This window comes from Kryptolebias marmoratus, linkage group LG9 (assembly GCF_001649575.2).
Source record: "Kryptolebias marmoratus isolate JLee-2015 linkage group LG9, ASM164957v2, whole genome shotgun sequence".
Lineage (NCBI taxonomy): Eukaryota > Metazoa > Chordata > Actinopteri > Cyprinodontiformes > Rivulidae > Kryptolebias > Kryptolebias marmoratus.
Window position 1 is genome coordinate 25,371,743 of NC_051438.1, and position 72,089 is coordinate 25,443,831.

General features: G+C 37.9%; 1 protein-coding gene and 1 long non-coding RNA gene across 4 annotated transcripts; both read left to right on the plus strand.

Moving 5' to 3' along the window:
• The first annotated feature begins 8,255 nt into the window (after nucleotides 1–8,255).
• On the plus strand, nucleotides 8,256–53,921 carry pitx2 (paired-like homeodomain 2). Of its 3 annotated transcripts, none has more exons than XM_017417388.3 (4): nucleotides 8,256–8,274; nucleotides 47,062–47,131; nucleotides 51,317–51,516; nucleotides 52,348–53,921. In XM_017417388.3, exons 2-4 carry the CDS (start codon nucleotides 47,086–47,088, stop codon nucleotides 52,903–52,905), a joined length of 804 nt encoding a protein of 267 aa, XP_017272877.1. In that variant the 5' UTR covers nucleotides 8,256–8,274; nucleotides 47,062–47,085; the 3' UTR covers nucleotides 52,906–53,921. The 3 variants fall into 3 exon arrangements, with proteins under 3 accessions (XP_017272877.1, XP_017272876.1, XP_017272875.1); XM_017417387.3 differs by lacking the exon at nucleotides 8,256–8,274 and adding an exon at nucleotides 44,119–44,510; XM_017417386.3 differs by lacking the exons at nucleotides 8,256–8,274; nucleotides 47,062–47,131 and adding an exon at nucleotides 47,141–50,927.
• Nucleotides 53,922–63,056: 9,135 nt separating this feature from the next.
• Nucleotides 63,057–65,203, plus strand: LOC112450551. The gene is made up of 3 exons (XR_003039204.2): nucleotides 63,057–63,234; nucleotides 63,321–63,397; nucleotides 64,709–65,203. It is a non-coding gene; the product is annotated as an uncharacterized LOC112450551 (long non-coding RNA).
• Nucleotides 65,204–72,089: the final 6,886 nt, after the last annotated feature.

Genomic DNA, 72,089 nt, shown 5'->3' on the forward strand with positions numbered 1-72,089 from the left:
AGGTATGAATAGAGATTAAACCAAACACAAAGAGACAGACATCACAAATGTGACATAAATTAGTGAACACTGGCTGTAGCTATTGGCACAAAAACCTTCTGATTGCAAATGTTACTGTTTGTCATTTAGGCTTCACTCATAAGATTCTGAAAAAAAAAACTAATTACTTTAAAATAAACTAACTTTGAGGGGGAAAAAAAGTACCTTGAACTTTTATGTATATATTGATTTTAATTATTTCTCAGAAGGTTCAACAGACACAAAGTGAAAACAGGAGAGGGTTGCTCCATCCCCTCCCCTTTGCCTCCTGAAAGAGATTTTGCTCTCCGGTGTGGAGGTGTTCACATAAAAAGAGAGAGGAGAGGAAAAATAGCCCGGGGCACCTGGCAGAGGATTTGACCTGTTCCCTTGCAGACAGAAGGAGAAAGGAAGAAAAACTCACTTTTTCCCACACTAGTCATATTTAGGTTTAAAGACCAGCAGATAGAGAGGTGCCCCTATAGGTGGAAGCCTTCATCTCGCTCTCGCAATCTGAAGGTGCGTGCAGCGTGGAACAATCCAGACATTATGCTGACCCGCCCCGTCTGCTCTCAGCTTACACACCCAAAATAAAAAAAATAATAATAAAAGTTTCCACATTTATCAAGAGTCCCAGGGTCTGCCGCGTCACGTTAATTTACTTCCAGTCTTATGGCATCACAGCTAGTCACGCGATGGAATTTTAGGCCCCTTGATGATGTCTTAAGCTGGATATATAATATGCTGTGATAGATGAAAGTTCGCTCATATGAAAACTTTTATCGCTGGATTTGTCTTAGACACGAGTATCTCCAATTCAATATTTTTATAACAAAGACATCAGTGTGGCCTCACGAAAATATTTAATGCTACAATGTGTTGACCATAAGGGCTGAGGGTAAGAGGTAATTCACAATTTCTTCAAACATGCAAAGATATTTTTTACTGAGGCAAGACAGTATTTACAACAGAAACAAACGACTGAGAAAAAAAATAGAAATAATTTTGACGTCAATCACACAGCTATTTGACAATAACTCGTGTTTTCCACAATGGCACCATGGGATAACATTTAAATTGTGCTGCAGAGCACTGCACAATAACCATATTTCATATTTCTGAGAATCGCTGACGGCGTTTTTCCTGCTCTGTATTTTCACGGTGGAGTTGTGCCCGACTATGGTTATGATAATTTGATCTGAGAAGACACAGAGATTTGAACTAGCAGAAAGGAAGATGCAAATCCCTCCGTAAATCCCTACACTATATAGCCCCCAGCCTGTTGGGAGAGTTTACTATCTTCTGGAATGATTAAACTGAAAAGGTGAAACCACCGTTGTAGTAATAAGAGGGAGGACCGTGCAACAGGGTTCGGACAGCGGGCTAATAGCCTGCACTGTAACTCTGACCTGCTGAATGCTAATTTCTCCAACATTTTAGGATTTTTCATTTCATCTTTATTTCACTCTCAATTATTTGCAATCTACAAGTGAATTAAATTATACAACCAAAGCAGGCTGTCAGTGTTGTATCAAGTCCAAATTTATTTAAAGAGCATTTTCACTGTTTTCAAATAGGCTCTAAGTTTTCAAATTACTAGTTTCACACAGCTTTAAAAAACATAGTTTTAACATACAGAATGAATGGCCATAATACTTTGATAAATATGTATGCTTTGTTTGGCATTATCTCTATATTTGTACATTCAAATAAGTTTTATCACATTCAAGCAAGTTTTATCACATTGGATGAAATTCATGTCTTGTGTCTTCCAAGAAAGATTTGGGATTCTGCAAATAACTAACCTAAGAATTACATACAGAGGAAGAATGGCTTTAAATCAACAGCTATAAGAAATTTAAAGGTATTAGTTAGGGTTAGCACTTTGTTGTAAAACTGCATCACTTGTATTTATTTTAATTTTAATTTATAAGATGTTATTATTTATTGTGGTTTATATAACCAAGAGTAAAACTGGAATGCTGGTTCTAACAATAGACAGAGAAATTACTATGTTTGCAATGTACAAAATCTGAATTTAGTTTTAAAAATTGATGTTTGTAAATCCTGCTTTATCAACATTCTTTTCACAATTTGGGGATTATTCAGGTATTTAGAACAACTAAGTGGTCGCAAGCTATTCAGTCTCTAAAGCATAATGTTTTAAAAGTTATTACTGGGTATTATAATTGACTACAATATAAAAACAGAAAAAAAAAACATTGTTTTATTGTTTTTTACCAGCTACCAAATATTTGTCAGTTCCATCAATGTTTTATTTACTTGTCCAAATTTTAGCCAATTGTTATGCTTTAGTAAAAAGAACATGGATTTTTATGCCATGTTAAATGAATCAATCTGTTTTGCTTTTATTATTTCAAAGCACTTTTAAACCATTTGTAACCAGTGTTAGCAGGTAGTGTGTAAATCCATCCGGGCACACTGTGTAATCCACGACCCATGTCTTCTTTAACAAATCGAGTGAGCATGAAGCCCCTGATTACTTCTTTGTTCCTCTTTGAATATGACCCACTATCTTTAGATCTAATCAGCCATGCATTCAAGTTCCAAAATTAAAAACTACTACGTGCAAAGAAAGTTTTTTATGAATATTTCTCACCAATGTTTGTATCGTTTGAGGTTTTTGTTCCGTTCACTCAGTGGATTGTGGCGTTTTAAAAGTTCATGTGAAATGATCCTTGTTTTTATGGCCTTCTGCCTTGATTGGTCAACAGAATTGAATACCCAGCTGACACTGCAATACCCAACACCACTTCATCTAAATGTCTAATTTTAGCTTTAATAGGTGTGAACGTTTATAAAAGCCTATTAAGTTTTCATCAGAACCATTTTAACAGATGCTTTTTGTCAGTGATCAGTTTCCCTGTACACAAGTTAAGTTTTCTTCTAGGTTTCAACTTACGTGGTTTAAGATATAAATCTGTATATAGATATCTATAAAACAAAGTATGTGACTGGTAAGCAGTCATATAAAAAACATGATTTTTTTTTTTTTTAGTCTTAGCTGTTTTATCAGTTATATGTTGGGACTCAGTTTACAACAGTGACATCTGACTTTCCTGCAAATTTAACATAAAAAATAATTTTTAATTTATTATGTAATAAAAATAAGGACAATCAGTTTTAAGCACCAGTTCTAAATGTGCTTTCAGTAACTTGCCTTTTTTGATCTCTTCACAATAAGAATTAAAGAGAAACAATTAAAGCATAGCTCTCAATTTAATTTTGGGAACAATTTTGAATTAAAGATTAGATCAATAATTATTGTTACCTTTTGAATTGTTGCTGGATTTGCCAAATGTTTTATTCAGATTTATTATTGTTTTTACGGCCAAACAGTTAACCTATTTGAGGTCACTTCCTGGTTGTCATTCTTCTCATCGAAAGCATGGTTTTTAATGTCGGCTGTTGTCACATTTACACCTACCCTCCAAGGAGACTTGCATGTTCACCTATGACACAAGATAAAAAATAATCTTTTATAGTATCCTGCTAAACAGTGTCCAAGCACTAAAGGAGGCAACTCGCAGGGCAAATGTAACGACTCATTCAGTCTCTGTGCACGGTAATTCTGCTCTAGCCCCTTTAGTCTCTGCTGGCTAAATCCTCTGTTAGAGAAGAAGGCTGGGTTTGATCTCCTGCAGGATCTCAGTTTATCTCTCTTGCAAATCTGCTGCCAGATGACAGGGTTAGCATTTGTGGACTGTGGCTGCCCACGCTCCTTTTAAGATCGACACATTGCCTGGTGACACAATGCTTTTGCTGCTTTATTATTGTGAAGCCACTGATGTTAAAAAAAATAAATCTTTCACTCACATTAGCCCCTCAATAAAAATTATCTCTGTGTTACACCTTTTTCCTATAGGTTAACATGCCTTTTTCGCATTACCTTGTTTTTAAATGTAACCTTTTTTTTAAGTGCTGCTTTTGCCCAAACATTCATAGCTTGCACAGCATTCACTGCACTGTTCGCGGCAGTTGTTGCCGTGCACAGGCACACATGTGTGTCTTGTGTCACATCATCAACACTGGGCAACCAGCTGCTGTTGCTGCTCGCTCATTAAACATTTGTAGAGTCAATACAAATTCCATCAGGCTCCCTTCCTCAGGGTAAACACTGGAAAATACAGTGTGTAAACGTAGCACGCTCATCATTCACCCCGGCAGAAAATAGAGCCATCTTCTCAACCAACTGTATCAATAACTGTGGTGGTGGTGGAGGGGGTCCAGGAGCAAACCTCAGCAATTCATTACAAGTCTCCGTCGCCTCCGGCAGATGAGAAAGTTTGCAGCTGTTGACAGCACGTTGCTCTGCGGAGAATCAAAGATTATTGTTAAATGTCAATGTGACATATAAAATCAGCATGTGAGAGTTCTTCTGCTGAAGTTGGAACCGTCTAATGCACAAGTTTCACACATGATCTTTCCTTTGACCTTTAATTATCCAGGAAAACATTAGTGATCATTTCTGTTTTACATTCATTCAGATTTATTTCAGGAAACCTCTGTGCACAGTTTTCGTATTACTGGTGAAGATGTAGTCTCTAAAGAGACTTTGATGAATTTCACCTGCCAAGAGAAAGAATGTGATCCTGTTGATAATTACCTTACAAACTTGACCATTTAATCCACCAGCTTTCCTTATTGACCTCTGCAGGTCAGTCATCATCTCTAAAATACCACCTCAGGTTATTCACTCATGTTTTTCATATGACAAAGTGTATTGTTTATAAAATGTATGTCATTTGACTTGACAACCCAATTGCAGCAAGTTATACACTGTGTGAAGTGTGTATTATCAACACAAGGCAACAATAAGAAAGCAAAGGACTAACAAGGATCATTTGGCTTTGTAGCATTTTATTAAATGGAAGCTTGACAGCAACAGCCTGCATTAGACTGCCAAGTGGTTTACCAGGATGATCTCATTACTCAGGTTAAAATTTGTGAAAATAACCATCAGGAACAAAACATAATCACTGATCTAAACACAAATGGTACAAAGCATGTGGCTAAACACATAGGTAACTTTACAAATAAAGCCCAGGGCTGCTTGTCTATCTCATGGTGGGAAATATCTCCCTCAATTAAGAAAAATAAAAAGCATAAAGGATGATTTTGCTGACATTGCTGTAAAAATATGGAAGACTCAACTGTTTGAAAAGAGTGGGAGAAATATTCATACAGAAACAAGTTTCTGTTTTTTAGAAAGTAGAAAACTATTTTATTCTGGAGGGGAAAGAAACTTCCATGTTTTTTGTGCCATTCTTAATTAAAAAAAGAAATTAACTGATAGTAAAATAATATAAAAATGAGAAAATAGATAATGAGGCATTTGCTTGTGCAACAAAGCATCTTCCTACCGTCTAGGTCTTAACCCTTTAGATCCGTTGAAACAAGATTTCAAAGATAAGTCAAAAATTTCCCCTCGACGTGAACTTTCAATGAACGTATGACCCTGAAGGCTCTAATCCTTCTCTGGTGTAATATAAATAAGTCCAGTGTGTCCCAGATACGTCCAACAGTACAAACATTTACTGGACTTATCCGTCAAAAATTTGAGCTTTCTTTAGATCTTATCACAACTTTAATTACTAAAACTTATGCAAAATAGCAACAGAGGAAACAGACAGCAGTTTGATGTTGTAAATACAAAAGATAGTAGATCAATAAATGAATAAAAAGCACAGTTAAACATCTCTGTTGGTGCTGCAAACACTTTAATGCGAATTAAAGTAAACACAAAAGAAAGTTAGTTGATGGCTGTCAGTCAAACCCATCCTCAGCTGTTTTTGCCTGTCAGCCATCACTCTTTCCCATGGTTCCTATGAGTTGGAGTACCCCTGCCCATGTTTTTAGACAAACAGATCAGATTCCTCCTTAAACAGGCTGCTGCCGTCCCTTTTGATAACAATGTAATAATTCAAAACAAATGATTCAACTCTTTGATGAGAACACTTTTATAGGTCAGAAAGACTCACCCTCACTCTGACATCTGTTTGATTTTATCTTCTTGAACTTTATCCCCTGTTAGAAAATTTACTGGCTTTGACCAGAGCAGTGTGTTAAAGCTAAACTAATAAAGAGGAAAAGACAACTGAGACACTGGGCAGGACAGCACAACTTAGTCTTTAAAGTCTGGAACATGGAGTCATTCGGGGTCTGGGATAGAGTCCAAATAAAGTCAAACATGCACATTTCAAACACTATAAGATCACATTAAAGGTGTTTTACAAACTTAAAATCCAAAGTTGAAGCAGAACAACATCTCTTATGTTTATAACGCCTGTTAACAAAAAATAAATTTTAAAACTAAACCCTGGCCATCTTATTTCTAAACACCAGCACTACCTTCTCATGCTTCTCTATATTTCTCCTTTTGACGAACACCAAAGGGGGGGCGGGGGGTTGCCTCCGCTCTAGACCCTGGCCGTGGTTGGAGCTGTATGTTAAAGCCATGGTCAGGCCCCAGAGATTTCCAGCCTCTTAGATGCCTATAACTCATCCCTAGTCCTGCTTCTGAAGGGAGATTTTCCCCCCTCGATCCCAGGCCTGAAATATCCTTTCAAAGGCCGCAGACTGGAGACAGATATGTAGGTGTTTTAGATAACGTAGGAATTGCATTAAAGGATTTTTCTGTTTTAAAGCTGCTCCATCTTTTTTGCCCTTTCCCATAGACCTAAAGAAGAGTAGTTAAGAGGGAACGGGAAGAGGGGTAAGGGATGTGCTTTGGGACGGACTACTTCGTACATTTGTGGTCAGTTCACAGCTCATAAAAGACTAGCGCTAACCTCAGTAGATATTGAATAATGTAGAGCGACTAGAGGCAGCACAGAACGCTCTCAAAGAATACTAAAGTTTTTGACCCAAGTTTGGAGTAAAAACCTCCCAGTTCACTGATCTCCTCACCAGCATAATTACAGGGCAGTGAGATGAATCTTCATGTGGAGGAAAACAGAAAATTTGCAGTGATGAATTTTCAGAGTGATGGGGATTCTTGCCAAATGCAACCATTAAATTAAAAGCTCTTCCTCAAAACCTCAGCATGGGATAATTTTGTTTTGCAAAGCAGAGTGTGGCCAAAAAGAGACTCCGAAAAGTCAACAGGGTCTCACCCGGGAGTTAATGTAAAAAACAGTTTAAACATCAGGTCTGTTGGGGCTGCAGTATGAATGTAGGTGAGCGCTGCTTTTCTGCTCCTGTTTTATTAAAACTTACACTTCACTTTGACATTTACTTTAAAACTTTATAATTACGTGGCCTCCTTTTTTTCCCCCCAGCAGGCTGTGTTTACATTTGCCAGCTTAACATGAACAAGGTCAGATCCACAAACACACGACTCCTCCACAGTCCACATGTTGCTCTGCAGTCGTGCTTGTTGAACTGGGCTGCTAGGAGATTAGTCGAGTCGTTCCCTCTGTTGCCTCAGAAAAATATTCTTCACCCAACAGGCTTGGTTTCTCACTTTTCAGCACCTGGAGCAGAGAAAATAAATGCTGTAGTACACTTAAACATGTCTAATCAGTTCATACAATAACACTTATTTTTCCCTTTATTGTAATTTGATTTAAACATGAAACTGAGAAACATTTTTTTAATTAATGACTCATAAAAACATATAATTTTCTTGCTTTTTTACTACAGTTTCCGTATGCAGTACATACCAATTACTGTCAATCATTCATTTTTTTTTTAAGAAAAAAAGGCTTAAATGAAAATTTAATTTTTTTTAATGCCTCTTTTCATTGTAAGGGACCTAAAATGATAACTTCCAGAAAACCAAAAGTATCTGAGTACTCTAAGAAGACAGAAAAGTGTTTAATATGTCAGTGGTTATGATACAAAAAAACATCTAGTCATAAATCAGTGATTTCAAAATGCTCCGGAACCAAGCCTGAATATTTGCTGAAATAATGTATCGCATATCTCATATTGGGAAAATTACAGACAAGCAGGCTCACTCTGAGAACGGGCGTTAGAAGAGACAGGGACTATCGAACCCACATGGTCAAAACCCACACATCAGTGGATTCATAAAGACAAGCCAGACAAAAAATACAACAGAGTAGAAGAGTAAAGAAACATGTTTGTGGTTCTGACCAGAACTGACGAAGGAAAGAACAAAGTTTGCAGCAACAAAGCTTGAAATTAACTTGTAAATAAATTGTTATTGCTATTCTCTTTATCCATCGTTAAAATCTGGACACCAGTTCAACAGGGTAAACCATCTGTAAGGTAAGGCTGGCTTCATTTATTTATCTTTTTGTTGACATTCTTTTGGCCTGCTTTTTCCAGTTCCAGCGCAGTTCTTTGCCTCATTAGTTGTTTGGTGGTGTACATTTTACTTATTGAGCAGTGGAGTTTTGTACAGCCTAGGCAGAGATTAAGACAAATTCTGATAAGGACTGGAAGTTGACTCTCAGCATTAAGGAGGATTAATGTTTAGCTCTGTGTGGCAGGGGCCTTCTCAGTGGCTGTGTTTACGCAGTGTTGCAGACCCCGCATTAATCCAAAATTAGTATAAAAGATCAGCTGTGGCCACTGAGGCGAACCTTCACAGGGCTTAGGCCGGTAATCAAGTCTCACTTTTGGACAATGAGCGCCTGGAAGGTCAATGAGAGACAAGGGGTGAGAGGATGGGGTGATCAGGGTGGGGGAACCACATGGTTTAATTTAGGTAAGATCCATTTACAAACAAACTCCAAAAGTTTGCCCCCACAGTATGTGCTTTCTCCCCTTTTAAGATGGGTGTTCATGACCACAATTTGTTTTAGTTAGAGCAGCAGACGACTTTCGTGTTTATAATTTAACACTTAAAAGACATTTCTTCCTTTTTTCTTCAAGCTAATCTGAAATCTTATACATGTATTTGATGTCACGTGAGTTTACATTTCAGAGCAGTACGTATTAGCTCTGTCACATAATTATAATGTGTGCCGAGGGATTATAACAATAAATATGAGACTATCTAGTTGCTTGTAGCGTATAGGGCAACATCTCCTGTTCCAACACAAACCAACACTGAGAGAGGGCAGCTGGGAGAGTTGCAGGGGATGTTTCGGCTCTGACAGCTTTTAGCAGAAAAGTAAAACTCTCTTGAAACAAGTAGAATAAATGCCATGCGTGAGTTTTCCACTGCAGAGTCAGTCTGGCCAACACGGGAAGCAACACAGCTGAATACAGCTAAGAAAATAAAATAAAAGGGAAATATAGCTCAGCATAAACCACACTCCTTGGATGATGACTGCTCATAAAACTGTTGGTATTTGCATTATTTTTGTAGTTTTAAACCACTCACACGGCGAGCTGCCACGTTCAAACAAGCTTCCCAAAAGGAGACAATTTTATTAGGATTTTAAATCTTAAAAAAATACGTCATCACACGGTTATAATGTGGCAAATGGGTTTCTGCTGAAAAAGAAAACTGTCAGGACAACTTGTCCTTGTAAATATTTAAACTACATCTGTAAATTGGATTATTTATTTCCATGGACTTTGGGCATGCTTGGATGATCTATGGTGCCTTTAAAAACAAATCGGCAAATTATCTCCTCTATCAACTTCTTGGCACGTGCCAGTTCTGAACACTTTCACAGAATGGTCCCATCATGTCTGCCATGTGCACACGCAAGTTAACAATAGATAAACTATAAGATGGTAACAGCACACACACACGCACACACAAAAACAATAGCAAAACAATAATTTGGGGGCATTTGCACCACATTGTGGTGGAAGCAGCTCTCTTCATGTGCCTTCAGGGTACCGTCGACCCCCCCAACCCTCAGCCACCCACAGCTCTGGCTAAGATTAGACAAATTAAACTCTATTACTCACGTCACTCCTGCAGCTGGCCTTTTAAGTGGTTCTATTTTAACTATCATAATGGTTTGCTGAGAAAACTCAAGTCTTCTTCTTCATTTACACTAACAATGCCTTTCTGGTCAACTCATTGAGGGATTTTTCTTCGCTTCTGCCTTATGTTGCAGAAGAAAAATTATTTTTTTCCTTATGATGTAGTTTCTGCTTGGCACAAAGTTATGCTGCTCTAAAACATTTTATGTGCACATTAATTATACAGTGAAATGTTAAATGCACGTTTTTATTTGTAATGTTTTCTGAATTTGCTTTAGAACAATGTTCCTTTTTGAGTAGCCCATTTTTTTTCTAAATCAGTTATGGAACAGAGCCTTTGTACATTACATTTGTTTAAGGTCAGCTGTAATCAGCGCTCTTCCCTGTACACTATTTTATCACTTACATTCCAGAGTTTCTGTCCTTTTAGGAGGAAAGTGCTGCAGATCTGTCAGGCTCTCACATCTGTCCATACGATTCTAATGTAGTCTCATGTGGGGTAAAAGCCCACATTTTTCCACCGTTGTATTCCCACAACCTGATAATAGATGTGGTATTGGCTGGGGGCCCTCGGACTGAAGACGACCAGTGATGGATAACCTTGTTTCAAACCCATCATCACCGTACAGCATGTGCCTCGTATGTGTAGTAAAACACCCCCGACCCACAGCGAACTTGCTCCAGATCGAGATTTATCTGTAAGCGATTCTGTGTAAGCTGAATGTGAACCTTTGTCATTAACCTAAAACAATTGAAAATTTACTTATTTGATTAGGTTATATTTTAATATGATCAATTTGAACAGTAGATTTTAAATACTGAGACAAACTCCTGATCTGAGCAAACACAAAAAACCTGCTTAGCAAACCAGCTCAGTGGTCAAATGTCAAAGCACACAAAGACTTTTAATAGCTGCTTAATAGTATCCAAATATTACAAATACCACAACTTAAAACTAGTATTTGCATAGTTAGTGTGGGGGAAAGGAGTCATTTTCTTTTTTTCTTTTTTTTTTTTCAAGAAAGGCTTTTGCTTAACATAAAATGACTTTGAAAATAAAACAAAATAAAACAAAATAACTGACAAGGCTGAGAAAACCTAGATTTTAATTGTTATTTACATCCTGTAAAATTAGTTCACTGCTTCAATAGTCTAAAGTCTTCATCAAAATTCACTTTAAAACCCTGTCAAAGTGTTAAAATTAAAAGTAGTTCTGATGTTTTCTTATCATTTTTCTTTAAAAAAATGTTTCTGGGATGTACTGAGATACTGTGACATTTTGACATTTTTAAAAGCAAAAGTGTTGGTTTGTTGTAAAATTGAGAACAGTATGTTTGTTCTGTCTGATGTTTGAGCTGCATTAATGAGATCATAAGACACTGAACATTGTTTTATGTCTGTTAGGACTCAACTCTGAGTACTCTCACCAAAAAACAAGTTTTGGAAAACTTGTTCACTCTTTTAAGACAGTTTTAGTTTAATAACCAACGTCATCGCTGCAGAAACCAGGAAGTCTTTTCACTCATCTGCTCCCAACATTATTATCGCCAATGATTCTTGCATATTAGCTTTAAATCTAGCACTAGGCAGCGCCACATAACTTTCTAGCAGAGGGAAAAACTAAGCAGCAGGTTGAGACTGTATGTCTATAAAAATAGTGACAGAGCGGCTCATGCCTCGTGTGAAACATGATCACTTTGTCTGCAAGCTGCGTACTCGAGCTGGAGCTCACTAAAACACCCCTTTAGTTAGAGTTTCAAATTTAATGGTGGATTATTACTCCAACACAAGGACTTTAAAAGAGAACTAATCATTATCGCACATCCAGGTCATTTCATAGAATGGGAACTGTGGCCATTTTACTGCAGTTTCATTTTTCATAAATAATTTAGCAAAAACAAACAAACAAAAAAAGAAATACATGTACATGAACATTTTAAAAATTTAAACGTAAACACTGAACAGATTTTTTTGCGTGTTTTGTCAAAGACACCATGAAACTGTGGTCAGCATCAATATTTTTTAAGTTATGAGTCAGTGTTGATGTGCATTTGTTGTTGTTGTTGATGGGACTGCAGCAACGCAGGAGGTAATTAGTCCAATCAAGTTAAAAGCTGACACACAGTTTGTGGACAACTGTACAACTCAGTCTACAGTGTGAGTTATTTCACCCCCGAGTGTCTCAAGGAGCTACAGAGGGCTGTTTCTCATCCTCACTCCGATGACTTATGCCTGACACATCTTACGGTACAGTAAAGAGTCAGCATACATGAAGGGAAAGAAGGAAAAAAAAAACTATGTGCTTCATATTCACATGTTTTGCATTTCTTCCTGGGAGAGGGTGACATTTCATTTATTCCCCAAGTCATCTCCAAAGGGCTAATTTAATTTAACCTCCAAGCTGTGTTTAATCCTTTTTCCTTTCTCAATTTTTCACTCCATGAATTTAATACCAAAAACATTTGATGTTTTATTGTCTTTTATTTGCAAAACTGTCAAAGTATTCTGTGTATCCCTATATATTCCTGTACCTGAAACAGTCACAAGGGAATTTATTTATTGAACCCTTGTTTAACCAGGAAACTAAAAACTTTGGGAGCATAAATCTCTTTTATAAATGTGATCACTTCCAAGATAGTCAGCAGCTTAGGCCAGCAGAAGTAACACCAAACATCCACTTCACCCAAATATATATTTACAGAACATGTAGGTATCATATGAGAGAATTAAAAGATCATAAGTAAAACAAAAAGATTAAAAGTCACAATCTTTGGATGTTTATTTACTAAAATGAAAAGAGGTCAAACAGGGGCAGAATGGTCAGTCAGAACATTTACAACTAAACAAGTGTGCTGCTGTTATTTTCAACATTTTTAAGATCTGTTTAGTGAGATTTGTCTCTAAAGATTCATGTGAAGCTGCTACCAAGCAAGGAGAGAAATGAATGCATTTTTGCCAAACCTAATACCTACTTTGGTCACAGAAATAATTATTTGGAACAGAAACCATGAGTTACCATGTGTGGTGTTGGTATATAAATGGTCAAACTAAGAGTAGTTTTTTAAAAAGGATGTATCAATGCTGTTTCATAAGAGTACCAGGCAAACCCCGTAACCTGATCATACAATGTGCTAAATCTTTTATGACTTGTATTCAATCTCAGAATGATGTGGTGAACAGAAAGAAATGCACTTAAGCATTGCAAAGATACATGCATGTAATTAACGTCTTCATAATGCAGCACAGACATAAAACTGGAGGCAACGAGTCTCGTCTTGGCCTCAAAGGAATAACAGAATTTGATTCAAATAAATAAATTAAATAATAAAACAGAAAAAAAAACTTTTGTCATATGATGAAATGACGTGTGATCTAGAAATTGCACATAGAGTATAATACAATATGAGTGTTTTTTTGTGTGTGTGTGTGCTTGTTGTTGTTTGTTTGCTGATATCTAGGAGTTGTAGAGAAAGTCTGATAACCATCTCCTGTTGCTGCTTTAATGTAGTCCCACTATCTACACTCCTATCTGCTAAACAAGTCAACTTACAACATAGTATTCCAAGTTTGTTACACAAAAACAAAAAGAAAAGAGGAAAAAGTAGAGTATATGCTAAGCCCAGTCAGAGACAACCCTGGTGACATCAGTATATCCTCATGTTCGTGGGTGTACTCAAACTCCTCATGACTTGAAAACATGTTTTGTGCTATTTCAGCATGCTGCTAGTTATAAAAACAATGCAATTTTCCGAAATATCTATATCAAATGTTGTATAAAAAGAGAATGCATTACTATGCATGAGCTACGAAGCAGGTTCTGCCAGAACAGCTACAGTTTTTCTGTCTACACTTCTATATTTAAGCGTTGTGGTCATCCACGATCCATTGTGGGCTCAGTCAGGCACCCGTCATGCCAAAGCTTATGCCAAGCTGCAGTATTAAACAACTGATTCCAACTGTTGCCCTGAGAGTTTCTCTGCTCCTGCCATAATCAGTTTGCTCTGCATTCACCACTAACTGCCTTTGCAATATAATCCTCACCTACTCGTGTAATATGGAAGAATTTCTTTTTTTATTTACTTGCTCTTCAAAATAACATGTGATCTCCACTTTTAATACTTTGCAGAACATGTTTTTATGACTATATAAACACCTTTTTACCCTGTTATAAATTTGCTTTAGATTGTATATATTTTACCAAAAACCTCATGCAATGCATCTTTTTAGCATGAAAGTGTTATTTTTCCAACTTTCTTCAGTGATCAGGGGTCTTGTGACCCTTCTTCGAACAAAGGTTTGGTTTTTAATGCTGTAAAGGTTGTTTGCAGCACACCACAGCAGCTGGGTAGACACTTTGGTATTTACTGAAGCCTTATTGCCATGTGGTTCTCCGTTATATCATCAGGCCACAGAAGCAAAAATATAAATGGAACATTGTCCTTTTCTGAAGTCATCTGGAAGGAAAATACCCACATGTGTCTTGTGTAAATAAATAACAGAAATATCTTAACTTCCATCCTCTGCCAAGCAACATACAGTAACACAAGACATAATAGCAGAAATAAACTGAAGGTTTTGGCATCTTTTACAGTCCAACAAGTAGTGGAAGAAGTTTATTTGTACCAACACCGCACATCTCTGCAGCACATTTCAATCCATTAACACATCAACTGTGTCCATTTAATTTGGCACAGAAATAAGGGGCAGATGAGTCCTGTAGCCTCTCCCCTCACAGCCGGCAGAGACCCTGTAGGGAGTGAAATTTGTCTCACTCGAATCACCCCAACGGGGGAGAGCTCTCAGGTCAGAAGCCTTTAAGATGAGGCGTGCAGATGCTCCTGACTGAAAACCGTGTGATCCATCATCACCGGCACGTTCGTCTGTTAGGGGACTGGGAGCATGCTGGGAGCTCCCACGAACCTCCACTTGATCACAGTTAAGCTGAGCTACATGAGGCACCAAAGATATCACTTATTATAAAAAAGCTGGGAAACCTAAGATGAGCTTGTATGTTAAATATTTCAAATAAAGCAGATCAGGATGGAGGCCGGTATCCCATCAAATGTCTGTTTATGTTTTATTATTTATTAGCAAAACAAAATTTTATTAGCACTTTTTGAATGATGCAATGGCTAGGTAATCAGAAAGTCAAATAAACTAACTTTTTGTTTACCTGCAATTATGCACTAAAACACATTTGAGAGCAGAAGATCAAGCCAAATGTTAATGAGTTGTTTTTTTAAGTAGACAAAACTCATAGTAAAAATCTAATCATCAAGGCCACTAAAGTAATCATTCATGATCATCTTTCCTTAAATCCTTTCCCAAACAAAAGCTATTCTTAAACAGGGGTACCATCTTGTCTTACATTGGTGCTCAAGTGACCTCCAAGTTGCCAAGCTAACATGAAGACAGCTAGGTAGCAACATCCCTCTGTTCTGGAGCCAAGACAAGTCTGGCTCTGATTACCATGAGAGCTACTGCCTCTGCTTGAGAAAAATACCGCTGGTTTAGAATAAATGTTATTGTTTGTCACAGGAAACCAATCTGATTACTGTTTCTTCTCTCATGTGCACACTTAACGCCGCACACCGGGTTGTATTTACGCATATGGTTTTCATTCAGCCACCTCAGCAAGAAGGGAATTGGACACCTCGCATTTTCATCTTTTATGAAGTCACACTTTTTGGAAGGTTAAAACGGGGGTTGTTTACACAAAGTATTTGGCAGTCTTTGGAAGACAATCTGTCTGTTCACATCAAACAATAAAGTGAGATTCTCAGCAGTGGCAGGAGCAGCAGAGCCTCAGAAGTGGGCAGGGGGAGATGGAGAAGGACGACTCCTCTGATAGCTGTGACGTCTGTGTTTGCTCAACTTGACAGCGAAAGTGAGGAGCTGTTAAAGTGTGGTGTGAAGCTATTTTGGGTTCAGCAGGAATTGGCCATTTTGATGGTATCATTTCACATATGGCTGCGTGTATTGTTAAAGCAGCAGTGTGTATGTTGATGCCTGTCCTCAATGCAGCAGATTGAAAACAGCATTTTGCAGAAGCTTCCACCTTTTTCACACTGTGTGGTGTATCCCACTTTCCCAGTTTGAGTCCCATCCCTCTGGAGAATAATGAAACACACACCAAAAGCAGAGCAAAGAAAAAAATGGTGCCTGTAAAAAAAAAAAAAAAAAACAGAATAAAGGGCTTAAAAGGCATCTGGGAGGAAAGCTGAGAAACCATGGGACCCGTCAGCGGGGTCTGCCAAGGCTTAGAAGTCAGACTGTTTGTTTTGCTTCGTATGTCGACGCAGACACTCTGTTTCTCCCAGTGTGGTTCTATCCTGCCATGATTCTCCATCAGACTTAATCACATAAACTTTACCTGCTTTTCTTTACTTCACACCAAGCAAGCCAGTGCTACACACCTCCTAGGGAAAAAAAAAACACAATATGTAAATGTTGTGAAAGGAGCCAATTAGGAAATTTATCTTGTTTGGAGGGCTCGTAATAGTTTAATTCCAAAAACATGTTTTCTGCCTCCCTGGTAATGTGTCACATGTGCGGCTGTGGCTTTCTGGAGAGCAGGGGTGGGAGAGCAGTGAAAGGGGGAGGGGGAGTTTGAACGTGCTTGGTGGCAAACATTTGTTTATGTTTTCCTTCTGGTGCATCGTTTCAAAGGGCAGCATGCATGTCCCATCACGGGCTTCACATCTCCTCGTCGATTGGAAACACATTGCAGCGCGCTCTGAATGGTAAACTGTCAAACCGACAATCATGTCATGTATGAGAAACAGAGGGAGAGTTATGTGATGCAATGTGTTTTAAAAGAAAGAATAACTGAGGCATTTAATCAGGGAGACATCATTTGGTTTCACTTAAATTCACAAGCCAGGACCCCCCACTCCCACTGAAAAGGAATAAACTGCTGTGTGTGGCTTTGTGTGCTTTCAAATAGTTTGTGTCTGAAGATTACTGACGTATAAATGTACTCCTGCTTTCTACCTTTACTGTTGGGTAGAAAAAAAGTAGCAGCAAATGTCTTCACAAGTTAATGAAAGAGGCAATAAAGGCTGTGTGTTTTCCATACCTATTTATTTTCTACTTCCTGTGCTGAGCCTGAGCACGTGGCAAAAAAAAAAGACTTTAATTGTTCCCATCACACAGCTGAGGCAAGCAGCAGAGCAACGGCAGACAACATCCTTGAATGGACCGCCAAGTGTACAACCTGAAAAAGAAACTCAGCTACTTCAGTTTAATTTCCTCCTGAGAAGACCTCAGTTACCAATTTTATATTCCATATAGGAAAATTACACACATCTCCCAACTGTAAAACACCAATTCAAGCTTTTGACATCTCAGTTGTTCATGTGGGTTTTCTCTTCTAAATGGAAAACTGTGAGTTTGAACAGCTTCGAAATTAAATTAGAGTTTTTTTTTCTTTTACAGATTCACCATTTCACATGGAATGACATTTATCCATGTTCTAAACCTGAACAGTCAAGGCAGTAAAGTAATTTTCAAGCAAAGAATAGAAATATACAAACAGAACTGTGCACATTACTCCTACAAATTAGAATATTTTATTATATATTTGGCCAATGCATTTTTGGCACTTAAGTTGTTAATTGCCAATTCAATTACACCATAGATCTGTGGTATGGCCGTACAAAAGTATATCTTGGATGAGATACTGAATGATTTTGCAGGGAAAAAACAAACAACTTTAAAAATAGACAGAATAGGATTGAGTGGATCTTCTACTATAAAACAAAAGCAACATGTTATTTTATATTTCTTATCATTAGTTTTGCAAATATAAAGTTTCTGTTGCTCACTATATAAGGGGGAAAAAAAAGTTTTCTAGTCTAATTTCTTCAACTGTCCTGTCTGCACATAATAAAGAAACATCTTTGGTTAAATATATACGGTAGAACCTAATATGGATATGCTTTTTCAACCACATTATGACATTTTTTCCCAAGAAATGTACATATTTAGAAGATATTATGTCATATTACCTTTTGTTTGTGCCCAAATGATGTCTACAGACAGTAAATATGTAGTTGATCAGAACCATTGGTACCCGACATTCCTGAAGCAGCGGGCAGCAAAGGGTGAACACGGTGCTGGGCAGGGGAAGGCCTTATCGCTGCTTTAATTTTTCTCCCCAAGGTGAGCTGGGAAGAGATCAGTGGCACTAAACCCTGGGAATTACCCTAGATATTGGCCCCCTGTGCTCTGCAAATGAAATCCTGCTGTCGGCAGGAAGAACATGGTGGTTAACACTCTGAAAATCAGTTTTTGTGCGGACCACAGCTGGCGCAAAGGGACATGCAGCAGAGAAAGAAGAAGAGAGGAAGAAGAAACGAGGAAAGGGGGAAGGGCAGGTAAAAATAGCATAAATCATAAAGAGAAATAAAAAATCGGAAAGAGAAGGCTTTGCTTTGGGTCTTTTCATTTTTTAGAATATCAACTATGAGGGTATAATATGGCAACTCAGAAGAAATAAAATGTTGAAGAAAAAGATCTATTACTTTGTTTGTATTTTTTAGAATAAAGTTAAAATGTTGGGAAAAAAATAGTAAAAAAAAAATCTATATTTCCAGAAAAAAAAGATGAAATAAAGTCATTTTGAGATTAAAATAGGAATCAACAACCAAACCAACATTGATGCAAACATGATAGCTGAAAGTCTTGAGTAAATATTAACTTTACACATCAGAACAGGTTTGTAATATTAAAGATTTTTTTAGCACATAAGCCCTAACTTGTGTACACAATCCGTAAATAACTTATTAAAATTCCTGTTTGTTTATGCTGCCGAATGAGTTTTACTTAAGAACAGTCATACAAGTGTAAGATCTTTATCAAGCTTAAGATGATTTCAGAGTATTTAGAGGTCAAAACTTAGTCTACTGTATACATTTGAGACTCTTATTGTGAAAGACTGAAGGAAGTTTGGTGAGTTTTGTTCTTGTTCATGATGCTGCTGTGAGATCAGACCAGTTCAAATGGAAAGCCTATTGTTTTTACTTTACCTAAATAAAGTGGTTCTTTAACCCTCGGCTATAATAGCTTAAAAATAAATGAACAAATACAGCAAGATTAAAAAATAGGGTTCAATTTTGGGGATTTAGTTGCTATTTTAACTTTTTTGTCAACATTTTGCCTTTATTCTTGAAAGTGTTTTTTAACTTTGATCTTTAAACATTGATATTGATCTTGACTTTAATTTCAAAATTCATAAAAATATATATTTTCCTGTTATTGCTTCTTCATCTTTTGAGTGGCCTGAATGCATTGAAATAGCTAACAGACTATATACTGCATTGATTTATTTGTTTATTTATTTGTGCATTAAGGGTCTTTATTTTTACACAAGGTGACATCTAAAAGCAGAAACCTATTGAGACAGTAGACACCCAAAACATATTTAAATGAATGTGAGTGATGGTAGTTTATAGATGCATTGTGCAAAATAGACACTAGAACCAGGGTTCAGCTGTCTGCAGGTCTGAGCAGAGGTTTTTGGACCATGGTGAGATGGAAATCAGAGTCTGTCATCATTATCATCATTAAGTTCATATTTGTTTAACTATGATACAGCACTGCATTTAAAATAGTTGTATAGCTGTAGAGTATTGTGCGTGTTTTCATTTGGCCACCAGGCATAAATTTCAATCTAACAATATGTTGCTAATAGCAACCATGAGACAATGCTTAACTGAACATTTCATATGTGCAAAAGCAAAAGCTTCAAACAATGCATTTTTTACGATAATGTTTAACCTACAAATGATTTGTCATTATATTTTTGTTTCTTTTTTTTCATTGCTAGCTAGCTGTCAATTGTTGCTCTTGCACAAAACGTTGTTGTTCCAATCCAATCATTTCCTAACTATTAAATTACTGCTGTTCAATGTTTTGTTTTTGCTGGTCCTCTTGCTGAATTATTAGAAAGTACTGGATTGCATAAAGTATCACTAATAATTGTAAAAAAAAATAAGAAATCGTAGACATGTATTTTCAATGTAGCTGACATAAAAAAGTACCTAATGACCTGGAAAATTAACCATCAACAACTCTTCTGACCACCAAATTGACACTCCACAAGACATATAAGTTGTTACACTTCAACACTCACAGCTTCTCTGCCGCACAGATATACACAAATACACACAGGCAGCACACATGTACTTTACCCAGACTCCCCTACTGCCCCTCCACATAGAGATATTATTTATAGGCTCTTATAAGTGTGTAAAACAAGCCCTTCTCTCTTTAGAATAATCCTACCCATATTCTACCAAAAATAGCAGGTGCCCAGCCACTTAGCCAGGCTGGAAGGATTCAGAGCTTCAAAATAAATACAAGGATGTTTACTCATTGCCAGAATGAAATCAGCGCTAATCTCCAATCAAGTCCAAAAGGCAGATAGTTAGCAAGGAGAAGCTAAAAATAACCCAGAGGGTAACACATTCCAACTACAATTGAGCTTAACTTTGATCTTACTCTACACAAGCTCTTGTGCACTGAAAATGATTAGCACTTCTGTACAGTGATTTGGGTCATATCATATATAGATGAACTTAAAGGGCATAGTGCACACTGTTAGTGCATGCTGCACATTTCACGGAGAAGAAAAAATGTAGAGCAGTAGGAATGTTTGGAAAACTGATGGAAAGTTAAGTTTGGAAATATGGTTGCATAAGACACAGCAGACATGAACTTGCTCATGATTTACTAAAGTTTTTGTAAGGTTTATATATCAAGATAACTTATTCAAATAGCTAAAAACTGTAGCTTAACCATTTCAACAAGGTATTTTTTTTTTTTTACTTTAGCATGCATTAGATGAAGACTTCAAAATATAAGACTTGCTTGTCAAATGTTGATCACAATCAGCCAAATGTACAATAAAATCTAAAAGATAACTGCAATTAAGTGTTTTGAAAACTGCTCTGCTTTAGACTGACATGTTTCTCACCTGATTTGAATGACTGATTTGAGTGATTAACAGGCTTCTGCAGGCCTTGAAAATATGCTGAAGAGCAGAGAAACAACTAAGACATGCAGGATGGTGGCCCTCCAGGACCAGGATCGAACACCACTGCTGTAAATTAGGTGCTTTACTTTAGAGTTTTTTTTGTTGTACTTTTAGTTTTTTTTCAGAGCAAACTGGTTGATTTGATTTGAATGAAGATAAATGTAGGAAAAGAAAGTACACCAAATTTCTATGAACTTTTTTTACTGTTTTTTTTTTTTGAGAACTTTGTGACTGACATCCCAAGTCAAAACCCTAATAATATTTGAAATTTTTTTTATTATTTTGTTTTTTTGTTTGTTTTAATTTAAAATCAACAGTGCCAACACAATTTTTCAAGTTTCAAAATTTCTCATTGGATTATAGTTAGGATTCTATATTCTGACCTTTAAAGATTAAGCAAATTATCTCATCTCTAATTTGATCTAATTTTCCTTCAGTTTTCCTAAACTTTGTCAGTTTAAAATGATTAATTATGACTTTGGTCCAAAGACTATGATACAAGTACCCCTGGTAAAGTTGGACTCAGTCTGAGACAATCCCATTGTTCTTTGTCTGATGTTTCTTGCAGGAAATTCTGACATCTCATGTTGCTCACCATGAAAAATGCACATGGAGAGGGCAGACGTCATAAAAAAAACCACCAATCCACCTGTTGTTCTGGCACTGAGGCAGCATTTTGATCCCCACCTGCAATTCTTTTGTCTGGCAGACTGTGATGTGAGTGTATGCATATATGTGTGTGTGTGTGTGTATGTGTGTGTGTGTCAGCCAAGAGCGTCTCCCCATAAACAGGTGGGGTTCTCCTCCACAGATATCGAGTTCCCCTCTTTGATAACCTATTACAGACTTCATTAATTTCACTCACTCCAGCCACGCACTCGTCGTCTGACAAACTCACTGAGGAATTTTTGTATGAGCACAACTCCTTGGGCTTGTATGAGTTTTACAAGCAGAGATTAACATGTGTGAAAACAAATGTAATTTAATCTTTTATTGTTTTAAAAGGGTGAAACAGACATGCCCAGTCCTAAAAGAGGTTTCTGTGTCCAACTCTGAAGTGTTGACCTCAGTGACTTTATGACAAATTTCTTTCTATGTTTGGGAACAGTGGAGATCCATGAAATGCAGTTAATTAGATTAGAAACAGAGGGATCTATCAATTTTTTTCATATTTTTCAAGCATGCAGTTTCATTAAACAAAGACAAAGAAAAACTAAAAAATAAAGTATGACATTATCATCATTTACGGTTATGTTAATAGGTCTCGTGAGAGCTTTTGATTCAGGAAACAAAACTCTGCTCACGTAGATCTTCCATGTTCAGTTGTTCTGGACAAATTTGTGATGTACTTTGTTTCTTGACATTGATTGGTTATTCTGCAGCACATGGGAAACTGGATACTGCAGCCTGCTCGATTCCAGTTGTGCACTGAGTCATCTCTGTGTCTGGTAGATGACAAAGTGTTGCGAGGTGAACTTGGACTTGTCCCCACTCTGCACACACTGGAACTCTGAGACGAGCGCTCTGCCTAAAAGCATATCTAGAATTGCTCCTAACTCACATCACAATGCCACGGATTATGATGCTATACTAAATTTAACATCACAAAGGAATTCACACAAAAGCACACTGACAACTAATTTGTCTTCCTGGATGGTAGATACAATTTACACCATGCTGCAAACTGTGTCACAAACCAGAGATGTGCTGCTAAAGACTGGGCCAGCTCCACGAGCCGCCTCACACTCACTCACATGAACTAAAGGAACTGTCTCCCATCTGAAAGCTACTTTCATGTCTTTTTTGTATATGTGTGTGGGGTGGTCTTTTGTTCACACATATTGCAGAGCAATGTCTCTTATTCAGACCTACAACTCTCTGTGTAACTGCTGAATATAAATTTATTCTGATCAGACACGTTTCCTGGAGGTATTTTTGGCCATACTGATCATGTGGATATTTGATTTCAAGAGGATTTACATTGTAGAGGCATCTATAAATCCATGTTTTAGAAAAGAAAAAAAAAACATAAACATACCACAGGAGCCACTGAACAATGGGAGTGTGAAGTTGTGAATAATAATCTCAACAAAACCATTAAATGGAGAAAAATTTGATCTTTCTCTTGGCTGAGTATTGATTTTTTGCGGTTTGCTGTGTAACTTTGTGTGTGAATAGCATCTGCTCTCATTTAATTAACAATGTCAATCATTACCTCAAATAATCCCATCTTTGCACACATGTTATTTTTCTGTTATGTTGTGAGACTAATATCAGGGACTGAGGAAATGTGAGGAATAAAAAATGAAGAAAGACCTTCCTCACACAAGTAGTTCATTTTTGCCCTTAGAGCAAACAAACAGTAGTTGTTTGACTCAAAATCGTATCGATCTCTGCTTCTTCTGAAATTTCCCAACACAGAGCCTTCCACACAGGCTTCTTCACTTTTGAAAGATTGCTTTCATTCTGTTTAAAGATGCCAGCCATGCAGTGAAAATTATTCTTGGAGAATGTTGCTTGAAAATACACATTGATTCCTCCTGTTGAAATGATGCATTATGTGTGCGCTGAGTGGGGTCAGGAGATAGTGTGGTGAAAAATGACACTGCATCACGAACTGCATCAGTTTCAGTGGCTCAAAGAGAAACATCTGGTTAGACTCAGCTCCAAAAAACACAAACTCGGCTAAGGAGGGAGCAGACAACCTTAAAAACAAGTGCCACCAGCTTTATTGGGCACTGTCTGAGTTTACTTGAGGTCTTACTGGTTTCAGTGCTGTGTGCCTTACAATGGTCTCCATGTGAAACCAAAACATTTTTCTAGTTAAATTTTAAGTAACAAAAGAAAAGGTGAAAAGAATATGTCTTAACAGATATCCATGCTATGAATACAGTATGTTACATTGTTACCTCTTTGAACACTGTACATAGTTTGACTTTTGAGTAATCCATCAACCCAGGGTGAGAAATAGCCTTCTATATTTGTCCTTTACATCTTTAGCTTGTTGTCTCAGTGGGTACACGGGCAGCTGAGGAGACAACCATCTCCATCAGTCATAACTGCTGGCCTGAGACATGAAGTTCCTGTCACTAGTAGGCTTAAAGCAAAGAATCTTCCTCCTCATTGGTAAAAAAAAAACAAAGTCAAGAAGGTCAAAAGGTTCTGAAATGATTTGCATAACCAGTGAAATATGACTTTATGACTACTGGCCACTAATTAGACTGATTTGTGAAGCTCTCTAAGGATAACCAAGCAATAAAAATCCCTAAATTTCTATTAGGCATTTTAGAAAAACTACCTTCCAGCACCAAAAATTTTGGACAGGTCTAATGTTAATTTCTGTAATGTCAACAGCAGTCTAAATGGTTTAAACACCACTATAAGTCAGAGAATACGAGCCCTATAAAAGCTGCAAAAGGAAAACATTTGGAGAAAAGACTGAAAACTGGGAATTGCTTCTGTAACACTGCTGTGTGACCACAAAAATCTGTCTGAGAACCATGTCAAGACTGTGATCATTATTTCACTCTTTTCTTCAGCTTTTTGTCTGCATCCGTTTACCACCACATCAGCACTTTCGCTCCAAATGAAACCTAAAGGCATTCCTCTCCCTTTCCGCGCCCTTTTCAGAGCTCTAATCAAACCCAAGCTCAGCAGATGATGTTGCACAATAACTGTGTAATAATTTTTAATGAAGTTAAATTCTTTACAAAAAAGGCAGATTAAAAATGATCTATCTTGTTTTAAAGTCTTCATCATTCAAAATAAAGATTTATTTTTAGGAGTGGCATTTCAGTTTACTGCTTGCATGAGCCCAGATGGCTCTTTACCACAGTTATTACACAATATCTATATTATTTATGTATTATTTTGCTTTTCATGTATTATATATATGTAGAGTTATCAGCTGTAGGCTTCAATTGTCTTTGACTATTGCTGCCATAACACAGTGAGATCACCATCATTGGGCCAACTTAAAGAAACACAACAAGCAACACGCATACTCACACATAAAGGGGATTTAGAAAAAATAATTTTCCCAACATGTGTGTTTTTGGACTGTGGCAAGAAACTAGAGTACATTGAAAAAACAATTTATGTTTTAGCTAAGAAAATTCTCATTTTAATATTATTCTTATATGCTTCAGATGTGTTGGATACAGTGAGTATGTTTCTAAACTGGAACATACAGCAAATGTGAGCTGGAAAAGACTCACATCTTGTGGTTACAGAACTTCACCCACAGAACTACATGGCAGAAATGATTGACATACTAGTCCTAAATAACAGTGTAGCCCTCTCAAACTGTCTTCAGACTTTGCAACTTGTTCAGTTCCCAAAATGTTCACAAGTCTCAGCCAAGTCAGTAGGATCAGGATGGCATTTTATAAAAAGTAAAAAATTAAAAATAGCTTAAGAATCCCATGATTTCATTTTTGTCTCTGTATATTTTCCTCACAATGTCACATGTACTTTGACATTTGGACCTGAAATTACACTAATTTCATATGTATTTAGAATTTATAATCTGCTCATTTGAACAGATTAGAAACAAAATGCTGCTGGCCAGTGTGAAGATGAACAGTGGCACCAGATTGAGCTTTTTTCTGACAAGAGCGGCTTCCACACATTCAGTTTTAGCTGGAAACTCATAAATGGACTTCCCACCATCTATTTTATGGGAATTATGAATTAATAAACATTTATACCTGTACATGCTGTACAGTTTGCACACTGCTAATTAAATTACTAGAGAAGTATTTGAAAAGTCAATGACAGTAGATGTTAGCGCTATAAAATATAGGCTATTGGTATATGATGTAAACCACTGCACTATACTCAACTCAAGAGACTAAGAGAAAGTAAAATGATGAACCATGTTTAACACAATGATATTGAATAACCTGTTGAGCCACAATTATTATTTATTTATTTGTAGATGATGAAGGCATTGGTTAATGCAACAATATATTAATTATTTTTGTACTCTGACAATGCAGTTGTGTGTAAAGGTATTGTCTGATCAGGGAGTATTAAAACACAAAATATAAGCATGTAAAAGTAGCAGAACTAACGTAATATTTTCCTGCTGGTGCATCATTTGCGTTATTTGCACTACACAACGCTTGTAACTCAGGAGAGGCTTCAACCGTCCCAGGAGAAGCGGTATGAAGTCATCACCAGAGTCAAGAGCTACTGTGCCACGGAGATGTTGTTCAAGGAGGGAAGAAAAGTTGGCAGAAAATCTGTGTTGTGTCACTGGAAAGGTTTTTCAAGTGGGAGAAAAACGAAGAAGGGGGAGGAACTGAGAGGTGGATGATTTGGAGAGTCTCACAGAGAGTAGGGGAAAATTGTTGGAGGAACACAGGAGAAGTCAGAGATAAAAAGAAAAGTTAAAAGGAGTGGAGGACGGTAAAATAGACTTTGCAGGAGAGTGAACGCTGGTGTTGATAGAGGAGGAGAAAGACATTTTCTCTGGCTCCAGGCCCAGCTGGTGTCTACGACGGACCGCTGCGGGTGTCAGATCTTTATTCCAGCCCTGGAGACAGCTGGAGGTGTCAACACTCTTCTGGCCACGGCTATGCTCCCAAACTCAACTGTGTGTTTGTGCATGCAGAAGCCCCACTGTCACAACAAGTTGATATCATGTTGACACAGGGTCTCCCTCCTCTTGTGACTATTTGAACTATAATTCTCAACTGTGATTTGATTTGTTACTTTACTTCCTTGTGATTGTAGATTAAAAACAACATTTATCTCTCAAACTGTAAACTGACCACTTGAAAACCAAGAGTCTCTTGTGGAGGGTATAATAAAGCATGACAAGACCCTCAAGAAAAGTTATAGAGGGGCTTTCATGGCCCATTTACATTGAAACAATCACTCAGTACTGAGGTTTCAAATTATCAAGAGCCTCAGAAAGACATTTAAGGGGTTAACCCTTAACTACAAATCAAACCGGTAGGAAGGCATTTTATTCTTCTATTAATGGATTCCAGAAAAGACGGAGCTCTTGACTATCTTATGGGTGTCTCAGAAAGTCCCAAGTTGGCTTTAAATCTTCATCTAAACAACTGGTAAAAGTTGGAAAAGATAAAAGGCATCTTCTAGATTCTCTCGTTTTTTATCTTAGTCCTCAAAGGTAGCACATCATGCCACTGAAGGTATTGTAGAGAGCTGCAGTTTGCAGTCTGTAAGAGAAAGACACATTCCTCAGTAATGAGGTTAGTTCTGGTCTGATAGGTGAGTGAGGATGATATGCAGCAGTAGAGCAGCAGCCAAATCAGCCTCAAGAAAATTGTCCAAATCAAGATTATTATTAATATTTCATAGAAGGATCTGAAAGACTAATTGGTGTAAGAAAAAAAGGAACTGAAAACCATTAGCTGTTTGTTGGACTGAATTCTTCCAGGTGATGTTTGACGGATCACACTCCACTCAGCCACAGGATTATTTGTTAGTTTCATGAGGAATAATTCTTTATTATAAATCAATCAGAAACTGACCCAGAGTTTTAAAGTGTTTTTTTTATACAAGGATATTTCTCTTGCATAGATCACAAAGTTTTTAGTATTTAGCTGTACACCTACCTTAACATAACCTTAAAATATGTTGTACAGAAGAAAGAATGATAGTGGAAAAAGTGTATTCAAAACTATTTGTTTTACCCTGTTTTTAAGCAAACAGCTCAGCAATATTTTCCTTATTGCAACATTAAACTAAAGCTGGCAGATGTATTTATGGAAAATGGGATTTCTAATAAATATGAGGCATGATGTTATTGAATTAGTAAGGACTTAGAACCTGATACCTTATTAAATCCTGTCTTTTCCACTCCACTGCTTTTGATAGCAATATATTAAAGTCTCACATGATATACTTGCGTACCCACCTTCACTTTTCATCACCTCTAGTCAGCCATTGGTGAGGAGGTGACAATGAATAATAAATGAGCCTGAATTTTTTGATGGAATTTCCATTTGCACTGCGAACAATTTTCAGGAATAGGATTTACACTTAATGCCTCACAGTGGCCCCTCCAACTGTTGCTGTTTGTAGCACAGATTAACAGTGAGATCTCCATCTCTTCCATGGTGTGATGTGATATTTGCTGCCATTTAAAGACACTTATTAGTCTGGGCACTCAAATCTCAGATGTTCACGCTGAATTAAAGCCACTATCCCAGGAATAAGTCAAAGTAAACCATCAAATCTGCAAATGCAGAACTTTAATGCAGTGCAAATAAACATGTAAGACCTGAACAACATGTCTTTACAAGTTTAAGTCTTATGAAGGCTTCATATCTGGTTCAAGAAGATATACTTTTAATTTTTTTTAAACGCTCCTCTTATCAATGGTGCATTTTCATATACAATATTATCCCCATCATAAACACAATAACTGCTATGTTAATTAGTTTTAAAATATGAATAGATTGATGCTTTAAATGTTACAAAACAAAATGGTTTAGGATACTGTAAGTGAAGAAACAACCAATTATAACCAATTATGAATTAGATGTAATTTTATTTTCTGTTTCTAAAAGTGCGGCCTATCAAACCTCAGTTAGTCTGCGATAGATAGATTGTAATGTGCCTGAAACAACACATACTGGCAAAAGTAATATTGAAACCTGGTAAAGGCAAGCAACAGTTGAAGGATGATTTTCTTCATTGTGTTATAACATGACCTTTCTAGTTTGAAATGTCACTGTAGTCCAGAAGAAACTAGTAAATCCATGCAGGCTGCAAGCTGACTGTTGATTTTGTCAAATTAAACAACAATTACAGTAAATGAATTTGTACCACATCAACAATTGATAAAAAAATGTCACATAATTCAGGATTTCACACAATAATTCTGTTCATTATCACAATTATTCAAAATCGGAGTATAGTTAAGTGCCTGTGCTCAGATTATAAACCTCACTCTGTAACTGGATTTTGGACTTTCTGTCACATAACATAAATTAGAAGAAAGATATCTCTGTCCCTCGGGGGCTTCTCAGGGATGTGTGCTTGATGCTTTGCTCTTTACTCTGCAGACACATGATTGTACTGTAAAATTTAGCACAAAGCAGCTGATCAAGTTTAACTGTAGTGGGACTCAGCATTGAGGATAATTGACAATACTAATTTTATATTAAGCTGTTTTTTTCTTGTTATGTCACGCTACTGAGGTACTTTAATTTCCACAGAAATAAAGTAAGAAGTCAAAACAAGAGTCTCAGTTGTCAGGGTGACAGTGTTCATTTTAGCAGTTTGGATAAAAGCAGAGCCTGGGATGAAAAAAAACCTTTTTAAAGCACTTACAAGTTTCTTAATGTGCACTCTCAAAAAGAAATGTGTGGTTCAGAGAAGGGATTTAAATTTAAAAACTAAAAAAACTAATTTCTAAATGCACTAAAAAACGAGTGAAATCAGATGAATGAGCCTTCCTGTTTTTAGACCAAGTGGTAAAAAACATTTAGTGTAGGTTATGTAAAATATTGCTCAGCCTCCAAACAGAGAATTGATTGTTAATATCTGTAATTTTAAACTGCTTTTAGAAACCAGCTGCAGGCTCTACAGAGTCAATTTAATGTAGTTTTATCATTATTACTTGGCAGTTTGGCTATCATGTTTCATGTCTCTGACTATGCAGAACAAAAGCTTTCCAATGCTAAGCATGAGTTGAATTTCCAAAAGTCAAAATGTGAAACAAAATAGCTTCACTTGAACTGCTGTACAATTTGAAAATTTTACACCACAATGATTTATTATATAATAGTTTCTCTGTTAGGTCACACTTGATACATTTTGTTTTTCAACACAAGTTTTACATAGATTTACTGGTGACAGACTGCATATGATTCAGTCTTTAGTGTAAATAACCCAAGACTTTTATAAAAATAACCATGTAATGCAAAAGTGATGGGAGTATAAAAGTTTGTGAAACAAAATTCAAATGAACAGCAGTAAAGTTTTTGAGACTGATGCTGTTTTAAGACAAGAAATTTGCTCTGAGTTGGCCATGATCTAACTCGCTATTAGTCTGTTTTGTTCGATAGGCTGCAAGAATCCCTGTTGAGACCAACAGCCTTTAATTTATGTTATTCACTTGTTTTACTCTCGGTTGTACAACTAGAAATGAGAGTCTTGCTGAATGTTTTGTTACTTAGTGTTGCCATGTAAAACAGTGACTTGGGTGCACACCATTTATTCTATTCCTTGCGATGTTGTGTGTAATGTTAGCAATGCAGGAAGTTTATCCCGGATGAAAGCAGAGTCTAAATGTAAATGTAAACTTGCCCACGCTCTCTCACATGACACATCTTTCCTTTCTTCCCAACATAGCTTGTAATCTGATGCCTGGATGCCCCTCGCCATCCCTCATTACCCAGCATTCCAAAGGGCTGCATGCTGAGGGTGTGGCGGAGAGACTGGTGTGAGGTTGGCGCAGCGCCAGGTGACAGTGATTGATCAAAGTATGATTGATGGCTACAGCTGATGCACCAGCTCTGCTTTCAATTGTGTTGGATCCACCACTTCTCACCTTGTAAAAGAGCTTTGGGATGAGCGAGGGTGTAGATGTGAAGGAAGAGGATGTCAAGTGGGAGAAGTGGTTCTGAATTGGACAGACTAGAGAATTCCCCGTGATAAATGTTTGCAGAATGTTTTGGTGGCAGTCTGCCCATGGGCCCTATTGACTTAGATTTGAATACAGAGCCTTGTAGATTCCACTGGGGGGTTCAAAATGGCTGTGCAGCAACATAAAAAAAAATGTTTAGAAAAAATCCAGGCGAGAAAAAAAAATTGATTTCTGTGTGTTCCAGCTTCATAAACAATACACCAGTTATAATTACAATCATTTTGACTGCTGAAGTTAAACATTCATAGTGTCACTATTACAGACAGACCAAGCTTTAGCATCTATTCCAAAGGGTTCAAGAACAGCATCTGATTTCATTTGGTTATGCCTTTTCCAGGTGTTTTAGGGTTTTGTTTGTTTGTTTTTTTGAGGGGTGAGGGGTAACTGTTGCAGGGTTATTGACACTAATTGTCACTGCCATGGGGTTTATAACCACTGCAGGTAAAATAATCAGCCAAATAATTAGCATCTTATTCACTGAAGTTAAAAGTTGTCTCCATGACAGCACATCATCATATTTTCTATTTTACGGTTAAATAATTATATGAGAAAAATTAAATAATTTAACCTTTAAACACCTACAGAATTTGGCATTTAACTATTACTCTTGTATTTTTTTTTCAGTTTTTTCTCCCATGCACATTTTTTTTCATTTTCTTTGACTTTCATTTCTTTAAAACAACACAGGGAATTTGACATTTATGGTTTTAGGTGAAATCTCTCCATGATGAGGTTCATGCATTGCTGATTTCCTGACTTTTCATTCGACAGTATGATCAGGTCAAAATAAGAATTTGCCCAATAATTACTGATATGTTTTTATTGGCAAATATCAGCGTGCTGACAGTGTGAATTGGATTCATCGGCTCATAGCTGCAGCTCAGTGTAGCACAGTATCTGGCTTGTCAGGACATACATCTTTTCCTGTTCAATAATCTCCCATTTCAGTCTGTCCCAGAGAGTTGACTGGCTTTGTAATTGAGGTGATGTTATTTCATTTTGTCTGTTTTCTTCTCACCATATTCCTCCTTAGTCTGACTTTTTAAGTGAGTGAATTCATCTTCCCCGGCCTCCTCCTGCACAACCCAATAATTCTGCTATTGTTGTTCACTGTGTGCCCATTTAAATGTTGTGAACTGCAGGCAAATCCTGTAACAAGACCTCTACTTCATGTATTTAATCATTTCAGTTAAAGCTGAGATTTGTGAGCACAAGGACAATTTGTGAAACAGAATCATAAAATGTTTAGTGAGAAGTCCTATTCACTTTGGTTCGATTCATATGCACCAGAATCTAAGGAAATGTCTCTTTAAAATGCTGATCTTCTGACTGCAGATTTCATGTCAACATAAAAATCAACCTCCAACCTGACATTTTTCTATTTTTACCAAAGCCAATTATATTAAAGGTATACTTAAAGTATAGGGAGTTTTATGCAGTGTCTCCAGCTGACATTATTGAAGTGTTTTTTTTTTTATTCTAACCTGTTATTTGATTTGCTGTTCTGGTTCAAAAGCTGAAGGGATTTATGTTTTTTTATTCAGAAGTAATTGGACATATACCTAATTGGGTGTCAGGAGAAAAAGGAGCAGGTGTTCACCCTTTAAATCTTCATTTGTCCATCATCAGAACAAAAAGGCCACATGTTCTGTTATGTTTGATGTCATTTGTGTCTTTGACAGATGAGAATGAAATACGATGGGAATCAGATTTGAGTAAATTCTTCTAGTTTGATGGCAATTTATCACTTATTATTTTAACTTTCTTGTTAGCTCACCAATTAGTTTTCTATTATTACAGACAGAGAACCAGAAACACAAAATAAAATATCTCAGTGTTTTCCTTCTCCATGGCCAGCAGTTATGGAGTTAGGTACTGATCGATTTGTTTCCCCTAAAGATCTTTGAAGTTGAGTGGGATTGGTGACAAAGCCTTGGTTCTGTTAATATGGGCCCCCGATGACCCGGTGGCATTTGAACTGCCCCTCAGTTCCACTGATCAGGATGCTCTTTGTTTTTACCAGGAGCACCATAGAAGGGGTTAAGACATGGTTAGTCTTAAAGGGCCAAGCCTCTACATACTAAGGGATCTGCAGCTCTTTTTGCAAGGATCATGGACCTGCAACCTGTCAGCCTTTGCTAAATTTAGGTCTCACCATTCAGTGAAAAATATCAATCAATCATTACCTGAAGCCCACCACTCAATGGCAACAAATCCTGTAAATATTTCTATTTCTATCTATTTGCCAAACAATGGTAGCAGTGTTGCCACTATTACTTTTTTGTTTGTTTTGTTGCAAAATAAACTCAGGTCCTTTTCATTAGCTGCACAACATATCTCTACGTCTGACCTAAGAAATCTGACTTTATATATTCTTTTCAGATAATTTGTCAAGGTGTGACTTCTAAGGGACTCTAGCAACAGAATCTCAGAGAAATGGAATATGAACAAGTCACACTGAATAACCTATGTAATTATTTGTTGTGTTCTATTTATTAAAGTAACATCTGAGAAAATAAAGCAAAATTAAAGAAAACATTTCTTGTGTGAATGTTTGTCCCTCTACACATGCAAAGTGAAGTCATGCACACACCACCAGGGATGCAGCGTCAGCCTGATTCATCACGTCAGGAATTATCAGTCATATAATGAATGCTTTGGTTCCTTTCCCGTGCTTTCTTTTCTCTCTTGCAGACTCAAACTTTTTCCCCAAATAATAATCTGTCTCGTGCCTTTTCATTGCAGAAGTATTCCAGCACTAAAACCCCAAACGATAGAGTTCTTGTGATCAAAAGTTAATAAATCTTCCTAAAAGAACACAGCAGCTCTAAATAAATGTGACATGATGCTATCATTGGCAGTGGATCAGGTCAGTTTTTACCTTGTCACAGGATTTTAGAGGAAAATTTATAATCACAGTCCCTTTTTCTGCAATGAATGCCTGACTAAGAGGATAGTCAAACCATATGTTATAACACAATTAAATGGCAAAACTCTTTGCGATACTTAAACTAACTGAGCTAACACTTGAGAGTGAAGGGATGGACAGTGGGAGGGGTGGGGGGGGGGCATGATCATGTGAAATGATATGGAATGAGATTTAACTCCTCTAATTACATCTATCAACAGTGGGGGCTTGCACGTCAATGCCAATGTGTTTCATGTTAGCTAAACACAGTTCGTGACAGCCCAGCAATTAATTAAAACATTTGAGGGAGTGGAGAATGCTCCTGGGCTCATGTGGCCTTGGCTGACGCGCCACATGCACTGCAGCTCCCAAAAGGCCCAGAAAGCCTCAGCAGTCCAGCGGCAGCTTATCCTATCCTCCGTGTCAGCAGGCTATAGCTTTCCTCCCAGTCAGGAGGAACCAGATGTAACTCTGTACTCAGCGTTAACACATGTATCATGTGGAAGCAGCAGCCATGGAAACGTCTCTTTCGTGATGAGGTTATTGCTCTATCTTATTCTGGAAAGTTACAAGTATTTAAGATAAAAGATCTGAAGTGAAAGCATCTGGTTTCTGGTACTTACATGATTCAGTGACTTGTGATATGGATAAACTGTGACACAAAGCATAGAAAAGGGAGTGTCAGGATCAGAAGTCTGATCTGAGCCTTGGCCTGTTGGTTCTTAAACAGGATATTCAGTCAAGAGAATGGTGTACAAATGTGTTAAACATATTAGGAGAAAAGAAAAGAATAATTAATCAGACAGAAAGTGTAAAGTACTATTTTACTATGAGAGGTAAATGTCACCAGGCAAAAACTCCGTCTCTCCACTTTTCATTATTTTCATATTTTTGCATAATTGAACTCAACTGGTCACCCTCCACATCTGTCTGTGGTTTTATGAATGGCTAACCACGGAAAAGTGTTCAAAGAGTTGTGAACGTGTGATTGTGAAGCTTCTTGGAGTTTCTTTGCTTTTGGTTTTTTTTTTTTTTTTTATTAAAACAACCTTTTTAATTTCCTTAAAAACTGCATTTTTAGACACACAAGGTGACAGCAATAATATGCTACAATTTATGAATCTTGTAAAATGTCAAAAAGCACATATTTTCATAATACTACATGCAAATATATTCTTTAATTACGATAATAAAGAAATAAATAATAAAGAAAGATATTAATTAGTCATTCAAGATGAGCCTTCCTCGTTTTATTCATAGCTTCCTTATCTTGTCAGTTATCTTGACTGTGTTTATGTTTGAAATAAATAAATCATTTTTTTACCTCAGCATGATGTTTCAATTCCGTTCCACTTGTCACTTTAATGCTGGAAATTATCTCTTGAATCGTGTGTATGTGCGTGCAACCACTGGTTTGTTACAGTGGAAACTTTAGTGTGACATTCAGAACATGCCAGGGGTCAGGAGCATCAGACCAGAGCAAACTGGCATGCCAGTCAAAGGATGTACTTGGAAACAATCTTAAGTATTATTTATGAGGCTGGCAACTGCCATTACAGTGAACAATGACATCACCTAAGCTTAACCCATTAGGCATTTATTTGCAGCAATGTGGCACCTCACACATCAAGCTGTCCGCCTTATATTCCCTGCGCCACAAACAGCCTGCAGCTAATTACATTATCTGACCGTCACACAAGGAGGCTTTTGCTCATGGCTGAATGCTTGAATGTATTGAGGTAAATAACCACTGCCTCAACCAAACTCAGCAACTGCTGTGCCCTTGAGCAATAAGTCAACTAACAGCTTACCTAGTAGCTGTCTACCAACCAGCAATGTCTATAAGTTGCATTTTCTCTTGAGTTCTATTGGAAAATGGTGTAATTGCCTTTTAGAATCAATGTTTATGTTTTCTAATTATAGCTAGTACTTCAGTGAGCTTTTAAAAGGAGACAAAAGCTTCAAATAATTGTTTTGTTTCATAAAACTTTCTCACGAGGCGATCTCACTTTCTCATTATGGAGGTAGCAACCTTGGAGCTTTTCTTTCCAGACTGATAAGAATAAACAAACTTTCTGCTTCATAAATAGGTGGGTTTCAGGAGCAACACAGGTTATTATTACCACTGTGTTAAAGTATAGCACCATCTGTCACGTTTAAGAAGCTGATGCTGCAAATATGGTGCCTATTCAAGCTGAATTAGATGAATGAAACATCATTCTGTTTAGTTCAAAACCAAGAAATGGTGCAAATGTTGATTTCCCTGAAGCTTCAAGGTTTTGTTGAAATATGGGAGCTAAAAGCTTGTAGCTTTTACTTTCACAACTCTTTCCTGTAAAACATTTCCTGTCAGTCACACAAAAACCACATTAAAGAGTTCAGCTACCCTCCCGTACATCATACATCGTTTTTTTCCCCCACATGGAATTACAGCATAAAGAACCAGGTGGTTTTTGCTGTGGTTTAGTTTGGACATCATGTGGCAGTAATTATTTTTACCAATAGGTTACACTGCTTCATGTGACACCTGCAAAATGTTTGTTGGATTTTGTTCAAGTTCTTTTTTAATTCAAGGTCCCTTTGCAAAGGTCGGCCAATCATTTTGGTTTCTGAAAACATTTTAAAGATCCAGAATCAATCGTTCATTTAGGACAACACACAGTTGTTTGACTGAATGGTTACTACTCTTTGGTTTCTTGCCAAATACCTGCAGCATCAAATCCAAATCCCAGTTAACAACCTGCCATGTTTATTTGTGTGTGTAGGAGCCTCCATTGAATGTAATAAAACATCTCTGGCTGGCTGAGGAGGACAACATGGCAAGTTATTGTCATAAATAATCACTGCTGCTTGCTCAACAAACTAATGTGCATGTTTTCATTAAAATTAAAGAAAAAACTGGAATGTGATTAAAATTAAAAGAGCTTTCACTTTGGTGTAGATGTGGTGTTCTGATTCAAAATAATTTCTTAAGTCTTCGTTGAATGATTGCTGATTCAGCATTCACACCTTTGACCTCCTTTTTCTTTGTTTTTTTTTCTTCTTAATGTTTTTTGCAGTCAAATTACATCTGCATACTTTATACTATTTTAGTCATTCAGATATCAAAATGGTCAGCTTTTTAGGAGGTGGGTGCTGCTACTGTTAATTTTTTAAACTTTTATTCTTTTCAAATTATTTGACTTTATTTACAAATATTTGTCCCCACAGAAATACACTGGGATTTCTTCTGATTTTTAAAACATTGTTCTTTATGAAATATGCTTCAGTATACTAACTGTATTTTAACCCCTTTTTGCTACTTTTGGTGTCTTTTAATTTTAACAACTCAGTTTTAGCTTGTTCAGCATATTTGAGCAAAGGTATTTCAGCATTCACAAATAATTTTCACAGAAAATGCATTTTCTTTAGTTTCTTGTTCAAATTTTTAGTCCTTTCCTTGCCTGTCTTTTTTTTATTGTTTTTTATTGTTTTTTGCTTGCTTTCTTGATTTCCCTTCTTCTTCCTCTTTCTTTCTAACTTAATTAGTTGAACTGTGCTACAATTAAAAAAAAAAAACTTGTTTTTTGTTTGTTTTACTGCCACTGGCCCCTGCGGTGCTCAGGCCATCTCGCCATTGTGTTGGAGGAAATCAAAGCTGGCAGGGGAGTCAGAAATTGTGAATATGTATACCTTTAATCTCCCTTATCCTGATGTTAGGTCAGGGTGTGTCCCCTGGACTTTTATAATAGTCTGCAATGAGAAGCTTAAGTAAATACGATCAATGAAAGATACTAGCATATGCACCACAGAGACTCCTGATGTCTCCTCTCTTTTATTCAGCCAAACAACCCCACCTTTGCAGGTTTTGAACAAATAAGAGCCTGGAATGAATGTTTTATAATTGGGTAGCTGTAATCACTTATGTTGTCACCACCACAGGACTGTCTTAGAACGAGGCCTCATTTTGTAAGAGGGGTGCCCTCTGTCCCTGTCTGCCTCTCTCTCGCTGGGTACCGTATTCTTGCATGCTCTCTTACTCCTGGATTACAATCTCTTCATCCATTATTAATGAAGTTAAACTACTAGTGGCATGCTGAATGTGCTGCATGGGAGATTTGTAGCTAATCCAGCGTAAAACAGCCCCAGTCACATAATGAAGGGAAAAAAAGAACAAATGTCAACAGTTTCACACTGGGACTGGATTAGACACCCCCACTCTCCTCATTCACGCACAACCTTGCTCCCCCTTCATCTTTCTCCTCCTCAATGCTTACACGAAAAGGCCTGCACACAAACACAAACACACACCAACTGAGGCACGAATCTCTCATCCACGCATGAAGAGTTATGAGCAAGCGCCTCCCTTCATCACCTTTTCTGTGATGTTCCCTCACATTGGATTAGTGAATCTGAAGTGCAGCCTTGAAGGAAAAGGCCAAAGAGCTGTTGAGGTCTATAAGAAACATTCTCCATGTGGTCATCCAGAGATTAACAGTGACAATGCCGTTTCTTAAAATCTTCCACAGTTCCAGTTTATGATGTTTGATATGTGACACTAAGAAGAACAGTATTAAAGGGGGTTGACCCTGCCCTGTCTTTTAGGTCACCTAATGTGTAGTTATGGCACAGGGTTGGTCATGTTGTAGTGGAATAAGTGTGTGTGGTGCAGCCAAGCGATGTGGCTCCGTGAAAAGAACAGAAGAGCATGAAAGACTGGAACTAATCACAACACGTGACAAGGGACTAGCATTCTGATTACAGATTAGCCACATCATACCCACCCTCCTGCTCTCTCTTTTCTTGTTACTCTTCTTTCAGCTTTTATCTTTGCTCTTGGAGATGTTCTTTTGATCTGTGTAAAGTCAGCCCATTTGCCTATTTTCTCCTGCAATATTCTCACTCCTATGTCTCTTTTCTTTCTCGCTCTTACCTGTTTGTCATCTATAGGATTTTCTTTTTCTTTCTAGATGCTCTTATTGAAACAAAATAAAAAATTCTCACAAGATTTGTAGGACCACAATATCAAAAGGATCAGTGATGCAATGTTGAAAACTATGTTTGTCATCAAATCACAGAGGTTTGGCCCAATAAGAATCATATGCTCAGCTGCAGCTGAATTTTAGTTGAGATAAGCATTGAACAATGGTAGCCTCTGTCAGGCTAACTATGATATTTATTAAAACTTTTTCCTGTTCAGGAAATGTTCAACGGACAGCAAGATAGGCTTTTGATAGAGGAACTTTTTTGTCATTTTCTAATGTCAATGTTTAGCTAAGGCTCTAAAAAACATCACAATTAGAGCTCTAATACACTCCTTTTACAACTCAGCAGTGGCGTAAAGGATGTCATTTTGTTGGTTGCCTTGGTGACATGTAAATGTTTGACAGTGTTACAAGAACACTGCTTGCTTGGGTTTAGATAAAACTGCAACATCAGGGGTGAAAATCAAAACCAAATATTAGAATTAGATTATAGCTAAAATATAATTTCTTACAATGAATGATGGCATTTTGACATTCACCTACAGCTGATCTGTGTTCTAATTTCTTGCATGAACAAATGACCTGTAGAGATGATTTGAGAAGAAATGCAGTCATGAAACCATAATTTTATGTTAGCCAGTCAAAGGCCTATCAGATAGCCGATATGTTTCTAGTAGGCTATGTTGGAAGACAAAATCTCAGTTCTCCCAGTCGATGTCCACACCCGCAGAAGAATTTTAAAAAGATGTAGATTTTGAAAAGCATTTTAACCCTTCAACTACACACAACCAAAGTTTCAGACCACTGATATCTAACCTTTAAACCAGAGGTTTTTGGTTTGTTTTTTAAGTGGTTGCAAATCTTTTTAAGAAAGATACATGTGGAAATTTAGGTCCAACCTTTTACTTTGGAATGTGTTAGTCTTTAGGTACCATTCTCAAGATATATAGAAAAAATATCAAAGATTATGAGTGAATGAATCCAAATTCCTTTGAATCTGTACTTCTCCTCACTCTATCTTTAATTTATTGTCTCTATCACTCAGTACATATCAAACATCTTCATTTAAAAATGGTCATTTTAAGCATTTACAGTCAGCCATCCACTATGCTCGCCACTATCTGAAGTCAACATATAGTTTATATTTCTGGGTCTTTTCCCCACCTTTCTTCACATCCTTCTTTTTGGCCAAAGAGGACCAATTAGAATTAAGCTGATTTCAGTTGTGACCTCTGGGTCCACCTCAGGTCTGCTGACAGGAGCGTTAGCATGTAGCCAAACTGTTTTACATGTTATTGACGAGCCGCGAGGCATCATAGTCTTTTTATCACACCAATTTCATTCTTGGCCGATTTCCCCTTAGGCAGGTTAGTGGCAGCTTCCCATTGATTTTTCATGTAATTGATCACAGACCTGCTTGAGCAATTTATTGGCCCACTCGCACCTGTGATTAAGGCTGAGGCCACATGTGTTTATGCATTCGCCCACGACTGCTTTCCCTGAGATCAACTCTGTGCCATACGCCACTGCTCTACTGTCAGAAACTGTCAGCCTAATGAATGCCGTCCTACTGTTGGGGACGTTTCTAATCATGCTTGACTAAAACCATGTCAGGTCCAAAGTCACAAGAGAGGGAGACAGCCTTTTCTGACTGACCAGCAATGACAGGATTTAATGTGTTTGCATAAAAAAACGCGGAGCAGAATTTTATTCAAAGTGATCCGTATTCATTTTAAGCTGCTTCATTCACAGGATTAATATTAGAGCACTCAGGGGCCCAAAGCCACAATGACATCATAGCATTTTCTTTGGAAGCCGAGGATAGGATAATTACAGAAGAAGACAAAGACGAAGAGCTGAGTACTTTTTAAATATACACCATGTTAGCTGGGCACGTCGGGAGGAGTGAGGTTAGCATGTAAGTCATTTACAGGCCTTACTTATTATGCTCCAAACCACAAGCCATGTTGCTGAGTTGGAGTGCTTAGCGTTGGTGCAGCTCATCTCCCCTTGGTACTGTGACAGAGCTGGAATAGCAAGGATCAGGCATAAAGCCGCTCAACAAGCTCAAGAGCTATCAAAGATCCACCCTTTTAATTTGGTTAATTTACAGGCAGCTTTTTCACTAATAACGTTCTTGGAGTGATACTTGACAAAAGGAAATACACATAGGATGTTTCTGTCTTAGAGAAAAAAAGTCTCATCAAATGTTTTATTTTATTTTATTTTTCTCCCTGGATGTTACCTCTTTCCTCTTATAACTTTCAATTAGCCACAACTCTAAACAAAACTAGATTTCTGGTGATTATTTCACATCCAATGTGCGAGCAGCACATAAACCAATTTGTTCAAAGGGTTGTGGCTTTGGGAACACCATATTTGACTTAAAAATTTTATTACATGGCCCACAGAGTGTTGGCCAGACAGAATGCTGGGCAGCAGTCACATGTGGTTTGAGGCTAAATCAGCAGAGAAAAAGAAAGAGAGAGAAACTCGGACTGTTTTCACAGGCAAAAACAACTTCCATCTACAGCGTGAAGCTCCCTGATGCAGTGATTTATATCAGTTATTGCTATGGGAAAATTCAGGAAGTAATTTAAAATACAGGGTGTCAAGAATTAAAAGGAGTTTTTTTGTTTTTTTGTTTGGTTGGTTTTTTGGGGGGAGGGGGTTTTATTTTTATTACTTATTTCTCACACATTTGTTTTGTATTGTGAAAAAATGAAAGAAGTTAAATGCACCTAAATAAATATAAGTAAGGAAGCATTATCAACATTTATTTACATAGCAACTTTTGCATTTTAAAACCACAACGTGCTTCACAATAAAATGCAAAACAATACAAAAAAAACTGTGCATAGGCATAAAAGATTTTGAAAATTAAGATAATATGAACAGGCAAATTAAAAAAAGCAAGCCTGTCTGGATAAAAACAGCCTTCAGCTGCTTTTTAAAAGACTCAATGCTGTCAGCGCGTCATAAAAACAAGAGGAACTCATTTCACAGGCTGCCAAGGTGTGACTGCTTAGAAAGCAAGTTTGAGTAACTTCTGACAGTTTCTGGTTTGAAGACCGAAGGTCCCAAGTTGAAGAGTAAGGCTTAAAAAATAGGCTATTATGTTCAGGAGTTTGGTTGAAAAAAGCCCTGAGAGTTAACATCAATATTTTAGAACAAACCCTGAAATTAACAAATAAAAAAACTTTAAAATAGAAGTCATATCTAGCAGCAACATTTTGGACCAACTGATGATGATCAAGGATTTGTTTTGTTTTTATTAAAACATGTAAAATATGGATAAATGAGAGGAAATGAAAGCATCTCCAGTTCATGTTTTGACACCTGCCTTCTTAATTTGGAGATATTTCTCAGGTGATAATACCAGATGTTTGGACTGGACTTTGTTTGTTTGGACTGGCATCGACTGGTCAGAAACAACACCTAACTTCCTCAGGTTTGGCTTGACATCTGTGTTTAAATGGTCAATTTGTTGCTGGATTTGTACTGTGTTGTCTGTCTTATCAGAGTTTAACTGAGGAAGCTGTTATTTAACAAATTCTCAATTTCTGACAAACATTGAAGTAATTCTAATGGATCAAGTGTCGTGTTTTATTTGGCAAAGTATATTTCTCATATGTCAAGGACTGTTACAGCATTTATTCATCAAGAAATCCAGCAAAATCTATAGATATTTGCAAATTGTGCTTTTTTTTCCAGTGTTTTTAATACAAGTGCATATTTTGTCACTCAAACAGCTGTGATGCTGAACAGTGAATATGTTTCATGCATCCTATAATGAGCACCCAGGTGAAAATACAAACAATTAAGCACAGGCTGAATAAAAAGACTAAAGTGGTTGCAAATGTAACCACTCTGCTGCAGCACTGGTTTGTGTTTGGAGGTCTATCACCTTCCCTCCCTAAAGCAGAGGCTTGGATGCTGTGCTGATGTACATAAAAAGCAGAAAAGAGTGTTTTAAAATCCTCTCCAGTAAACGCAGAAAGAGGAAAAGTTGAAGTGTCCAACTAAACTGACAACGGGCGGGCTGATGTGCTCGTTAAGAGTCAGGAGAGAGCATCAGCGGAGCAGGTCACCCTGCTTCTCACATCACAGCCCCATCAGAAATTCTTTCAAGTGTCCTTCTGCGTCGCCAAAGATGACAACGGCGAATCGATAAGCGCTTGAAATGAAAAGAAGCCGCCGGTTTGCCCCCGAGGCGAAAGATTTCATACCCGCCAGCCTCGTCTGAACTTCAGGCATTCCTCTGCATCTTTCTGCGTGAGAAAGAGGAGGCTCTTGACTGACTTTTTTCTCTCTCTTTTTGTATAAGAAGGTAAGAGAAGTATGCAGCTGAACCGCCGAGCCTCTCCAGACGCTGCACGCCCTTTTTTTCTCTCTTCTTGCAGGCGGGGCGGGATGAGAAGATCTTTGTGATGCAGAGCTGATGGCTTTTGCTCGGGTTTTCTGCTCGTTTACTTGAATTTTGTGTGGTGTGCGCGCGTTTGGCGTGTTTTTGCATGCATACAGCATATAATATCAGAGGTAAAATCTGAATGCAGGACCTGTTTTCGCAAATTTAACCCATTTATTTTTTAACTTTCTCATATTGTTTAACATTTGGATGTTAGATTAGACATAAATAAATAAATGAAACGAACCAGTTTGAATTTATGAGGAATATAAATAGAATTTTCCTGAATGGCTCCACTCTTAAATAAATAACAGGTTGCTACAAACTAAAATTTTAGAACATTATCCCTTTTTAAAGCAGCACTCATAATTAATAAATATTTTCTTAATCAAATCTATTTCAGTTCCACACATTTGCGGATAGATGGATAAATGATGCGCACGTTTTGCTTCAGTGCCACCCCCCACCCACCCCCTTTTTTTTGCCTGGAAATTCCCGTGTGGATGCGCGCATTAATTACCGCTTTAATGGGAGTATGACTAAAAATGTAAAATACGGATTAGGGCTGGGGGTGCGGGGGGGTTGGTGCTGGGGAGGGGGGGCGGCAGGCCTATACGTCCGGTCTGCTTGCCTCACTTAAGATGGAACATGCAGTCTGTATCAACCGGATCTATAAAGAACATTTGCATCCAGGCCAGCTGTTCGCTTCATCTGCGCGTAAATCCGCAACACGATAGCGCTCTGCTCTGTCTGGCCCTGAAGGAGGCCAGTGCAGCACTTGAAAATACTCTTTTTGTTCTTTTTTCCACCTTTATTCGAATAATCGTGTTTAATAAGTGACTCAAATTACAAAACGTGTTTGCGTCACAAGCAGCGATGCTGATTAAGTTAATTAATGACATGATAATAAAACGGGAATCCAGTTTCCAAATAAATTTAGCAGATTAAGCTGTTTGTTTTTCACGCACTGCGTTTAAAGGCGTCATCATGCAAATTGCAGGTTTGTTTGAAGCAAATTGAGCCATTCCACGTTGTGCATGCCTGCAGCTCTGCAGTGAAGCGCGCAGAGGCGTCAGATATTCAGCATTTCTTTCTTCTTTTTTTAATGCATCTGAATTTTTGTTCGATTGTTGATGAAAGTTGAGAGGCTCAGAGTTGCCCTCTGCTCAGACGCAAACATACACACCCCTTTTACGAGCGCGCGCGCGCTCCCACACAAACACACGCGGCGTCCCTCTCTGAGCTCAAAAGCTGGAAAAATTGCGCCACTCTTGGAGCGTCTTTCAAGGGAAAGGGGGGGGGGAAAGTTGAGGGAGGCAGAAGAGGACGAGCCAAGGCGGATGAAAGCGCCTCCTTCGCTGCTTCTCCTCACTTTGTAACTTATTTATGCGCGTTAATGAAACAAATCTAAAAGCGGTGCCACGTCTCTCCTAATTTTATTATTATCATTATTGGCATTATTATTATTGGATAAGCGGTGTGGGAGCACATCCATGCGACGCTCCCGGACAGAAACTTCACCGCTCCTGGACACCGTGGCTGCCTGACTTGTCTCCCTGAACGCAACTGCTGTTTTCAAAGTGAGTTTGGACAGTCAGTGGGATTTATCTGCTCACTTTCCGACAAAACGCTTGGGAGAAATCGATCCCCGCCGGTGTCCGCAACTGGTAAGTGAGCCGCTGGAGAAGCAGAAACACTTAAAACACAGAACTGAGATGTGAGTTAATGCGAGTGGAAGAATTTGTTCCACCTCGTGTGGGTTTTCGCCTGCTGCTCCGTGCGTTTTTCCCGATGTGAATTTCATGAAGGAGCGTGTGGAGTGATGCGAGGGCAGGGTTCGGCTCACAGGTCGGCCGATGATCATGAGGTGTTGTCATAGCAGTGATGGAGTGTCGGGACATAAAAAAACGCATTGGTGATGGATGTGGGGAAAGTGGGAATAAGCGCGTAAAGCTGCCTTTTAGATGAAGCCAAGCTGGATGGTTTTAAAACCAACTTAAATGGCAAACAAGCTCTTTATTTACACTTGTGTTTTAACTGACAATAAAAAGTAGTTTAACCTGCCCTTGATTCTCATTTTGAATGTTATAAAATGAAAGCAGGAAGAAAACGACGCCCCGCTGACAGTTTGATTCCTTTATTTATTGCTGGAGCATATGGTGGAGGCTCCCTGTAGAAGTGACGGCTGCAGTCTCAGGCTCTGCCGGGTTCATTTCAGAAGTTAAGCCGGTGTGAGGTCGTGCCAGCTCTCTGTCTGCACCGGGCCTCACGCCACGGGACTCACTCATTCATTCCCACTGTCGGTGCTGAAAGCAAACAGAACCCGTGGAGTGAGAATGAATGGATGAACGAGATGAAAATAAGGAATCAGGGAGGCCGAAACAGCTTTAAACAGCTCCGGGGGGTCAATTCATCAAAAATATTATTATTATTATTATTATTATTATTATTATTATTATTATTATTATTATTATTATTATTATTATTATTATTATTATTATTGATTTAGGTTGTATTTTTGCCCACAAATACGTTTTTAATTAGTGTTATTTATTTTGTTTTATTATTCATTTACTAATTGATTGATTACCTATAACAAATCACCAACTGTATTAGGACAAATGAGGGATTTCTTATTTTTTATTTATTTATTTTATTTTTTTGCTTTACGCCTAAAAGGTAAAGGTCATTGAAAACTATGAAATCCAAAAAAAGGATGCTGAAAATAAACTATAAATACTCAAATGAGTGCAGTGTGAAAGAGTTAATTCCAGCAGTTTTCCAGATAAATTAATATACAATTCAGAAATGCAGGTACGCACTCAGTGTAAACAAAGCATTTTTAGCTTCATACTATACTCAACAAATCTAAGCATACATTTGCACCCATACATCAAAATCGTTGGACTTCTCAGTCCTAAATTGTTCTTCCATAGACATCGCCATTGTTGACCTATTTCCAGTCTCCTCAGATGTTGCAAACTGCAAATGGTACTTAGCAGCCTTTCACAAAATTAACTTTATATATATATTTTTTTATTTGAGGACACATTAAGCATCACTATGTGAAGAACGTGTGCACATTTTGTTTCTTTGTGATTATTTTGTTTGACCGCTTTTCATCACGTTGCAATCAGTACCTTTGCTGTGATTTTCTCTTCCTTAAAAACGAAATAAATAAATTTGTGCCCACGTTATTGGAAAAAAAATCAACATTTCCAAAACGTTTAAATAAAAGCTGCGTGTGTTGAGAGGCCGCGGAGCTGCCAGGCAGGCTGAAATATTGGAGGAGACCTCTCATTGAATCTCACTGATTAGATAACACGCAATAACCCTCCACCTTACAGTCTGACCCCCCACTATTTCATTTTGCTGCCGAAGTCCAGAGGAGGGGGTGTGGAAAATCGCTGCGCAGGTACACACCGTGTAAAACTTAACCTCCAATATCTGCATCTTTTGAATGAAAAGGAGGAGGGGGGAGAGGGAAAGAACACGCAGAAGATGTAGAGCAGGTGAAGAGAAGAACTGGGGGAAAATGGTTAACAGCATGACTGCATGCAAATTTCCCCCCGACTTGAATTATCATAAGCAAACAGTGTGAGCCTGGACTAATAAAAACCCATCTGTGTAACTTCATATCGAGGTAGTATGAGGGTTGCGATAATGAATTTTGTAATATCCCACCGACAGACATCTCAATCAGACTCTAATCCCGTGATTTTACCACGGAATCACTCCACTTCCAACTGCTGCAGACAGCACCAAAACACAAGAGCCGGCTCAGGCAAAACACGGCGGCTTTTACGCACCACACAGAAAAATAAAGCGGAAAACAAAGCGCAATAAGAAGGCTGAACTGTGTGGAGAGATCCTCCAAATGATTCCCCAACACTGTTGTGAAGCGTTTTATACAGGTGACTCGTTTTAAAAGTAGATTTGGATTAAAACCAGGAGTGAAACCGCTTTGAATTAAAATAATAAAACCCGGAAGTGAGTCGTTAAAGAAGCGCAATTAGTGTCATCCTTTATTTGAAATAACATATTCATTTTTTCTCCAGATCACACATGCTTAATGCAGCTATGCATTAAATTAAACTAACTTCATTGTGACTGTAAAGAATGCCGTTTGCCATCATATCATAACCACACTGATTATCTGTAATAGTTTTCCAGTTTAACTAAGTCACTCTTTTCTTTTTTTTCCTGTCTTTCCTACAGAATCAGGGACCTGAAGCTACCATAATGGAATCTCACTGTCGCAAACTGGCCAACACCTGCGCGCAAATAGGTGAGTGTCATCATCCACAGCTATAATGGACTTCTTTAAAGAAATAAAATACATATTAACAAACCAACATTTCGGACTCAAAAATACATGTTTTCCTATTTCAAATCTGCATATAATTAGTTTTAAAATGCTTTTTGCACATATAACCTACAGCCAGACATGATCCTCTTTTTATATTGCAAATAAAATAATACTAATAAAAGTTTATGTTTGTTCGTTTGTTGCTGTTGTAATTTTTTGTTCATGTTTTGTTTTGTTTTTGCATTTTACTATTAGGTTAATTATTCACATCAAGGATTATTTTGTGTTCAAAATGCTAATTGTTACAAAAGGGAAGTGATAATTTGTCAACTTTTTCAGTTATTTGTTGTAAAATAAAAGTTTGTAAATTAATTGTTGGAAAAACTCTGCAAGTCTGCATAAAATAAAATAAAAAATATTAGAGCAATTAGGTTCAGTACCAAAACAAAATAAAGCAGGCTACACCTTCAAATTAATAGGACTTTATCCAAAAAAAAAAAAAAAAAGCTCAGCAGTTTATTCGTGATTTCTCAAAATAATCCCAACATCTTCACTTTACAGTAACTCATTTCATCTCGACAAAATTGAAATTTAACACCATTATAAGAGAATATTGTAAATTATTCCTATTTTCCTCACGACTTTCTTTTTATTATTTCAAGTTACCCAGTCTTCAGACTCTGAACTCTTCAGTTTGGTGCTAAAAGGAAAGCTGCTGTGTTTGAATGTTTCACCTGTTCGGTCAAACACGCCAAGCTGGCCTCTGTTGGGCTGAACAGAAACCAGTCTGACTGCTGTCTTAGAGCGACACCTGGTGGAGGAGTGCGCTCCTGCAGCCTCTGAAAAGGAAAGGATGGCTGCTCTGCATAACAAATGGAACTGAAAGATGTACCACCTAATTTTACATTTATTGCCCTTTTTATGGATCTAAAACTGGTTTTATAATATATCATATCTGTTCTGATCCATTCAGATAAATTATGATCAAATTCAGTTTTGCTGTAAAGCAAAAACTTAAATCCTGAACGAAATAAAAGCCTGGAGTAAATGTATTTATTATGGCGAGTAAAACAAGTCTTGTTCGGTGAGATATACGAGCAACCAACCATTTCCACTTTGTCTTTGGTTTTTTTGGTTCCCACTAATGGCTCATCGGCCAAGATTCAGTATTACGCATAAGAAGGTGCCATTGACTAAAAATAATAAAAGAAATGAAAACTACCTGCAATCACGGAGCCTGGAGCATCATCTGTGCTGCTGGGTAAAATATGCAGCGCTTGTTGGATTGACTCCTGGGAAAACTAAATGTATAATGAAAGCCCATTCGTGAGGAGGAATATACTAATGGAGGAATCTGATGTCTCCCTTAATCCTATGTAAAAAGCCTTGTCGTCTCCCGCTGTATTGACTGAATTGCTAATTAATGGCCCTCTATGGCGGAGGCCTATTGCACGCAGTAATCCGCAGAAGAGAGATAAAGCATTCAGAAGGTAGAAATGAAGAGGAAACCGATAATCCACTTCAGGTTTAGTATTACAATATGCCTGGAAGGAGGAAAAAACGAGCAACAGACTGTTTGATGTTTGACAATATAGAATAAAAAAGTTGTTTTGGTGAGCGTTAGTGAACTTTTATTATTATTATTATTATTATTATTATTATTATTATTATTATTATTATTATTATTATTATTATTATTATTATTATTATTATTATTAGAGGTGCAGAATACTATTCTTTCGCTGCCATCAAGTCAACGCTTGAAAATCTGAAGCGTGATCATCTATTCTTATTTAACAAAAGCATCTAAATAAATCTATTCCTATCGATTCATCATGTAATTGCCCCGCATGAGTGGCGACTGATGCCTGTGCGTGTGCGCGAGCGGGCGCATACACACGCATACACCCCGTGCTCTGCTGGTATTTATATATGAGGGGCTTTCACGCGGGATTAGTTTGGTAACTTCTCAACTGCGCCAAATCCAAACGCGCGAGCTGAAAGGGCGTCCGCCTGTCCACGTGGGCACCAAGAGTGTGCTTTTCTTGATGATGATGATGATGATGATGATGATGATGATGATGATGATGATGATGATGATGATGATGATTACCTTCATCACTTCAGTCACCCGTTACCTTGCTTACCATTTCTCAGTTTTTCTCACTCTGATTATTAAAGTAGCTTTTTTTATTTAACATCGTAAATTTTCATTAATGCATCAAATCCTTTTGAGATTTAGATTTAAACGTCCTCATCCAGACATTCATAGGCAAATAAGTCTTATCAGATTAACAAAAAAACACCACAGGAGTGCTGGCTGAAAACGATTTACAGATCCAACAGCAAAGTGAGGAGAAATCCTGTTAAGCGCCCAGATAAAGTAATCAACAAACTGAGCCTGTGTGCTTGACTGAAGGCTTGTGTGGCGCTGGTGAGGGTGATTTAATGAATATGTGAACCCTAAAACAGAGAAGGTCAAGAGGATAGGCATAGGCTTGTCTGACAGCTATATGGAGATGCAGTTTGAATACTTTACATTTTGGGTCAGTTTGTGTTTTTTGAATCGTCATGTTCATTTTGTTGTGAATTGTTTGTCTCTATTTCTGTAACTTCGGCTCTTTTCATTCTGCACCGCCACGCATCACGGCTGCATGAGCGCCACGGGCGGCACGTGTGCTTTTCATACATAGTGTGAGTGTCTGGCAGTTAGCGTCAGTTGACAAGTGCGCTCAAATAGTTGTGGAGCGCGCATGGCGCCGGCGCAGCCCCTTCCTTTAGAAGTTGACATTTGTTTGTCCTTTCACTGGATATTTGCGGTGCAGTAGGTGTTTGTGTTTGATATTCAGTGGGCATATTTTCTTTGTGCCTCCAGTACAATCCCGCTCTGCGGCTGCCTTTATCCACTGAGTCCCAGAGTAAACTGCAGCAGCAGAGCCCGCGGAGCGCGCAGCTCAGCTTGGTTATCAGTGGCTCTACATCTCTTTCCTGGGCCACTGGACCCGTCTCATAAAATGAGGCCAAACTCCGTTATTTTCATTTTTATTTGGTCTTGGGCTGCTGCTCGGGTGCACCGCGCGTCCCCATCTCTCTTTACATGCTTTTATTTGGAAGGGGAAAAATAAGCGCCAGCCGCGGCATAAGTACACTGGCAGGCATATCTCGTTTCTGCAAGCTCCGGTTGGTTGAACAGCCCGTCATATCCTCATAGATGTGCCTGTCAGAGAGAATGTGGGCGGGCGCAAGACGGTGACGTGGAGCTCTGGAGAGAGGCGCAGTTGGATAGGGCAGCGCGCAGGCAACAGCTGAAATGAGCAGTGAGCGGTGGAGTGTGTGTAAGCCTCTGGATCTAATATCACCTACCTGTCCTTGTCACTCTGACAGTCAGCCAAGGTAGCCGCAGTTTTCCACCGATGCTGTGACAAAACTCAATGGCCTATTTTAAAGCGTTGTCCAGTTTAAAGAGAAAGAGGGCTTCATCTCAACCACAGGAGGAACTGTGCCGCTGCGCGCTTTTTGGAGAGCTGAACACATTCCGGAGTCGGACTTTCCGCTTTCCCTTCCTGTTCTAAAAGCTCGTGCGATCTTTTACCCATGAGCTCTATGAGGGATCCATTAAACATAGACCACCACCTCACAGGGAATAAACTTGCCTCCACGCACCACACGGCTCTGGCGATGGCTTCCAGTTTGCAGCCGCTGCAGCGCTCCGTGGACTCTAAACACCGGTTAGAGGTGCACACTGTGTCGGACACATCCAGTCCGGAGTCTGTGGGTAAGAAGCACTCGGGTTACAGATGCTCCCTGCAGGGCACCGCAGATGTCATCTTGATATGACCCAATAGATGTCTCTCATCAGTCAAAGCGAGGGGAGCTTTACATGCATGCAAATAGACGACTGTAGTTGTCAGTTTCATTAGCTTCTCATTTGGCTGAGTGGTTTTGTTGTGAACACTTGTGTTATGTAAATAAATAAAGACTTATATTGTTCTCCTAAAATAAGGCAGACTTTTTATTAAAATTATTCATATTAATAAAAAATGATTAAATACATTTTAATCAAAAGCCACAACGTTTATTGGACTCACGCCCAGATTTTCTTTTGTTTATATCGTAAACAACTGCCAGATTTTCTTTTTTAAAAATCCCCGTTTTTCTTCCCAGAAAAGGAGAAAATACAAAATAAAAATGACGACTCCTCGGACGACCCGTCCAAGAAGAAGAGGCAGCGGCGGCAGAGGACTCACTTCACCAGCCAGCAGCTGCAGGAGCTGGAGGCCACCTTCCAGCGGAACCGCTATCCGGACATGAGCACGAGGGAGGAAATAGCCGTGTGGACCAACCTCACAGAGGCCAGAGTCAGGGTGAGTACTCTCCTGGGTGTTAGTAATTAAAATCTGCAGAAAAAAGTAATTATTTCTGCTATTTACCCGAGGGTTCTGTATATAACAGAATTGTGCACGCACGGAAAACTTTACGCACGGCTCCAATTCAGTTATAAATAAAGCAAGAGGGTTTTTATCTGACAGAAAAAAATCTCAGCCTTGTTTAAATATATTTTATTAAAAATAACTTTAAGAAACTACATTGTAAATATCCATTTTATGGTTAAAATAATAAGAACAACAAACCAAAATTGTAAATGTATTTTATCAAGCTGTAGTTAATTTGAAAATAAAATATTTTAAAGTCCCTGTTCGGTTCCTTTTAAAACCTCATTTTTATATAAAAACGGCACACAAATATATTTTTATTAATATGCTGTGAGTTGTAATTAAACCCTGATCACGTTGTTAACAGTTGGGGCTGTGGACATGAGTCGGTGACAGATACCAGTCGTGTTCTTGTGTTCGTGTGAAAGAGGTGCAAAGCTTGTATTTTGCGTTTGTCGCCCTGACGTCGTGTGATTAAGGTCAGGGTGTTTGTGGAAGCACGCAGAGGAATACACATCCTCTCCACGTCAAGAGGCTCCACTGAGACTGCAGTGTGTATTCTGCTCAGAGAGAGACGGGATTAAACGGGACCTGTCTTCTCCGAAAAAAGGGAAAGATAGCTCGATCATTTTTAGTTATTTTGCCATTAAATTTAGAGATAAGATGCTTAAATGTAAAACTCAGTCCAATATGACAGTTGTGTGAGAAGAAAGAAAGAAGCCAAAATGTAATCTCTAAATCTCTCCATTTATTCTGCTCCAGGTTTGGTTCAAGAACCGACGAGCCAAGTGGAGGAAGCGGGAGAGGAACCAGCAAGCCGAGCTCTGCAAGAACGGCTTCGGCCCGCAGTTCAACGGACTCATGCAGCCCTACGACGACATGTACCCGAGCTACACGTACAACAACTGGGCCGCCAAGGGCCTCACGTCCGCCTCCTTGTCCACCAAAAGCTTCCCCTTCTTCAACTCCATGAACGTCAACCCTTTGTCCTCGCAGACCATGTTCTCTCCGCCCAACTCCATCTCCTCCATGACTTCCAGCATGGTGCCGTCGGCGGTGACCGGCGTGCCGGGATCCAGCCTCAACAGCCTCAATAACTTGAACAACCTCAGTAACCCCTCTCTCAACTCGGGGGTGCCCACGCCGGCGTGCCCCTACGCGCCTCCGACCCCTCCCTATGTGTACAGAGACACTTGTAACTCCAGCCTGGCCAGCCTGAGACTGAAAGCCAAGCAGCACTCGAGTTTTGGATACGCCGGCGTGCAGAACCCAGCCACCAATCTGAGCGCGTGCCAGTACGCAGTGGACCGACCGGTCTAATACCTGCACTGCAAAAAATATCCACCGTGGCAAGATGTAACAGAGTGATTTCTCTTTTTTCTCTGAAGGGAGTGAAGGAAGCAGGTGGTGGAATTTTGTTTTAGGAAATTTCTGGCAATATCTTCACACAGCTTGGATTGCAATATTCAGATTCCTCCTCAAGACATTTGTGCCACAAATATTCCAAATTATATTCAAAATTTAAAAAAAACACAGCTGATATTATTCCTTTGCATCCATTGGCACATCGATTTTCATTCATTTTTAAAGCCCGAACATGGTTGTCATTTGAAATGGCTTGCTATGGTGGTTATTTTTTGCAGTGTGCGATAATTAAAAACAGCCGTCCACAGGAACAAGAGACTACTACAGCTAATTTTGTCTTTTTTTTTTTTTTCAAAGGAGCACTAGAAGACTGAACCACTGAAACAAACTCAACTCCTGCTCGGAGTCAAACTGAAACGGGAGTTTTTATTTTATTCCTCTTTCAATGAGCACTGGCCTGCGTCAAACTTTAAAAAAAGGCCTGTTTTACTTTACCTTGTTGGTCATGAGGGTCCTTCTGGTGGATTTTTGGACGTTAACAGTTGACTGAAAAAGGTTGTGTATATATATTTGAATGATCATCTCTTGTTTGTTAAGGCGCTATAACCCTCCAGTCTTTTTTCGATTTCTCAACGCATGTAGAAAAAAAAAGAAGCAACCCTAAAAGGAATCATGTTTTGCTTGCAAACAAAAAAGGGAATGTACATATTTAAACGCACCAGTTGTGTGTTTCTAACATATTATAAATTTATTATTAATGTCTGTGTGAATATCAATTTAGAATAGCAATCCTGGATTTAAAAAATAATAATAATAAGCATCCAAAAAAAAATGTTCCTGCGACAGATTATTTGGTTTTTGCTCTGTGTATACTATTTGGTACGGAATTATGTTCCTTTTCCTTTCTCCAACATCCCAAAAAAATATTGTGTTTTATTTAATGGAAGTAAATATATTGTCCAAAAACCTTCTGCTGGGGGACTTTTATTGAATCTTTGTGCGCGGAGTGTGTTAGTGGAGTGCAAAGCAATGACAGTCTGTCTATAGGCTTTGATTCTGTGAGGCGCTTGTGCGGCTAATCTATATAGAGGAAAACAATGGGCCGCTCGAATACACATGGCACCGAGATGCTCCGTCAGATTAGCTGCTGAATACATGTCTGAGCTCGGGCTGGTCAGTGGGGCTTGAAATAACACTGGAATCAACAAGAAGAGGTGGCGGTCCGGGCAACAAATAACAGTCCATTAAGTTTTTTTTTCCCTCCTCCTAGTTGGATCTTAGACCAGTCAGGTTTGTTTAAGATAACGAGTAGCTTATTTAAAATAATTAGGATGATTCAAACGCAAATCTGCTGCCTTTTGTTAATCATACACACCTTAGATTTAGCACCCCCCCCCCCAGATTTAAAAAAAAAAAGTTATTTTTCTTTTAATTTTGCTCCACTCTGATTGTTTTGACGCTATTTGGCTTTTTTTCTTTTAGGAGGGGAGGGGGGATATGCTTCAACAGTGCGACAAAGACAAACAAGCTATGATCTGCAAGCTTAAGCAAACAAGCGGAGTTCTAAAGGTACGAGGGGGTCGGAGCTGCCTGCAGGAGGCGGGGGGCGAGAGCAGCTTTCACGGCTGCAGGCGGTGCGGAGGCGCCGTGGAAGAAACACCGCAACACTTTGCCAAAACAAAACAAAACAAAACAAAACAAAACAAAACAACAAAAAAAAAAAAACAAATATAGAAAAGGAAAAATGTATCTGTGCCAGGTGAATTTTTCTGTTTCAAAATGCAATCTGCAAACTCAACCGCTAATATAAAAACAACTTTTGTTCATAGAACTTATAAAAGTCTCGCTTGGAACCAAAATATTCTTTAAATTCGAGCTCGTAGGTGGCGCTTTGGGCTGATTTATCTGATGTCATCCTCGCCGTAGGTCGTCTCTCATGGGGTATTAATATGAGGAGAAATAAATCCCGGGGGTAGTTTTTTCAGAACTGCCAACTAACAAACACAAGAAGCGTTCACGCTTTGACGCGCAGCCAGCGGCCTGCAGCGGCTCCTTCCACACAGACTTTCCTCCAAGAAGCTGCACGAGTGTCACCTTCTTGATGGAGCTGGTAACGTGGAGAAATCAGCAACTGGCAGGGGGATAACCCTGGGTGAATACACACGTCTGCAGTCTCAATACACATCGACACAATCAACATGTGAACAGAGGGGTGACCCGAGGAGGCTTCAGGAGCAGCAAACTTCATTTAGCTCGGGACTCCAGACTTTTGTTGTTTTTTTTTTTTTTTTTTGGAGGTCTCCTCTTCTAATAATGAAGGTAAGAATCAGTTTATGATTAAGGGAAATAACCTGTCTTTACAATCTACCAGTAACATCTTAAAGTTGGCCTCTACTTTTAAATATTTACCTGCATTTAGATTTTTTTCCCCTTTAAAAGTTTTGTTTGGAATAAGTTTGTTTGTTTAAATTTTGCACAATTGTTGAATAGAACCAAAATCAACAAATGATTTGCCTTGTATCTGGATGACAAAAAAATTTACACCACTATATTTTCGAAGCGTTTCATTTGAAATTAATATTCTGTTTTCAGGCACTGCAGAGCTATACATGCCTCCAACTGTCTAAGGGAAATATGACATGTTTTCCATCCAGTAGAGCAAACACTAATAACATTACAATACGTGTCATGTAATCTATTATCATGGAGGTAATGCTCCAACAAAAATGTATTTCTAGTCTCAGTTTAATGCAAATTAATTTCCCTTTTTTTTGCACCTCTAGTACATCTTGATTTCAAATTTGTTCCGCCTGCTGATTAAAAAAGGAAAAAGCCTCCAGTGGAAAGCTCCTCCACTCCGAGGAGAAATTAAATAAAAAGCCAGCAAGTGCAAACAGCCAAACATGCATCTTTACACCTCCAGTCTAAATAATTAACAACCTCTAAATATTCATGCAGTGGGTTGGGAGGAAATATGGTGTGGTTTAGTTGTGAGGCAGCGGGGAGACATGTTTTTTATAAAATCTGCATGCATGATCTCTCATATGGGATTATTTTAGTTTAATTCAGTTTTTTAAAAAATAATTTGGGGTCATTTATACATCTATTTACTGCCTGAGATGGGTCATAATTTCTCTCATTTTGAACGTTTAAACTCTTTTTGAGGATCTTTCAGTACTGCCATGTTGTGCTGTTGGAACAAGCAGGAAATTTAGGGGTTGAGGGCGAGAAGTTAAAGTAATGAACACAGATTCTGGATGTTTCAGAGCATGCATGATGGTTCTGATCAATACTTTATAAATCGAAGGAGGCAATGAAGCAACAGAGCCAAACTAAATCACAGCAGGACTACAAAGGGGCAGCAATATTCACTTTGGTATAACCAGATTTGTCTGGACAGAAATGTAGAAAGGCATATATTTGTATCAGCTCATAACTTCACACCTGTGTTTATGTGCGTGTGTGTGTGTAGTTTGCAGTAAGACAGATGTGGGATTGTGCCAACACTCAGCCACTTTCTGCACTTTGCCTGAACATCCAGCAGCAGAGAGGGTTGTGCTTCTGTCTGGGGGAGGTGGCTGCTGGAGTGTTTGGCTCTGAACCAATGGTGGCCCAGCGGCTTCAGCTAAAGGTCACATGGTGTGACCTCACACATTCTCACCCTCACCTAAGGCCTGAGGAGAACATATCCCCAAGATTCATGACAATCCATCACATGCTATAGAAAACAAACTATCAAACTTTTGCTACATTTTTGATTCACAGCAACATTTGAATCTCTTTACTCCCTGTTTTGCCTCAGGCTTTGATTTAAAAAATAAACTTTAATTCATGTCTGCATGCCTGGGAGTAGGTGTGCCAGGGAGTTCAGGCATGCTCAGCACCGCTGCATGTTTGCCGAGCATACATGTGCCGTTTGTGTGATTGTGTGTTGTTGTATATCAGCTCCTCTCACGGTGGAAGCTTGGTGCAGTTTGAGGGCAGGCAGCAGGCTGGAGCGTGTGAAAGCAGATAACCAGGGTGGATTTTGTGACGCACACACTTCCTGCTCTCTGAAGTTCTATTAAAGATGGACGAAAACAAAACACACACACACAACGAAGATGTTTTCTCTCTAAATCAATTTCTGCACACTGAGCATGCCGAAAAGATGAGTAGTGCAGCTCTCAAGGAGCTATAGAAGAGAAAAATATCCATAAGACCAGTGAATTTATGATACATTAAACACAATAAACTGTTTTGAAGGTCTGCAAGGGCAATTTACCTGCATTTTTTAGTGCTTCCAAGACAAAATCAAATATGACTGAAATTCTTATTAATACACAGAACCCCCTAATCAGCCATCACACGTATCCCTCAGACCTTTTCTTTTTTTAGATAAAAGCTTTGATCATTTGCGCACATTGCTGCAGAAGCACTCTGCATTAGACATTAGTCTAACCTAGACAAAGACGTTTGCCTCTTTCTCACTAGTCTGTGCTCTAAGACTGATGTCATGGTTGATAATGTACTAACTATGGATAACTGTTAGAACATGACTACAAAGTTGACTAGACTGTCCCTTTATTGTTTGACCTATTTTCAGACACTTCAACTGTCTGTAAGTCAACGAATGCATGTGATAGTTGGCATCTGGCCACAAATTTTGCTGACAAAGTTTTAATTGAATAATACATTGACCATCCATTTGAGAAAAAAGATATTGTGCAGATTAGTTTATAACTTCATGACTTTATTTCCTTTGGTTTTCATGACTTTGCAATGAGTATCTTTAAGATTAAATGTAGACTTTTTACCAGGTTACACAAACATTAGAAATCCTGCATGTTTCCCAGATGTGCATCGCAGAACATTGCAGTTTTGATCAAAGCAAAGCAAGTATGAGATGTGGAGAAAGTCGCAGTCCTACAGGCATCTTCCCAAAGTCTTTCTCATGCCTCTTCATGTTAGCCCGACAAGTCCGAAGCTGCTACCACTTTAGCTTTATCTGTGGCGTCGTGTTCAGACACCTTGAGTTTACACAGTCTGCCCCAGATGGCACCCCTCAGCTCTGTTTTCTTTAGGCCTGTCATCTACTGTAACGTCTTAATTGACGTTTACCCCAGTTTGGTGCTGTCAGCCACCCGGAGTTTGTGTCTGAAGAGCAGCCCAGCAGAACAGTTTCCCAGGCTCCAGCTTTAGGTAGAAAATTACACCTGAGCACTTGTGTTTTAGTATTCTTCAGTCTTCACACCCAGGGTGGGTTGGAAATGCTGTGAAAAAGAAAAGCAGCTACATTTATTCTGACATCAGCTCAAATAGGATTTGTAGCCTAAATAAAACCCCGACTGCCTACCCTGCATTATTTATTAAAACAAAAACAAAAACAAAAAAATCCCAAATAAAATCCATTTAATAAATTAAAGACATAGCATTCCTTGAAGGAATGCATATCCCCTCCTCCCTTTCATGCCAGATATTTAAACTAAAATGATCCTGAATAGAGTTATAGCTGTTTTGGTCAAACCTTATATTTGACATCATGGACAAGAGACGTGTTAGAGCTTAGAGAATAAGTCAAGGATGACTTTCAGCTACTACCACACCAATTTTAGCTCAGTATCTAACTGAGTTAAACCCATTTATGTGTTGGCTAAGGTTGATTAGCCATCTTGAATTGGGGTGATTCCAAAGATTAATCAGTTGTAAAAGTACGTCCAATAATTACTTCCTGAGAGTTACATCCAAAACTGTTCTTCAGTTCATGAGATATTTTGCTAACAGACAGACAGGTTTACTGACAAAAACTATTGCTAAATTTATAAGGAAAAGTATTGCTCAATGTGTAGCCTATTGAGTATGTGTTGGGGATTATGCTAAGCTACTATCACATTAAATTTGATCTTAAAATCTGTGAAATTGGCCGAGTTGCAGCCATTTGTGTTTTTTAGGGACGACTGGCTATGGTGGCCATCTTAAATTATGTTGGTTTCAAAAGTGAATCAATTGTAGATGTGTATCCAATAATTATTTCCTGAAAGTTTCATTAAAATCCATCCAGTAATTTGTGAGATATTTTGCTAACAAACAGGCAGAGTTGACTGTAAGAGTTAATAACAAAGTTTTAAAAGCAGAACACGTTCAAGACAAATCTCAGCTTCTACGACTCTAAATTTTATATCGCTATTTATAACATTGGCTGAGTTATAGCCATTGTTGTGTTTGCTAAATTTGCTTAGCTGTGGCGGCCATCTTGAATGGGGTTGACTTCAAAGTTAATTGTGAATATCCATCCATGATTCATGAGACATTTTGCTAACAATACAGGCAAATGAATACCCCTGCTCCCATCACACACACACTCACACACACACCCACACACCTACACACACATTATTCCCCTTTCCCCTTCAGCAGCGGATGAAAAAGACCAAATAAAGTCCATTTCTTAAAAGAACAGCAACATGCTGAGTTTATAATTGCGTATAATCTGCTCATCTGAGACTGAGTGTTTCTTCAGTCATGCAAAACATGTAACTGTAGAAATCTACAGTATATTTCCAATTTTCAGTTCAATGTGCACAAACTTAAGGGTAGAAGTGAAAGCCAGAATGTCTGCAGAGTTATTGTCACACTCTACAGACTGAGTCAACGTTCCAGCTGTACAAACACGACATCTTTGAGCAAAAAAATGAGCAATATTTTCAAAAAAGTCAAGTAAAGAAAGAGCATAATATCGCACTTTATTCACCTAATGCCACATTCATTTTAATTCTTGAGATCAAACAAACAGTGATTCCTAAACAAAATCTCAGTGCCTCCTTGTTGTGTGGTTATGGAGGAATCACCAAGGAAATTTGGGCGCACACAAGATTTCAGTTATACAAAGTCAACTCTTTCTGTTTTCTCAACATTGTTTGAGGATTGGCCTTTCTTTTTAGTAACTTGACTTTGAATATATGCTGAAGTGATTACCACACAGCTGGAACTTGTGAATGAACTTGTGAGGAATGCGAGGTATTTAACTTAAATGTATCCAGGAGTAATCCTCCTAAGCGTTTAAGTTGGCAATGATGATACGGCTGCATTTTATCTTCACTGATGGAAGCAGAAAGTTTTCCACCATCTGTAACTCTAAAATGAGATGTGAGTGTGAGCAGCTTTATAGCCCAGCTTCACTTTCATTTACCAGATTTACAGTTTATAGAAACAAAGCAGGCTGACCTGTAATTTCAGAGAAGCAATGCAGCTTTACAGCAAAGTGCATAAAATATAATGAAACAGTGGCTGTTTTGCAATTTATAATACTGAATGTGGAAGTCTTTCTATTTTTATACAAGACACCAGCAGAAAGAACAGTGAGAATTCTCATTTTCTGAAACTAGGCCCAGCTTCAGCAGACAAAACAAAAACTCGCCGTTCATTTTTCAACACAATAACTTGGACCAAACATTCGCGGGCCTCTGCGATCACTTAAAAACATACCCTTTCAATATCCCGCTTATCTTTTTGCAAATAGACTCTGGGTCCAGACGCCACAGCTGAACAGTGGTCAGAGCTGTCGCCTCGCAGCAAGAAGGTCGCAGGTTTGGCTCCTCTGTGTGGAGTTTACATGTTCTCCCCTTGAACTCTGTATACTCTGGTTTCCTCCCACAAACCAAAAACATACATGTTAGGTTCACTGGTAATTCTAAATTATCCCTCTGTGTGAGTGAGAGTGTGAATGGTTGCTTGTCTCTTCGTGTCCCCTGTGATGGACTTGTGACCTGTCCTCTTGCTGGAGACAGGCACCAGCTCCCCCAGGCAGGAGAAAGCAGGTAAAAGAAAATGGACAGATGGACGGACTTTAGCCCCCAGGGTGATTTGGCCCCTGAATCGTCTCACCTCCAAAGAATGTAACATGCAGGCTGCAGTAGCAAGACTTCCTCACATGCTGCAGAAATCACCAAACATTTGCTACATTTATATACATAGTGCTTTTAAAGGTAAAAAAGTAATAAAATTGTAAATCAGTTCAGTTTGGGTAATTAATAAATCTTTGCTCATTGACGTGTATATATTCATTTGAATCACACTGTAAAATCTTCTGAATGGACCACAGAGGAGCAAACAACTGGAACTTAACAGTTTAAATAAGTAGGTGATAGCCACTCATAGTGATAGCCAATCATTTCATGATTTAATGGTTGCATGGCCCTGTCAGTAACTATTTTGTTGTCATATGTGGCTACATTTAGATAAAAACCTTTTAACATCTGGGGCCACCTCCTAAAGATAAAGAGCATATTTATAGAAACAAACTTAAAACTTGAATTCAAGCTCTCAAGGCATTTGTCAGAGATGTTTTGAATTGATTATTTAAAATTGACCATTAAAAATAAATAACTGCACACAATGGCTCTTACAGACAATCTGCTTTGAGACTGCGAAGCAGCAAACTTACAATCATATGCTTTTCTTTGCAAATAAATCATAGAATGACGATCAGTCTGCTGTGTTTGCATTGAACTGACAGTGTAACAGACTCCATGCAGAGGTACATCCATCAAATCATCCCGAATAAACAATGTCATGGTTTTGTTTTTTGCTGGACTAAAATAATCCACTTATAACTTCATTATTTCCTGTGTTTCTTTGAAACAACACATACAGATCAGTACATTTTCCTGTCTATTTTATTACAGCAGCTTCTACTTGAAGCAACCAGAACCGGTTCATCGGCGACAGAAGAACATGATGTTCTCACTTCTACACGCCGCTGTAAGTCACTTTGTTCTTCACTCAAGTTGTTTGCACCTCATAAAAATATTTCTTTGGCTGATATTTTTACAGAAACCAGATGTTGCGAGTTCCAGTATTCCCAATATGAGTAAAAAAAAATCTTCTATTTCTGACATTCTCTTTCCGAATTATGTGTGAAAGTTTGGAGAAAGTCCTGCATGAGTTTGTTCTTCTTTTGATGGGCAGCTGGTTGGAACAAGCGTGAACTTTTCAAATCCAAAACACCCAGAATGGAAATTTTTATGTAACCTGTTCCTTTTGAGGCAAATTTATGTTATGCCTTTTGATTTTCAGAATTATTTTTGTTGTTTAAAATGATTAATGTAATTGCTTTATGACAGTATGTGAGCACAGAGCCATTTCTTGGAGGAACGCACACCACCAGATTAATTTACTGATAGTCAATGTTGATACTGATGTATGATCATCAAGCCTCTTCTGCAGTCGAATTGTTTCTACTTTTATCTGAATCATTTGGAAATAGTCATGCAGAAACTAACTTTAGATTTAAAATGTAAAATCCCTTTTTTTAATAGCAATTATCAGAAAATCATTGGATGTTTCTCTCAGGTTAAATCCTGAAATCAAACACAGTCAGGACAATTTTTGTTATATATTCAAGTTTTAACTATTTTCACTGGTTTTTAATACAGTTTGAGTTGTGTTTTTATGATACTTTTACTCAACTTGTTTTCTGTTTACTGTTTATATTTCTGTGTTTTAATTTATGTTGTTTTAATCTTGTTCTATATTTGATGGTTGGCGTAAAATGTGAAGCACTTTGGTCAACCGCTGTTGTTTTAAATGTGCTATAAAAAAAAATTGACACTGACATTTTAAATGTAATTTGAAATGAACATTGGGACCCTTTTTTAAATGATCTGATTTCTTGTAAAAAAAAATTCTTTATCCCTGTGATGTGTTTTGTTTTAAAATAACCATTTTTATATAATAAAAAGGAAAAATGGTCAGTTAAATGAATTATTTCTGCTCAGCAGAGAAACTTGGACCAACTTGTTTGACTGAAGGACGAAATCTGGTATCAAAGAAAACATAAATTCAAAATTACTCTGAGGTGAGTGACCCAGTATTGTGTGGATATTTCTCATTCTTTATATTTTTGTGCCCATAATGTAGAGACATGATATCAACACTTTAAGGTCCGAGAACAAGATTCGACTCTGATGTTGAATCATTTTCATGATTGTTTCTTCTTCTTTTTTTTTTGCCTTTTAATTTGATCACAACTCTTTGGCTTCTTAAAAAATTAAATCAAAACCCAAAAAGTTGTTCAGGCAAGCAGAACTGAAAAGTGTAGTGAACCATTAACCGCTGTATTAAAAAAAAAAAAAAAGACACGTACACTCCACCTGGTGTTGCTGCTACCTGCTGTTTCTGCTCATCCACCTCTATGAGCCTATACAGCATTTCCAACCCAACGAGAACAGACGGTGTGGAGAGTGACTTATTGGATTGGATCCCATCCAGCAGTGACTTATACGCTCAACCTATATGTCACAGATGGTAGGATTTCTGTGTGGTTGATATAGGAAATCCACTAAGGAGTATTGATCTCTCTAAGATCTGCTCTCTCTGCCTGATCTCCACAGGATCTGAACATCCACAGAGACCTGGAAGGGAGAGGAGCTGCTGGATTCTCATCCTACCCTTAACGGCTGAAATTTAGGTATTTTTGTTCAAATTATTACAAATCTAATATAAATCTTATGGCCACAAAAAATGATTATAATCACTCTTTGTTGTTGTCCAATAAATGTTCAACATAAAACCAGCTGCTTAATTGTGCTGTAAGTTTAAAAATCCTGAAATTTTTGCAGCAAACGATCCAAGTTATATTTAAAACTTGTTTTGTCGGAAATATTCTGAGTAAGTGTTGCATCTAAAGCAAATAAAAGTGTGTCAACGAGGAAACTCATTGTTCACTCACTGTTTGCTTGCTGACTGATTTCTGGGTAGATTAGGTTCAAAACTACAACGATAATGATGCCTCAGAGATGTCTCCAACACACACACTCACACACTCAAAAAAACAATGGGCCTTTGGATTACTTCAGAAAGATTTGCTCTGACTTGCGACACACTGAGATATTCCTGTAAATGGGTTCTACTGCTTGATGAAACATTGCTTGCCACACATCCAAACACAAGTGAATTTTAAGCATCTGCAGTGAAACACAATAGTTCATACTGCTGATACTTAAAGTATTTGACAAAAAAATGGTATCAATACATAATGCAGTCCGGGTACATACCTAGTACTTACCAGGTCCCTACGAGGACCATGCTGTAAAATGAAGTAACTTCCACTGTACTAACAGGTACCCAGTACTTACCTGGTACATAACAGGTACTAATACGTACTTGATAAGTAGTGGCTGTATAATGTATTGCTACCACAATAATCATAACATCTTGCTAAGAATTTGGATCCTCTGTGATTACTACAACCAGCGTTCAGTCTTCATCTAAAAGTTATATTTATTGATTAAAATTTTTTTGGATAAAACAAATTCATAGTTTAAATTTGGATGCGGTTTTACCATGGGTTAAAAAACAAAACAAAACACTTTTGGCACACAAAATAACAAATCTGTACCTCAGTATTGTTCCTTAAAGAAGGAAACTGATTAATAAAAGGATGTAATGACAGCAAAAACAGCCCCTGTTATTTTTTATCTATGTAAGATAAGTATATTTATCTCTTATAGCATGTTGAAAGTATGCTAAAAGCAGCTAGCACTTTTAAATTTGGTCTAATTTTATTTCTTCAGTGATCCATTAATGGAGTCCCAAACATAAACTGCAGGAACTACTGCCCAAACAGAAGTGACTTATGAAAACAACTTGTTTTGTCTTTTGTCTGAACTCTATGCTAATGTTCTGCTGTTTTACTACATCAACATGTCTGATGAACAAGAGCATACAACTCTCCTACTCCCCTCCCCTCCCCTCCCCTCCCCTCCCTTCTCTCTGGCAGTTTTAATCTTCAGTGATACAGTCACGTCCTGCGTTGTCATCTGCCATTAAAACTCTGGTGAAAACGTAACCTGCAGCCTGCACCTCCATTCCCTGCATCCTCCCTTCATTACCGTGCTCCATGGGTGAGCCAGAGCGCACGGTGTGGTAATCCCTGCTGGAAGGCGTCGCCATACTGTCATTACTGAACGAATGCCACTCTCACACCAACATGCACACAGGAGATGGGTTGTAATAGCTGCATATTGTATAGCTAAAGGTTTATATTTCTCCACAGGGGACGTTATGCTGGTGAGATTTATCCTCTGTAGTGAGTTAGAGGCATGGACTAGTTTTATTTGTTGTTACTGATGTCATATTGTAAGGTATAAACTTATGTCGGACTGCTGTGAGGTTTATTGCTGTTTGCACAATTCCATGAAATGACAGAATCTGCACAGCATGTAAAAATAAATGTATGATATGTAATCCATAGAGAATGTTAGCAGTAACCTTTATACCTAACCTTTTTGATTGGTGACTGCCTGAACCAAGAGAAAGGAAAATAACTCTATATTGTTAAATAATTCTCCCTTAAGTGCTCTGTTTTACTTACAAAATTAGCAAGCAGTTATTGGAAAAAAGCAAACTGGGTTTTAAATATAAAAGAGAACCTGATGCAGCTTTCCAAATCCACCCTATAAAAAATGCTACAACAAAGACTTTTTTCTCTAAAGTTTTTTTTTTTTTCAGAAATGTTTTTATACCAAATTAAACTACACAATTTACAAACTAAAAAAATGCATTAGAATTATTTGAAGGACATAATTGTTAGGTTTATGCTGTGCAACATGATGCATGATTGTAGTAGTTTATTGTTCAATTTTTTATTTGAAATTGTATGAAAAATAATGTGCAAAAAAATGGTTTGACGAGTCAAATATAAACTTATGAGTATCCCTTTTTATCTACATCACAACAAAAAGGCTCTAATTGTTGTTTAATAACGAAAAAATAATCATAAAATATTTAATATTCCAAATAAAAACAACACCAACAGACATTTTTTTTTGTTTGAAGCATGTTAAATGGATGATGTTAAATCTAGTTTCACCAGCAGAGGTCACTAAAGTTAATTATTTAGCTTTTTTTTTTTCTTTTTTTACATGAAAATGTGTGATTGCAATAATGCAGAAGCAGTTGCATCCTGCTTGTGTGGTTTTTGTTCTGTAGGAGATATTTTTATTCAGAAACACTCTCTGAATAGTTTTGTCATTTCTTAATCACAAACCTATAAACACCAAATGTTAAATTTATTTTTTATTTTTAAATCATAGTATGTTTGACACCATCTCATGTATTTTAGTCCCACTAGTTAATAAACTGTTTTATAAAAGCAGGTATTTGTCTTATTATTTTGACATTTATGTAGTAATTAACAAGTATGATTGGTCTGATGTTTTATAAATCATGTTGAGCAAAATTGCTAGCAGTCTGACTGAATTTCAGACCGGAAGGAAAAATAAAAAAAAAAATAAAAATGTGAAGGAAAAAAAAAACTGAACTCACCTCCTGGATGTGACAGCAAACAGTGTATTCACTTCAATTTATGAGGTATCATGGCAGGTAATGAAGCAGAAAGGTCAGGGTGGGATGTGTTTTCATTCTGCTCTAAACCGACAGGTCAGATTTCCACTTTTCACGCCTCAGCTCTGTGACTGCAGCTGGTGCCCTTTTGGTTAAAACAATACATTCACCGTGGTCACTCATACATCATATCATCCATTTTCCATCTTATTGGCAATGACACACAGAGGACTCAGAAATACCACAGAATAGATTTTTTTTTTTATTTCCCACCTGCAGCCTTAGACATAATATAAACAGGCTGTAATGTAAGCCATACATTATGAATCCAATTTGTTTGGTGAGATCAGGTATTTGAAGGGCATCGTAGATCTGCACAGCTACCACTAGATGGCAGTATGCTTGAGAATGTAGAGCCCAACAAAACACTGAAAATTATTTTATGCATAATTGGGCTACTTGTGACTTTTAAAACATGATAAATAAGGAGGTTTAAGTTGCATTCTCTAAGGTGCATTCTCACAGATGTCAAAAATTTATCTTTATTATCACTGACCTCCGCCAAGGAGGAATATGTTTTTGGTAGCCTTTGTGTGTTTGTCTGTGCAAAAGATTACTGAAAAAAATAATGAACAGATTTTGATTAAATTTTCAGGAAATGCTGAGGTTGTTACAAAGGTCAAATGATAAAATTTTTGTGGTGATCGGGATCACAATCAGGGTTCTACAATGTTTTAATGACCCTGTGGCCTAAATCATATACAATGATGACATCTTCATCATGTGATGTCATCATTGTATATTAAGAAAAGATCGATTCCGTTATGATCTCACAATGATAATGGGTCTTGGTGGTTTTTCTGAGTGCTTCTAGTTGCTTTTTTTGATGAGTAAAATGCCAGCGGACTGAGTAATACAGGTTGGTTTAATCCATGTTGACAAAACAACAAGCATGATGAAAATAAGCATGAAAATATCTCAGTTTAAGTATCTAAGTTTATCTAAGGTAATATCTAAGTTTGAATAATGATTCTAACTTTTTTGTATTGCTAACTGGTTGTATTTATATTTATTTTTATTTATTCATATTTTACTGTTTTCCTATTTTTTTTTAGTTTATCATACATTTTCCTTAGCATTAACTCAGTTGCAGCTTCTTCAGACAAATTAAGAAAGGCATTTAGTGCTCAGAATTCAGACTACAATTCTACAGAAAATGAAATTTCCCTTTGTAATAATTGTGTTTGTTTGTTTATAAATTCGAATTTTATTAAGGAGTGTAATCTTTCCTTATATTCATGAGGCCAATTATTTTACACCCAATGATTTCAGGGTGTGGTGGAGTTTAAAACATATCAGGAGAGTCAACAAACATCACTGAATAAGTGTTATATTGTTATTTTAATAGTGGTGACAGAGTTTGGGTTTGAGCAAATTGACCTTTTTTCCTGTTTTACCAGAATCAAAAACTAAAACAAAAAAAAAAAAAATGCTTTTTTGTAGTGTTTTTCTTATCTTGACTGCTCAGTGCCTGGGATCAAATCACAAAAGCATCATCAAAATAATATCAAGTGGTCTAATATTGGCACAGTGCTGCGGCGGTTAGAGCTGATCCCAGGAAGACGGTTGCAGGATTTCCTCCAGACCCGGGGCCTTTCTGGGTGGAGTTTGCATGTTTTCCCTGTGCACACATGGGTGTACTCCAGTTATTCCAGTTTCCTCCCACAAACCAATAACATGCATGTTAGGTTAACTGGTAACTCTAAATTGTACCTGTGAGAGTGTGAATGGTTGGTTGTCTCTGGCCCGAGTCCAGAGTGTCCCCCGCCTCTCGACAGTGACGGCCGATAGGACCAGCTCCCCCCGATCAGGACAGGAGAAGTGTAGAGAAAAAGATGGATGAATTATCTAATATTTGCTCTGTATATGACATTACAAAACAGAGTTTCATAATTTACCACAGCTAAGTTAAGTCAATGCCTCAGTGACGCTGTTTCAACAAGTAGCAGGACTGCTGCAGGCCTGCTGGATTTTTATTCATTGTTCAAACATGTTTCTATGTGTCAGAATCTTTCTCCCACAGAATTGTAATTATTTTACACTCTAAATTGCTCAACATCTTCAGCGTGGCATTCTTAGAAGGTCTGTCATGACATTTATGAGTTTAATGTGAGCCCAAAAATACGATATGTTTGACTCCTAAGGTTTTGAAAACTTTTTGCAAAGTTTTTTTTTAAGGAATCAACATGTTATCATGTTAAAAATATCATTTAAATAGTAAGTATTAAAAAGTTAAAAAAAAATGCATTTCCAGTGAAAAATATCAAACAAGCATAAATGCAAATTATATTTTTTTTAAAGTTGAGCGATGCAGCAGTTGGACAGTCTCCAAAAACTTCTAAATAATTTTTTCCTCAAGGACACAGTCTATTTAAAGCACACAAAGAACACATGCAGGGTGAGTTAAGAAACATGCTGATTTTACAAAGGCACACATTATAAGTGATACAGGCAGGGCGGGCCACGTTGATCCATAACACAACACGTCTAAGAGTCAGAAGATAACTTCTTGTCCTTTACAAGGAAGAACCTCCTAACACGTTACAGTACAAAGCTTACCGTATATGCACATCTCTACACAGATAAACATCAGCATTTTACAGCATGCCACAAATACCAATCAAAAGGATCTATCCTGGTCATTGAGTAACAATTGAGATTATGGCGACTGGTATCTCTGCTCCTCTGGAATTTATAGATTGGCAGCAAACAGCAGAAACATCTTTTGTAACGCTGTGACTTTGAAACCAAACGATCTTTTCCAAGTTCCCTCTACTAGGCCAAAGTTCAAGCTGTCTTGATGGCTGTATACATGCTGTAAATGTTCACGTTTTTCAACATGTTAAAGAAGCAAGTGGTCAGAACTAAAGCCTTTAAAGTTTATATATAAACAGCTCAAAAAATTAATGACCAATTTGGTGTTGTATGCATAGTTTTCAGTTCTGCTTGGTCAGTTAGAGTTTCTCATCTGAGTCAAGAATCCAGTTATAGAGGATGTTATCAGAATGTGACATTTTGTAAAGTAATTTTCTTTTACAAAAGAAGATGGATGGATGGATGGATGGGTGGATGGATGGATGGATGGATGGATGGATGGATGGATGGATGGATGGATGGATGGATGAGTGGATGGATGGATGGATGGATGGATGGATGGATGGATGGATGGATGGATGGATGGATGGATCACTCTCTCTGCTGTTGTACACAATACTCTTTTGTACTTACTAAAAACAAAAACTAACAAACAAACAAAAGGCCATAATGTGAATGTAACTTAAACAGAAAAGAAATGTGCTCACTGGAGCTCTGGGTGGATTTTTGTAGGTTTGTGTGTGAGTATAGTCAGATGTGACCAATAATCACATAAAAAGTTTCTGTTTCTGTTGTTTATTAAAGGCGCATACTTTATTGAGTTCTGGGACGATCGATATTTATCATGTTTTATCTCGTTCCAGTGGTGTATCACGTTCAAAATCAACCTTTTTAGGTAGAAGTATCCAAATCTGTGGAGGTGATGTTGGATGAATGCTCCCTTCTGTTGGTAAGTTGGGGGGAGATGGGGGTGTAGGAAAAAATGTCTTCTGAAAATCAAAATCTTTAGCTATGTGACCAGTGCTTCCCCCGGTCTCTGTGAGGTGGGAGGAAACAAGCATTGTTTAAATATTGAGCATTTTTATACTACTCTCTCTAAGTCTCTCTCTGTGTGTTGTTGTTGTTTTACAAGCAACTGTAGCTTGGGAGGAATATAAAAAAAACCTTAAATGTATATTGACAGACATCAGAACCCATAAAAAGAACTTCTGTATTTATCTTAGTAATGTTCTGTGCTACAAATACACACACGCCTTAAATGACTACTTTGTTGAAAGATTCTAATATTTCAGCTGCAAAGTAAATGTTTACACCTCACAACATGACGGTTCCCACTTTGGATCCCAGATGGAGTCTTTCTGCTGGAGTCTTTCTATCTTATGCTCCTTCTGACATCCCAAAGCATGCATTTTAGGTTTAGATGGTGATCTAAAGCCCAACTGTAACCTTGAACAGGATGCGGCAGGTATAAAAAAGAAATGAATAAATGAATAAAAAATACAAGGTCTGAACCTTTCAAGCAGTTAGTTAATAGTTAAGGATGTAGGAAGCCTAAATGTGTCACAACAGCCTAATTTGTTTGCCCATCAGTCACAAAATCCAAAGTGTAAAAGCAGAACAAAGAATGGAAGAAATGTGTTGATGCTCACACTGGAGAAACTGGAGCTAAATAATAGGTCACTTTACATTTTTGAAACAAGTAATTATTGCTACAAATGTTAGTGAGAGAGTTAACTTCAGCTACAGATCTGCAACAAAGGTACACTTCCAAACATACAACATGAGACACATGAGGATGCCCAAGGCCCATCTGTGTGTTCCCATCTGCTCATGCGATTTGTTTAATGCTGAAAGGACGATGTGACCCCAGCTGCTGTGCACACCCGCCCTCAGCAGCAGATGCTCTGCTGGGAGACCTAAAGACAATATGTTTAGGAAGACAGGTGGGAGGTCACACCATCCTCTTCTACAGTAAAACATGCGTTCAAAAGGCCAGGGAGAAATAAATGATGCAATAAAAACCCTGGATATTTGGAAAAGTATAAATAGGTAACGAGGGAAAAGGCACTTCAGTAAAAAAAAGTGTAAGACTATAGATGTAGTTCAGCAGCTGGCCCAGAGAACATTATTCATTTATGTGAGAAATGCTGGATATCTGGCAAGTAGCCTCATTACCCTCCAACAGCCTGCACTTGGTATGTCCAACCTTGTGCAGAAGAAAACTGGGTTATATACACAAAGTCTGGTTCCAGCCCTGAGGAGTAACAGCATTTAATAGCTGACATTATTGGCCAGCACCATTAAAATACTTCCAACTTTAAAATACTGAATGATGTTAATACATTTCGACTCCGCAGTCTGCCTAGCATGCTCTGGTAAGACTGACACAGCAGCACTCCAGGAATGAATGTTTGCTTCATGTGTCACAGGTGAAATTGTTGGTGGCAGGCAATCTACAAAATGTCAAAGCAGAATAGATAGGTTCAAGCAGTTACTAAGAGAGTACTGACAAGAAGCAGGTGCATCAACAACTTCTTGACTTGCATTCAGACTTCAGACAACAACTCCCACGTGACACAACCACAGACTCAGTAAATCTCAGTCTCCCTACAAAGAACTGTGTCATCATGCTGAGCTGGAATGATGAATGAATTAACAGCAGCATCAGAAACAGATGTACAGAGATTTCAATGGGATATCGTTAATCTATCAATTTACTTTAAAAAAGAAGATGATACCTTGTTGTTACTGGTGCTTACAGTACAGTAGTTTATCAGTGCAGAAAAGTCAGTTTAGATGAAATCTTACTAAAAACAAGATGATTTAGGACTAGGTGAGGAATAGCAGTGATCTTGAGCTTCCTAAGAAAACTAACTGGAAAGTAGAAAGTAAAGGAAATTTATCATAAAATCTTTATTTCCTCGAAAAGAATATGACACACATGTATTCAATGTGATGCATATGTAGGAATTGTGTTATTGTTCCTGTAAATAAAATAAAGAAAGTTCAATGTTTCTCCATGTTTACTGATACCCAAACACTGAATGGGAGTGTTTATATGTAAGCGTGAATATTTCTCACAGGTTAAATAAAACAAGAACTTGTGTTTGTTTTAAAATGCAAATTTTTTTCACCGTCTTTGTTTTATTTTGGAACTGATC

Bases quoted from the DNA above. Each gene is read 5' to 3' on its own strand.
- pitx2 (XM_017417386.3), top strand. From the start codon at position 50,747: ATGAGCTCTATGAGGGATCCATTAAACATAGACCACCACCTCACAGGG. The intron at 50,928-51,316 runs GTAAGAAGCACT...TTTTCTTCCCAG, and splicing joins ATCCAGTCCGGAGTCTGTGG to AAAAGGAGAAAATACAAAAT. The intron at 51,517-52,347 runs GTGAGTACTCTC...ATTCTGCTCCAG, and splicing joins TCACAGAGGCCAGAGTCAGG to GTTTGGTTCAAGAACCGACG.